Genomic DNA, 72089 nt, shown 5'->3' on the forward strand with positions numbered 1-72089 from the left:
CTGTCTGGAGTGAACACTGTTAGTATGAACACTGTTAAGTATAAACACCTTAAAGAATGACAAGCAAGTAAAATTAATCCTTATCTACTCTCTTTAATAGTCCATATTCAGTACTTGCAGCTTTCAAAAGATATCCAGAATCTGATCACAGTGTTTCAAAATATCTATTACTATGACCTTCTCACTCTTTTCCTGCCATCCTGTCTGATCCCACGAACAAAGGACTGTCAAAGGCAGGAGCTAGAGGGTCCTTCCTACACATTCCTTCCCCAGTGACTGCTCCATCAGTTCTCACCTGCATTCCTCATTTCCCACTCTAGCTCCTTGTTCTTTGAACATTTCAAGAACCTGATTCTTGTGTGTGTATTTACATTTACTATCCCTTGTGCTTTGAAACCTCTTTCCCCATAGTTCACAAACTCTTTTTCTTCAAACTGATGATAAATATAATTTTATGAGGAAAGTCTTCGCCAAGCAGACACACACACACACACACACACACACATAAGCCTAGAGTAGGTCACTCCATATCATCTCTTTTCCCCTGATCTACTTTATTGTTCTCTGAACTTATCACAATCTCATAATTTCAGTCTTCTCTCACTTGAATGTAATATCCATGAAGGCAATAATTTATCTCTTTATCCTTGCTGGTACATTCTCCAAACCTAGAAAAACGATTGATACACAATTGAAGGTTAGTAAACATATGATGAATAGATTACTTTGCTGAAGAATGAATCCTTAGTCTCCACTACTTTATATCAACTGAGGTATGTAGTATTTTATTTCTTTTTTTTAATTAATTTTTATTGTAAACAAATGGGATACATCTTGTTTGTACATGAAGTAGAGGCATACCATTTGTGTAATCATACATTTACCTAGGGTAATAGTTTTTGATTCATTCTGTTATTTTTTTTTCTCTCCTCCACCCCTCCCACCCTTCTTACGCCTCTATAGAGTCCCTCCTTCCTCCATTCTTGCCCCCTTCCAGCCCCCTATGTGTGTCATCATCTCCTTATCTTTGAGATCATTTGTCCTTTGGTTTATTGAGATTGGCTTATCTCGCTTAGCATGATATTCTCCAACTTCATCCAATTGCCTGCAACTGCCATAATTTTATTATTCCTTATGGCTAAGTAATATTCCATGTTACATATATACCACAGTTTCTTTATCCATTCATCAATTGAAGGGCATCTAGGTTGGTGCCACAATCTAGCTATTGTGGATTGAGCAGCTATGAACATTGATGTGGCTGTATCTCTGAAGTATGCTGATTTTAAGTCCTTTGAGTACAGGCCAAGGAGTGGGATAGCTGGGTCATGGTGGTTCCATTCCAAGTTTTCTAAGGAATCTCCACATTACTTTCCAGAGTGGCTGCACTAATTTGCAGCCCCACCAGCAATGTATGAGTGTACCTTTTTCCCCACATCCTCACCAACACCTATTGTTTCTTGTATTCTTGATAATCACCATTCTAATTGGGGTGAGATGGAATCTTAGGGTAGTTTTGATTTGCATTTCTCTTATTACAAAAGATGTTGAACATTTTTTCATATGTTTGTTGATTGCTTGTAGACCTTCTACTGTGAAGTATATGTTTATATCCTTAGCCCGTTTATTGATTGGGTTATTTGTATTTTTCGTGTAGAGTTTTTTGAATTCTTTATATATTCTGGAATTTAGTGCTCTATCTGAAGTGTGTGTGGCAAAGATTTTCTCCCACTGTGTAGGCTCTCTCTTCGCATTGCTGATAGTTTCTTTTGCTGAGAGAAAGCTATTTAGTTTGAACCTATCTCAGTTATTGATTCTTGTTTTTATTTCTTGTGCTATGGGAGTCCTGTTAAGGATGTCTGACCCTAAGCCAACAAGTTGAAGATTTGACCGACTTTTTCTTCTATAAGTTGCAGGGTCTCTAGTCTGATATCAAGGTCCTTGATCCAGGGCAGGGGAGATAGCTCAATTGGTAGAGTGCTTGCCTTGTAAGCACAAGACCCTGGGTTCGGTCCCCAGAACCCCCCCAAAAAAAGGTCCTTGATCCATTGTAAGTTGATTTTTGTGCAGGGTGAGAGATAGGGGCTTAGTTTCATTCTGTTGCATATGGATTTCTACTTTTCCCAGCACCATTTGTTGAAGAGGCTATCTTTTCTCCATTGCATATTGTTCCAACCTTTATCTAGTATGAGAAAATTGTATTTATTGGGGTTTGTGTCTGTATCCTCTATTCTGTACCATTGATCTACCTATTTTGGCGCCAATACCATGCTGTTTTTGTTACTATTGCTTTGTAGTATAGTTGAAGGTCTGGTATTACGATACCCCCTGCTTCACTCTTCCTGCTAAGGATTGCTTTAGCTATTCTGGGTTTCTTATTCTTCCAGACGAATTTCATGATTGCTTGCTCTATTTCTGTAAGGTATGTCATTGGAATTTTAATTGGAATTGCATTGAAACTGTATAGCACTTTTGGTAGTATGACCATTTTGACAATAGTAGTTCTGCCTATGGGAGATCTTTCCATCTTCTAAGGTTTTCTTTAATTTCTTTCTTTAGTGTTCTGTAGTTCTCATTGTAGAGGTCTTTCACCTTTTTGTTAGATTGATTCCCAAGTATTTTATTTTTTTTTTGGAAGCTATTGTGAATGGGGTAGTTTTCCTAAATTCTCTTTCTGAAGATTCATCACTTATGTATAAAAATGCATTGGATATATGAGCATTAATCTTATATCCTGCTACTTTACTGAATTCACTTATGAGTTCTAAAAGTTTTCTGGTGGAATTTTCTGGTTCCTCTAAATATATAATCATGTCATCAGCAAACAGGGACAGTTTGAGTTCTTCTTTTCCTATTCATATCCCTTTAATTTCCTTGGTCTGTCTAATTGCTCTGGCAAGAGTTTCGATGATAATGTTGAATAGAAGTGGTGAAAGAGGGCATCCCTGCCTTGTTCCAGTTTTTAGGGGGAATGCTTTCATTTTTTCACCATTTAGAATGATATTAGCCATGGGCTTAGCATAGATGGCCTTTAAAATGTTAAGGAATTTTTCCACTATCCTTATTTTTTTCTAGTATTTTGAGCATGAAGGGATGCTGTATTTTATCAAATGCCTTTTCTGCATCTATTGAAATATTCATGTGATTCTTGACTTTAAGTCTATTGATATGGTGAATGACATTTATTGATTTCCGAATGTTGAACCAACCTTGCATCCCTGGGATAAAACCCACTTGATCGTGGTGCACTATCTTTTTAATATATTTTTGTATGTGATTTGCTAAGATTTTGTTGAGAATTTTTGCATCAATGTTCATTAAGGATATTGGTCTGACATTTTCTTTCCTCAATGTGTCTCTGTTTGGTTTAGGTATAGGGGTGATATTGGCTTCATAGAATGAGTTTGGGAGGGTTCCCTTCTCTTCTATTTCATGAAATACTTTGAGAAGTATTGGAAGAGCTCTTCTTTAAAGGTTTTGTAGAACTCAGCTGAGAACCCATCTGGTCCCAGACTTTTCTTTGTTGGTAGGCTTTTGACAATTTCTTCCATTTCATTACTTGAAATTGATCCAGTTAAATTGTGTATGTCCTCCTCGTTCAGTTTAGGTAATTCATATGTCTCTAGAAACCTGTTGATGTCTTCAAGGTTTTCTATTTTGTTGGAGTGTATAGCTTCTAATTATTCTTTGTATTTCAATCGTGTCTGTTGTGATATTTCCTTATTCATTCCGAATTTTAGTAATTTGGGTTTTCTCTCTTCTTCTCTTTATTAGTGTGGCTAAGGGTTTATCAATTTTGTTTATTTTTTCAAAGAACCAACTATTTATTTTGTCAATTTTTTCAATTATTTCTTTTGTTTCAGTTTTGTCAATTTCAGCTCTGATTTTAACTATTTCCTGTCTTCTACTACTTTTGATGTTGCTCTGTTCTTCTTCTTCTAGGGCTTTGAGCCATGGTGTTAGGTCATTTATTTGTTGATTTTTTCTTCTTTTATTGAATGTGCTCCATGAAATGAATTTTCCTCTAAGTACTGCTTTCATAGTGTCCCAGAGATTTTGATATGTTGTTTTTTTGTTCTCATTTACCTCTAAGAATCTTTTAATTTCCCTCCTGATGTCTTCTGTTATGCATTCATCATATAATAGCACATTATTTAATCTCCAGGTGTTGGAGTAGTTTCTGTTTTTTTACTCTGTGATTTGTTTCTAATTTCAATCCATTATGATCTGATAGAATACAAGGTACTATCTCTATCTTCTTGTATTTACTAACAGAAGCTTTGTGGCATAATATATGGTCTATTTTAGAGAAGGATTCATGTGCTGCTGAGAAGAAAGTGTATTCGCTGTTTGTTGGATGGTATATTCTATAAATGTTCATTAAGTCTAAATTATTGATTGTGTTTTTGAGATCTATGGTTTCATTGTTCAATTTTTGTTTGGAGGATCTGTCCAGTGGTGAGAGAGGTGTGTTAAAATCACCTACTGTTGTGGTCTATTTGATTTCTGGCATTGAGAAGGATTTGTTTGATGTATATGCATGAGTCACTGTTTGGGGCATAGATATTTGTGATTGTTATGTCTTGTGGATTTATGCTTCCCTTAAACAGTATGAAATGTCCTTCTTTATCCCTTCTGACTAACTTTGGCTTCAAGTCCACATTATCTGATATAAGGATGGGTACTCCGGCTTTTTTGTTGTGTCCATGTGCATGGTATGTTTTTCCCCATCCTTTCACCTTTAGTCTGTGGATATCTCTTTCTGTGAGATGAGTCTCTTGCAGGCTGCAAATTGTTGGATCTCTCTTTTAATACAATCTGCCAGTCTATGTCTTTTGATTGATGAGTTCAGGACATTAACATTCAGGGTTATTATTGGGATATGATTTGTATTCCCGGTCATTTGACTCTTTTTTTTTTTTTTTTTTTTTTTGACACGACTTGATTTCTCCTTTATTTGGTTATTCCTTTAGGATAGTTCCTCCCTTTGCTGATTTACATTGTTGTTTTTCATCTCTTCCTCATGGAATATTTTGCTGAGAATGTTCTGTAATGCTGGCTTTCTTTTTGTAAATTCTTTTAGCTTTTGTTTATCATGGAAGTTTTATTTCATCATCAAATCTGAAGGTAAGTTTTGCTGGGTATAAGATTCTTGGTTGGCATCCATTTTCTCTCTGGGCTTGATATGTGTTGTTCCAGGCCCTTCTAGCTTTTAGGGTCTGGATTAAAAAATCTGCTGATATCCATATTGGTTTTTCCCTGAATGTAATTTGATTGTTTTCTCTCACGGTCTTTAAAATTCTGTCTTTATTTTGTATGTTAGGTATTTTCATTATAATGTGCCTTGGTGTGGGTCTGTTGTAATTTTGTGTATTTGGAGTCCTATAAGCCTCGTGTACTTGATTTTCCATTTCATTCTTCAGATTTGGGAAATTTTCTGATATTATTTCATCGAATAGATTGTTCATTCCTTTGGTTTGTTTCTCTAAACCTTCCTCAATCCCAATAATTCTTAAATTTGTCCTTTTCTTGATATCCCATAGTTCTTGTAGATTCTGTTCATGATTTCTTACCTTCTTCTCTGTTTGGTCAACTTTGTTTTCAAGATCAAATATTTTGTCTTCGATATCTGAGGTTCTGTCTTCCAGGTGTGCTATCCTATTGGTTATGCTTTCTATGGAGTTTTTAATTTGGTTTATTGTTTCCTTCATAACAAGGATTTTTTTTTTCAATATCTCTAACTTTTTATTGATCTTTTGCTTCATGTATTTGATCTTTTAACTGTTGTTTGGTGGGATCATTCAATGCCTGCATTTGCCCTTTCTTCTCATCCTTCAATGTCTGCATTTGCTCTTTCATTTCCTCGTTTGCTTCCCTGATTGTTTTGATTATGTACATTCTGAACTCCCTTTCTGACATTTCTTCAGCCATGCTGTCATTGGATATTATTGCTATACCTTCTAGGTTTGTTGGGATATTTTCTTCCCTTGTTTTCTCATATTGTTCATATCTACCCATCTAGTAGTGAAACTCTGGGATATTGCAGATTTCCTCTATTGACTAATATTGTCTCTGTAGATTTCAATAACTCACCTCTTAGCATTCAGCAGCCTGAAGTCTTGGAGGATCTTGATAATACGGTGCTCTACTAGGAAGCTGGCCTTCTAGGGGTGGTGGCCTTCGGGTGGGGTATATTCCCTGGTGCCTCTGAGTTGGTCCTGAGTCTCTCAATACCTCCTCTTCTTGATTCCTGGGTCTTGTCAAAGGTCCTCTATCTCCTGTAGGTGTCTCAGGAAGGGAGCTGCCCTTCCAATGATGATGTCCATGCCTGCACCAAAGTGCCTGCACCAGCTTATAAAGAAGCCTCTGGCTAACTCTGTGATGGCGACAAACCTCGGTGTGGTGGTGGGGCGGAGTTGTTTAGTGATGGCGTCTGTCTTTGGCTTGGTGGTTGGGGGTGTTGGCTACTCGCTGCCTAGCTCTGCAAGGCAGGTGAGTTGGGTGCTTGCCTGCTACCTCTGCTATGCAAGCAGCCTTACTTGCCCCCCAGGTCGCTTTGCAACTGCGACCAACCAGTAATGGCACGGAGGAAGGTGCAGGAGTCAGGCGGGGTCACTCAGTTATGATGTCTGTCCTTGACCTGCTGGTTGGGCAGGATAGCTGCCCGCTGCCTACCTCGGAGATGTTGGCAGCCTGGCTCCTCCGCCTGCTTGCTCCTCGACTGGGACAAACCAGTGATGGCACCTACCTAGGTGCAGGGATCCAGTATTATATTTCTTAATCACTTTAACTATTTTGCATTTCAAGAGCAAGTTGTCAGAAAAACCTAGAAGTGCCTCATCAGGCACTTGTACAGGCATAGAAAGAGTAGTCAGATCTAGTGAAGATAACATAGATGGAGAGGAAGAACAACTGAGGGCATTACCTCATCCCCATGCACTGACGGAATGCTCACGTCTCCACAAATTTCTCAATTGAAATTTAAACACAATGTGATCAATTTGAAAGTGGAACCTTTGGGAGGTGATCATGTTCCTGCTCTGGTGAGTAGGAGTCATCCTACTAACCATGAGAACACTTTTCTTGTGAACAGAATTAGTGCTTTTATTAAGAGAAACTCCTCCCCACTTCTATCGTGTAAGGACACAGGAAGACAGCCATCTGTGAACAAGGAAGCTGTCCCTCATCAGATACTAAATTTGTTAGTGCCTTGACCATAGACTTTCCATCCTTTCAAACGGCCAGAAATAAATTTCTGTTATTTAACATAATCTAGCTTATGGCAGTTTGTTATGACCATCCAGATGCCCTTAAATAAGTTTGTAATATTAAGAATCCCACTATGTTTTCTATTGTGCTGTCTATAGGTTTAGAAGAAGTTTTCTTAACTCCTCATAAATTTTCCTCTATTCCTCACTCAAATAGGAAACCCTATGTAAATAAGAATTCATGTTTCTGAAATAGTTTCCAAAGGTCAGAGAAAACTAAGCACACTATATAAAGAACACCTTAATCAATAATTTATCCCTTCTTCTCATTTAACACAATAAGGTATGTATGGATATAAATCTTGTTTCCCTAAATAAAACATAATTATTTTCAAATGTGTAGTTTTGAAAATAGACGTGGTGACTGAATTTTGTATTCACCATTCAAAAAAGTAACTTTTTAAGAAAAGATAACATTTTGCTTATTTATAATACGGTAGTTTGATCTAGATTTAATAGAAAGTTGAGTTGTATTACTATTTTCATCTACTCATGAGTGGACTCATGGAGAAAACAAATCAAATAATCTTGACTTTAAGGCTTTAAATATTCACATGAACTTGTGGTAAACTGAATGAGGAAGTAGAGAAAGAAGAAGAAAAAAAGGGATGAAAGATATTATTGCTGAAGGAAAATATATAAAAAGTGAAGGAGATATCTTTAAAAATGAATCAGATTCCAGGAACATTGTGATGATTATCTCTTATATTTATCCCATTTAAGACATCAGAAAGCATGGGCCTACGACTGGGGATGGAAATCATTGATAGAGTGCTTGCCCAGCATGCACAAGACTCTGGGTTCCATCCGCAGCACTACAAAGAAAAAATAAATAAATAAATAAATAAATAAATAAACAGTCTAACTCTCTAATGCCATAATATCTAGGCAAATATGCAGTGAAAGCTGAAGGAAAAATAATCTATAGGTGATAGAATTGTTTTTACTAACCTATTAGTGGGTTAAATGTGGTATGTTTAATAGACAAACTAGAACTTAACAGTCCAGGAGACCACAAAAATAATCCTGCAAAGCAGAAGCCCAAATGGAAGCCAACCAGAATTATGGAAAGAGCAGAGGTACAAATGTCCAGACACAGTGGAAGTTATACTATAAATTAAGGCCCAATTCATCTGTGAGATGATATGCAGTAGTTGTCTTGTTTCCCAAAGATTCCAGAGTGAAATGGCATACCAAATTCTGCAAGGATACAGGTTGGGGCTACTACACTAGCAAAGTTAGAGGATACTCAGAAAAAATCACACATAACAGTTGAACAACCACCATATTTATCAATAGACTGGATATTAGTGGAGAAAAGTTGTCTTTATTGTGAAGTTACCTTCAAGCAGCTGTACAAAAACATGCTATACCTCCAACCATGAGAAAATACACAATTCAAAGGCAAATAAAGTTTAAAAAATCTTAAAAGCTACATTGACTAAGTTACTTAATATCAACTTTGCATAATTTCTCCACAATCCTGCTTGAAAGTTAAGTCAACCCACACCATTCTCTAATTAGTAGTAAATTAGTCAAATATACCATATGTATGGAGAATGTCAGTTCAACCACTAAGTGAAAAACATGCTGCCTGAATTTAAGAAGATGACAGTTTGGTTGTAGAAAGAAAGCTAATACAGAGAATCACACATTTAAATATGCAAATATACATGATACAGAATATAACTGTCATAGTGTATTCAGTAAAATTGAAATTGTTGGATATGGGTTCACAGAGTGTGAATATAAGTTGCATTTTGAAGGAGGGTTAGTAACAGAATAGTAATCTATGTATTCTTGACAATGTCTGATATTAAAGTAGACAAACTAAATGAAGATTTGCATTCAGGGTAAATCCACTTGTAGTGTAGGTTGAATGTCAAACTGCATGTTTCTTTAACTGTACATGAGCATAAAAATTGTACTGCTAAAGGAATCCTATCTATGTGCTTGCCCAGCATGCACAAGACTCTGGGAATTGTACTGAAAAGGAATCCTATCTATGATTTTGACTTGCTAAGGGAAAATTTAGGAAAGTGGTAGTCAAAACCTAGTTCAATTTCATCATCTGTATTTAAAAAAATAAAAGGTCTACTTCCAAAGGTTGAAATTTCTCATTTTAAATTAATAATGAAGGCAGAGTTGGAAAATTATAAATATATTCTTTTATTATTTGTACAATTAACAAACAATATTTCAAAATTATATAGATTTACCTTTACTTGAAAATATTAAATTTTGACTTTCACATTTAAGAAATTTACACTAAAGTGTTTCTATATTGCTTTTTAATATTCAGAAAGTTCAGTTTTCTTTCTGATGGAAACAAACTCCAAAGATATAAGTATCAGGGCTTATAGCATTAGGGAGGTGTTTGTTCTCACTGTAGAGGTTCACTGGTTCACTTGCATTTTTTCTTTGTATCAATTTATAAAACAGAAGGTATGACACGGGTTTTTACTATTATATCATTCAAGATATCTTTGGATCATTCATTACATAGAAAAAGTTATGAACAAATTTATCACTTAAATTTGTTTTATTAATTAGTTTAAACAAGAGGTTGCTTATAAGAGGATTTTAAATATGAGCATTGGTAGCATCTATACAATCAAGGATGAAACAGAATAATTCTCACATAGTTTTGACTTTCCATGTATTTCCTTTTAGAGAATTTAAGTAATAATAAGTTTTAAGAAGCTTTTTATCACTTAAATGTAATGAACACTCAATAAGCAGTGGCTGATGGATTATGAAGCATGTGTAAAACACAACACTTTGCCAATGTTTTCTCTTCACATCAACTTTGTTTTAGTGCAGTTAAACATTTGTTCATGTATTTTTATATCAAATTTATAGATTATCTTTTATTAAATCAGCTCAAGTAGTACAAAAAGAAAACTATTTTCAGAAACCCAGTTTCAAATGAAACTACTACTAAAGGTATGGTCTGTATTATTCACATTCCAAGACATGTGGAAATATATGTATGTATATATACTTCTGTAAATTTATACCTGCACATATTTTAAAAATGAAAACTGCTGTTGCACAGATATCGATAAAGTTCTTGACAGCATAATGTATTATGGATTTTTTTTTAATGTTACCTTTTTCTCATTGTTGGGCTGTGTGGGTAATTATATATTTTTGTGTGTTTATGTATGTATGGCTATATTTTACTCAACCATTCATTCATAAACATTAAAGTTTATCTCCCACATTTATGATATTATAAAAATGCCATGGTAAGCATTCTTACACATATCTTCTGCACCTGAATTGCACTCCTGTTATTTGGACAAAACAAAATTCTTAATTCGATGTATGCCAAAAATAAGATTTAACATATAATGACCTTTCTCTCTATGATCCTTGAGCAAAGTTTAAGGAATCTTTTCATGAAAAAGTTTCTACATATTCTGTACCCTCTTTCCTCTTAAATAGGCTGTTTCCACTCAGTCAGCAGATGCCATCTGAAGTATCGGTTCCTGATGTCCCTGTTCAATACTTCTGTATTTTCTTATACCCCGTCTTTCTGGGGCTTGACAGAGAAACACACACACACACACACTACACATATATGTATAGTTTTAAAGTTTATTTCTATCTCCTTTACAAACTATAACCTCAATTAACAATTGAAAAAATTAATGACAAAATTAATTAACAAAATTAATGAATGATTTTAATGAGCTTTAAAACCATATAATATATGTATTTGCTTGCTTTGAATTTTTGGATGAATTGGGAGGAAATTCATATATTTCCAATATGTATGCAAGTTTTCTTTTTTTTATAACAACTTTAGAATTTTGACTTATCAAAATTTTATATTTGTATCTTATTGCTATTATGACAAATTACTACAAATTTATCCTTTAAAACATCACAAATACATTATATTATGGTTCTGAAGGTTTTAATTCTGAAAGGAGAATGCAGGGTGGAAACCACATTTTCAGCATGGTTGTATTTCTCTGGGATACTCCAGAGAAAAGCCATTTCTTTGCTTTGTCCAAATTCTAGAGGTCACATTGAGTCCTTGGTTTGTGACCCCCATCTTCAATCTTGAATATGCACCAGGATAATCTCTGTGTTCTTCCATATATACTCTTGCTATGACACTGACCTTCTTGCCTCCCTTTCACTAAGACCCTTATAATATGAGTGCATTGCATCTATCCAAATATTCCAAAATAACATTCCTATCTCAAAATTCTTAATTACATCCATAAATGTAACATATTGCTTATAACATAGCTGCTCACGGGCTCCAGAACATCCAGGCATCTTTCAGGGATAGCATTTTTTATTTTATTTTATTTTATTTTACTGAATTTAGGTTACTTAATTTCTTAGTTCTTACAAATAGACTCCTTTATTAATTTAAGCTGGTTTTCTTGAAAAATCTGAGTAAGTATGTATTCCTGTCACTATGTACTGAATAATGAGGGATCAGATAACCACAGGGAGGTGTGAGCCAGCTGAGAAATTAAAAGTCTGAAATAACTAATAAGAAATAAAAGACAAAAGACACAGGAAAATAGTTTCAACACTGGGGGCCTGATAGGTCCAATCTCTAACAAAGAGTGAAGCTCTCTGTGCTTTATTTATAGGGGAGCTCCTCAGAAGGATTTATTGTGAGGAAGGGTTCCTCAAGGTAAACAAGAAGTGAGAAGTTGTGGGGGAAGCTGGTCTGATGGAAGCCTTATCACTTGTACAGTAATTCCTCCTCCAGGCAGCTGGTGCCTCAAGGGTACTTGGGCACACTGGTATTTCTTTCCACCTAGGGTTGCCTGAAACAATATCATGGTATCACAGAAATCTCTTAGAGCAGGACATTGCCAAGGCAATGGAGCAGCCTCAGATTGGTGAGATGACACTCAGAGTTCTCCAAGGGGCACACCTCGGCTTAGAGATGGTTCAGGTAAGCCCACAATTCATTCGCAACTCCAGACATACCTCACATACAAATAGTCTTATTATTTGCATGATTGTTATTCGTTGAATCAATTGACTTTTTAAAATTAAATTTGAAGTATTTGCTTAATCTCTGATTTTTCTTTTATCCAAATCACCCTGTTCTTGTTTTATGGTTGTGAACTCTTCCTAAATTTCTGACAATTTAAATTAGATGTATTTTTTACTTTATATTTTTCTACTATCTTAAAAGTTGATTTATTTGTTGACTTGGTAACTCCGTTTCCCTTTTTGCATTTGCCTCACATATCTGGTGATAATTCATTGTCCATTCATATACATAATAAAGAGATGAGTAATCATTAGTAATACTGAATGATTTGTATAGGAAACTATTGGGTTTCCCTATGGAGGTCATTGTCATGAAATGTAATTACTAATGGCTAAAACCTGCTTGAGATATACAAGTCAGCTATGCTTACGTCTGAACTATACAGATCATTAGAGAAGGACTGATGTCACCAACTACACCATTTTACCTTTCTTTCTAACATCTTTGCATATGGGGTATCATAGACAATTCATTTTTGCTTAGAGAGCTGGTATTTCTAGCTATCCTTAATGTAGGAGCAAAGCATGATAGAACTGTTTTGCTTGGAAGACAGGAAATTAGTACAGTCAGTCAGTCCTTACTACACCAAACAGTAGCTGCTGACCAATGGTTTCCAGAAGTTTCTTGTCAATATTCATTTCTTCAGTAACCCTTTTTTGTCCAGTTACTGATTTGTATGACTCTCTTTAGTTTTGTTATTGATTTGAACAAAAGAGCTGTCTAGTTTCTATAAATTCTTCAGTGTGACTGATTGGTTTTTCTAATTACTTAGTGTGCCATATAATTATTTAAGTTTCATCTTTCCTGCACAGTTTTTTAGTGGCAGTTCAGGAAAAAAAAAACAAACAAACATTGAAATAGATTTTGGATATTAAGAGTTTCTAGGCATATACATGAAACACAGATAAAGGACTCATGGTAATTGATGCAAGATGACCCAGTGGAGGAGATGAGAAAGATGAAAAATAACCTATGAACTAAATGCTATCAAGGCAATAAACACATGATGACATGTATACAAAATACATGAAGATTTTGGAGTATTCTTAGAATAACAGTGCTCATATTGTGTACTAAATAGTGTATAGAATTTAAACACACAGCAAGGGATGAGGGGAAATTACCAGAAATAAGTAGCTTCAAAATGAATGTCCCAGTTAAAGAAATAATATAATGCAATGTATGTTATGACATGATATGATATGATGTTTTAAAAAATAGTCTGGAAAACTTTTCATCATTAACATTTCTTTGTCACAACTAGAATACAATAATCACTGACAGAAAGAAAGGGAGGTTTACAAACTAGCCTCTGGCATTCTTACTGTAGTCTTCAGTATTCTACTTCACAGTGTCATATATTTTTTTCAGAAGACAAAATGTGTCAAAGTGATGCTACATTGCTCCTAAAACATTTTAATTTCAGAGTCCAAATGAGTACGGACACTGTGGTCTTTTGAAAGTCATTCAGCCCTATGATAATGAAAAGTGGCAGCTGATTAATTTTTTGTAGTCATGCCTCTAATTTTATGACACCCCAGATGTTCCCTTCTCCTCCATTTAAACACTACACACACTGCAAAGCATAAACATATTTGTTTTCCAATGTGCAATTAAAACAGCCTGAACTCTAGAGACCACAAGCAGTATTACTTGACCTTGTGTGGGCTACAGTTACAATATTCACCAACCAAATTATGATAGAACAAATAAGAGGTTAACAAAATGGTTTTGCTTTTTACAATTCATAATAAAGCATAATGCTAATTGAATATGTTTATTTTTACTTTTTTTCTTTCCCATTCTATCTCCATTTTGCCCTACATTTACATTGTCTTTTAAGACTAAAATTTTTCCTTTCACTTTGCATTAACAGTTCCCATATATGCATATATGTAGGCATGTTTATATAATCCTATTATTTTTCTCTATTTGGTTAATCAATATGTATTTTGCATTAATCATATTGCAATGAACTTGCATGTAGGTATTAAGCTTAAAGGTTTTTTCACATATTTTAAACAGTTTTATTGGGATGCAATTGCACACATTTAAAATGTACAATTGGATAGATTTTGGAATATTCATATGCCCAAGAAACTATTGTAACAATTATGATCAATATACTTAATCTTTCCCCAATGTTTCCATATGTTTCTTTATAATACTTCCATTCCTCCCTTCCATGATCAGCTCCCTTTCTTTTTTTTTTTTGCGGTGCTGGGGATTTGAACCCAGGGTCTTATGCTTGTGAGGCAAGCACTCTACCAACTGAGCTATATCCCCAGCCCAAGCTCCCTTTCTTCATTTCCAGGTAAAGTGAAATATCAGCTTCCTACACAGGTTCAAAATATTTATTTGCATTTTCTATTTCTAGTGTTTTATGTAAATGAAATCATATTATACTCTTGACTTGTTTCAATTAACATTACTGTTTTAAAATTCATCCAAGACATGATATGTTTTTAGTTCCTTTCTCTTTATTATTGAATAATAGGTAATATTATAGATCTGCCACAGTTTTCTTATATATTCATTCATTGATTAACATTTGAGTTGCATATATGACCTGCTGGTACAAGTAAAATTCTTATGATCATGTATATAAAAAGTTGTATTATAGGCATGTATTTCCATTTACCTTAAGTGAATACCTGTAAACTAGATTGATGGAAGTCATACTCTTAATTTCTTAAGAAACTAACATTTTCCAAGGTGGTTATATTATTTTACACCCCCACCATCAGTATGTGAGAATTCCAAATCCTTCTTATCCTTTACAATATTTAGAACAAGCAGTCTCTTAATTTTTGCCTTTCTGATATTAGAGATTTCAATATTTATGTCTCTATTTACAAGTGATGATATATATCTTCTTGTGTGCTTATTGACTCATTGACTCTGCATATCTTCTTTGGTAAATTATTTATGAAATTTTTTACTCATTTTTTATTAAATTGGTTTGAGAAGTTTGAGTACAAGTCTTACCACAAATATGATTTGTAAATATCTTCTCCCCACACACAACTTGTCTCCTGCTTCTTTTTTAATATCTTTCTTTTAAAATTATTATTTTATAGATGCATTGCAATTATATATGATAGTTATTATTCCATATTTTTATATGCAGATGGATCTTTCTAAGAACACATGTCTTTATTTTAGAAGAGTTCAGTTTATCAATTTGTTCTTATGGGCCTTGCTTTTGGTATCATATCTTAAAATACATTGGTATAACACAGGACATAAAAGTTTCCTCCTATGTCTTATTCTGAAGGCTTATTATTGCAGATTTAACATTTTCATATGTGAATCATTTTGAATTATTTTTGTAGATGGTGTAAAATATGTTTATGTGTATATCTTTTTTATTTTTGCAAATGGATTTTAATTATTAAAGCTTCTCAATTATCTTTAACATTTTTGTCAAAAATCAATTGTCTGTTTATGTAAGGGAATGTTTCTGTGTTCTTCATTCTCTCTTCATCCACTGATCTGTTAGCTTTTATACCAATCCTGCACACTCTTGATTGCTCTTCCATTGAAATATATCTTGAAATAGTGTTAGTTCTCTTGCTTTGTTAATCTTTAATTCTTGGAAAATCTAGATCAATATGAATTAAAGTTAAGTATATGATTAAGTTTACTTAAGGAATTAATGGGTAATGATTAACTATATGCAATATGTATCCAATATCTAAGATACATGAAAAGTTTAAAATAAAATGTAAAGAAAGAATATTATTTGAAATAATTCCTTAAAAATCCAAAATATTTCAAATTACTTGCAGTTCAATTGACATAACAAATGCATTAAAGGGGTCCTTTGTATCTAAAAGGTATATGTATTTTCACTAAATGTAGATTTTGTCTTTCATAGAATTTTATTATTTTAGAACTGAAAAGAATGATCAAATTCAACTTATCATACATCCTAAGGAACTCAAGAAATTAACACAGGATTATATTTGCTGTGGGCAACATTAAAATTAATATATCAGGTTGGCATTGGCCTGTATATTTTATATTATACTCATCTGACTCTCTTCATTTATTAAAATAGACTTTACTACTGAATTAAATGGACAAGTTATTATTAGTGGTATTATTTGCTCTATGCAATAAAACATATGTTTGTACCATAGATCTATAATGGAAATCTAATGTGCTTTAATCTTCTGTGATATTTCTTCATCTTACATATCACCATGTTAATAAAATTATTTATCTTAAATTCTAAGTAATTTACTCAATATTCTTTGGTAGACTCTATTTCACTCTGAATTTGGTTAAATTATTTTAGTAAGGGTCTAATGTCCATATTTGAAAATGACATCATTAGTTATTATGGTATGCCTCAGCACTAAAAATATTAAACTCTGTAGTATCTTTTATATTTTTTAAATCTGTAGTATATTTTATATTTTTTTAAATCTATGGATATGAAAGATTTGACAGCTTTATAACTACTACAATTTTTAAAAACCTAGAAACTTTGACTCAGAAGTAATGCAGAAATGCCCGAACCAGGAGGAAAAAAGACATGGTCAAAGTGAATGAATGAAACAGTTACCCATGAAATATTTCACTTCCTATTTCAAGTTTTCCATGTAAGCAAGTAAGAAACAGTTCTATGTAGTCATGCATTAGGAACAAAATTCCTGACTCAAGATGCAGCAAAACTATTCCTCAGAGAAAGACTGATTAAAATATTCTCTGTCCTGGGATTAAGGTGTCACTTATGGGCCAATGGCTTGTTAACTCTCAGATTCATCTTTCGTTCATTTGTGGTTTATTAACTTCATAAAAGTCCCTTGCTTTTTTACAGACTATTTGAAGGGTCCTTTGAGAAAAGATGCTGTAAAAGTAAGCAATCCCTTTAATAGTATCTCACTATGCTACTATTCGTAGAAGAAAGATAATGTCATTCACTTCAGCTACCAAACCTTGTTAATCATTTCCCCCAAGAGTGACAGATACTGTCTGTGACAAAGGGTTACTCTCCTACAGTTTTGACCTTTCTGGCTAAAGGCCTCCAGTTGATCTTTAGGCAGTCCCATTAAAAGCAGCCAGAAACCACTCCGGACACGGGAACTCACGCAAGAGATTTTATTAAGCTGACAGGCAGAGTGTCTCCCTGCAGGGTGAGAGAGAGAGAGAGAGTATAAGAGAGAGGAGGAGAGAGAGAGAGAATGGTGGGGAGCTATTCTTAAGTAGTGGAATTTTGCAGACTAATAACAATGGACCAATGGCTGGCTAGGAGGTTCACAGACTAATAATCTGAACCAATTACTGGCTAGGAAGTTCTCGGGCTAATAGTCTGGGTTCTAAAGTGGTGTGGGGGAGCAGAATAATGGCAGCAGCAAACTAGCAGTTCTGATGCCAATACCCATTACAATTACTCCCAAATTACTCTCTAACTTGTGATTTCTAGAATGTATTTACCACATTGCTGAGAAGTTTGATAGCAAGAAATGTAGTTTGGAAAATAGCAAATAGAGTATGAAAAAGAAATTAGCATAGAACTATCCTTCCATCTCTAGAAGATCACATTTCTGTTAACATGAGAAAAATATTTAGCAAAGTTTTATTGTGATATATATCTTATGTGGTCAAGGATGTAAACAAAAGAAGACTGATAAAAGAACAATTAATAATAATACGAAACAATATATTGCACATAGAATAAGTGTAGGTCTGATTGCTAAACTACATGTTTTTTTCAATTTTAAAATTGATAATAACTCAAAATGTAAAAAAGTTTTATATTGCTGAACACCTCTTCTATTTTTTAACTGTCCTTATGATTCAACTATTAATGAAAATTTTCAGTTCCTCTGAGAAATAAGCAAGGGCAAGATCAAAGTTGTCTTTGAAACTTTGGTTTCTTTTTATATTGAGAAATAAAATGAATTAACCGTATTGAAACTTTTTTTTTAATTTCATCTTCTCACTATTAGAATGTTGTCCCTAGCATCAAGATTTTTAATAGATACCAATAATCAGTTCTAAGGAATGTGTTAATCCAGAGACCTCAGTCATAATTCATAGTTAAACATAACATTAATTTAATACCATTTAAGATAAACTATTTTGTCTAAAGACAATAAAGTTAAAACATGTTATTTGAATATTATTTCCCTTAATCATATTGTAAACAGAACATTTCTGAAATTCCAAATTCCCACATGTACTTCACAATAGTTGAAATATGTCTGTTTTGTTCGTATGCGAGCAAATGTCTATTTGAAACATATGATTAAATATTTTGATAAGGAAATTTATAGTTGCTTTATTATTAAAATTGCAGTGACTATATGCTAAATTATTGGAATGTTGCTTTAACTGGAAATGGCTTTGTTCATTTGTTTTTCTTTCCCAAAAAAGAAAATAATTCCATTAAAACTACAGGGAGGGAAGTAGGTAGGCAGAAGTAATTACAGAACTGGAACTCCTCCAGAACACTGGGGCTAACATCCTGATTATTAGAGCAGCATCTTTTACAGCCACAAGTGATTTCAGATGAGCCTAATCCATCAGTTCCTGCTTCCCCCAAAGACCCTTTCCAGTTCCTGCTGGAGCAATGGCCACCTAGTAAGATTGGTAATAAATTTTCTTTTCAGTACACTATAACTTCCAAAATCCATGTAAAGCCATACTTGATTGCTTAGGCAGTTGTCAATATGAAAACATTCTATCCTATTGTCAAAGGACTAAGAAGCTCTGGCACAGAAGTTATAGACATGTACAAACCAGAAAGAAAATACTAAGAAAATCGTTTTGCTTCAGTTTGTTAAAAAAAAAAAAAAAAAAAAAATGGCACTGAGGTAAGGGGCACAAGTGGATCTGCAGAATCCCTCCCTACAAATTATATATGAAGTGAAAAATATGAAGTGAATGGATTATGCAAATCATGGCATCTAAGTTTTAGGAAGGATTTTAGGACCATTGTTCAGTCAGAGAGGCAGAATAAAGAATTTAAGACACTCTGGTGTTGTTGGAATGTCGTTAAGTTTCATGAAGGAATTTGGGTAGGAGTATCAGGATATGTCATCACATTATTCTTTTAATTTGTAAACACCAGGTCTGCATGTCTTCACTATTACATATAATGGTTAGGAGAACTTGATAAAACTGATTCCTGACTTTCACACTGAAAATCTGAATAAGTGAAAGAACTACACACACACACACAAGCACAAACACACACAAACACAATCTAATTACCTAGGAATAATGTCCCTGATTTATCTACTGCTCACATACTCCTGCCTGGAAGATGCCAGAATTAATATAGTTTGCAAAAATCACTCAAACCTTAACAACAAAAATGGGGGGGGATAAAACCCTCACCATTTACATTTTTCTTATTAAGTTGGCTTATGCGTTAGTTTTGAATACATCAAATGAATTCTGTCTTTGTATAAGTCATTCTGCCCCAAGTGGCAATAATCTACTTACCCTGGTGTTAAGAAGGAATATAAACTAGCTGCTATGCTATAAAATTATAGCAAATATTTGGACCAGAGTCTCAAAGTGTTTATTTTCAAATGACTTTGGAATTTTGGGAAACATAGATTAGCTGTATTTTAGATAGCTCACATTTCAAAACACACATCTATGCTTTAAGTATCCAGAAAGCTGTCAGTGCCTTCAGTTCATCAAGAAGATTTGGGCATCCAACAGAACTCTCTATTTACTCCCAGATTTGTCATTTGTTGAAAGAGTAGCTTTTTAAACTAGAGAACAACTTCACTTACTCTGATCGTGTATTATACTGTACTGTGTTGTGCTGTGTTTTAACCTAAGTAACATTGCCTTAGTTTTGTCATGAGGAACAGGGCAAATATCAAAATTTGGGGCTATCAAGAAGATTAAACAGCACAAGACTAATATAATTAGATAATGCAATATATAAATATCAATTTCCTAATTTCTACCTCATATCGCCTTTGTCCTTTACAAACACCAAGTATTCCAAAATGTGTATTACTAAAAATTGACATATGAAAGCGTCATAGGAAATGGAGGAGAGTGCTCCTCCAAACAAATAATTTATCCAGAAGGTCTATCCAAGAAACACACTGAGGCAAGAGAGAATGTAGTTCCACATTTCTACTGAGGATTGATAGGTAGGTTAACAATCAACCATTTAGAATAAATAGCTGTACCTCTTACTTTGGACTTTAATTTCATTTTCAACACAGATCACAAAAGGATCCATAAAAAGAGATGAATTATTAAACTATTTTAAGTGTCATTGTTTTTCTTTAAATAAAATTTCACAAGACATCATGTGAATTATCAATGGGCTGTGTATAACAGTCGTACACATTCTATATGGTAATATTTACGAATTACAAATTAAAGATCCAGGATCATCACAAGACTAATAAATATAAAGCAAGAGATCTCCTTCCTCTAACAGCTTTTATCATAAACAATTGCAAATACTTATGCAGGGGGCATTTTTCTGCATTTAGTTTCTAAATACCTTGAGATTAAATACTAGACTTTTCTATCTTTTCTATTTATTTGTGTCCTTAGCACAATGTCTGACTTGTAGAAATTATACAACAAATGCATCATAGATTGAACTAATTAAAGACTAAAATATATCCTTAAGAGAACAAAGGAGACTAGGTTACTCTTTCACACAGAGGTAGTTGCAATCAGATCTATTCCACTTAGGTGTGGAACTTGATGTGCTCATTATCTTTTCAAGCTAACTAATTACCCTAAAGGATGTTACCATGTGATTGTCATATGCTATACAATATTGTGCAGACTTATGCAAGATTTTGAATACTAAAGAAGCCTCTTCTAAAAACGCATTGGCAAGAGAAAACTATTTCTCAATCTCACGTGTTTGGGATTAAAAATGAAATGACAAAATAGTACTCTCCCAATGGTGCTTCAGAGTTTCTAGCCTGGGTAGATGGATGCAGTAAAGATGCTAGTGGCCATGGACTTACATATATTTCAGATACTGAAAGAGTTTGGCATTGGTTAGAAAACCAATTTGTATGATTTTCAACAAGACATATCAGAATCTTTTCAGATTAACCATCAGTGTAAAGGTAAAGGGAGAGAGAACCATATGGCCCCTTAAAGATGAGTAAGTACCTCACACTGTGAATAGGATGTCTTAAAAAGAAAATTCTTTCATGCAGGTGCAAACTGGTGAATTTTAAGAATTTAAATGAAACCTTAATTTTCAAGCAGTCCAATTTGAGTACTAAGAAATCAGGATGTCAGGCACTAATAGAGATATTGTTGTATTTAAATACTATGATTCAAATAAGAGCACCTGTAGCATTTCTGCAAATGGGAATGAATTATACCAGGAATATTCATTTCTCTTCAGAAAAAAATAATTACTTCTATAGAACAATGCTCTTAACAATCAAGTCTGCATTGGTAGAAATGAGAAAAGTTATATATGCCCATGTGCTAAAGAAATATGTAACTTTCATGAAATAAATAGATTTTGTAATACCATGTAGGAGTCATTTTTATATGTTCTTATTATCCCTAAATAATGTTGGTTAATTAAATATTTTGTTTCCATTAATTTTTTAGCTTCATATTTTGAGAAAATTATAGATTTTCATTCTTATAGTTCGAATCTGGAATGTCTCCCAAAGACTAGTGTGCTGAAAGCTTAGTTTCCAGTACAGTGGTGTTCAGGGGCTTTTCGGAAGTGATAGGATAATGAAGTTTCTAACCTCATCAGTGGAGTCATCCATTAAGGGATTCATAGCCGGTTGGACTGTTGTGAGATGGCAGAAACTGTAGAAGGTGGGACCTGATTAAAGGGAATGGACCCTTGGGGTTGCACACTTGGGGACTGTATCTTGTCCCAAGCCTGCCTTTCTCTCCAACTCCTCTTTCTCTCCCTCTCTCTCCCTCTCTTTCTGCTTCCTGGCTGACCATGAGGTGAGCAGCTTTGCTCTGCCACACACTTCCACTTAGATGTCCTGCTTCACCACAGCTCCAGAAACAATAAAGGCATCAGATAATGGGTAGAAACCTCTGAATTTTGAGTCAGGATAAATCTTTCCCACTCTAAGTTGTTTTTCTTAGGTATTTTCTCCCATCGGTAGAAATTTTACTAACAGACATGTACACTTAGGAGAAATAAGACAGAGAAAATCACTCTATTCTTCTCTTTTCCCAAAGCAGAAGAAACTTTCTTAACCATATTATAAATCACACAGATACTAGAATCAATAAAAGTCCTTTGACCTTATTCAGGTCCACTAGTTTTACATATACCAATGGTGATTAAAAATTTGTGTGTATGCACACATGCTGTGTGTGTTTGTTTAGTTCTACGCTACTTCATCTCATGCTACATTCCTGTAACCACCACATGAATAGACAAAGAGAAAAGTTTTATCACAAGGATCCTAAAAACTACTCTCTTACAAAGTTTTCAGTATAAGATACAGTCATTAACTTCACTCCTTATGCCATACTTTAAATCTCTGGACTTACTCATCTGACTTAACTTCAAATTTGTAGCCTTTGACCTACACACTTTTGAGTGAACATATGTTTTTAATACCCAGGTATTATTTAATTAGAAGTGAAATTTCTGGGGCTTATGGTAACTGTATATTTAATTTTTTGAGGAAATGCCAAATTGCTTACTAGAGAGCTGCAACATTTTATATTCTCACCAGCGATCTATGAGGATTCCAGTTTCTCCATTTCCTTGCCAACAATGATAATTACCATTATTTTTCATATCCATCCTGGTGGGTGTAAAGTGATATCTAATTATGAGTTTTATTTGCATTTGCCTGATGAGTAATGATTTTGAGCATCTTTTTTTTAAAAGATAGGTACTAATTATTCTTTAAATATTTGGTAGAATTCACCATTGATGCCATTTGACCCCGTGTTTTTGTTGGGAGGTTTCGGATGACTGATTCAATCTCTTGTCAGACATACTTATATTATCTATTTCTATTTGAGTCAATTTTGATGGCTTTAATATTTCAATGAATTTTTCCATTTTATTAACTTTTCTAGTTAGTATATATTTTTTCATAGTACTTTCTAATAATCTGTTTCTGTGAGATAAGTGGTAGTATACCCACTTTAATTTCTAAATTTAACAATTTTATTCTTCCCTGCTGCCCACCCTGCCTTGGTCATGCTAGATAAACCTTTGTCAACTTTGTGGATTTTTAAAAATAAAACAACTTTTACTTATGTTTAATGAACAGCAAAGTTTTATACATTTATCATGGGCAATATGATAATTTGAAGTATGTATACATTATAGAATGACTCAATCGCTGGGTATGGTGGCACATGCCTGTAATCTCAGTGGCTCAGGAGGCTAAGACAGGAGGATTGCAAGTTCAAAGCCAGTCTCAGCAATGGTGAGGTGCTAAGCAACTCAGTGAGACTCTGTCTCTAAATAAAATACAAAATAGTGCTGGGGATGTGGCTCAGTGGTTAAGTGCACCTGAGTTCAATTCTAAGTACCAACAAAAAAAAAATGACTCAATCATGCTAATTAACCTGTATTACCTCATTATTAACACTTTTTATGGTGAGAACACTTAAAATCTAGTGTGAGCAATTTTTTCAAAATCCAGTACAAGATTATTGTCCATACTTACCATGCAGTGCAATACATCTCTTGAACTTATTACTTCTAACTTTAACATTATATCCTTTGTTTAACTGTGGGGGTCACTCAATCACATTCCACATGGATGAGAAAAGGGTTAACTGCCAGAGGACGATGTTGGCTATAAATCAATCAATTACACATAAACTTATCTAATCAATAAAAACACAAGAGCCAATTCTCTTTTTAAAAGAGAGGGACGTGATGGGTCTGATCATACCTGCTCTGGCCTCTAACAACATGGTGTAGCCCAAATCTCCTTTATTTATAACACACAGGTAAAGGGAGCCAAGACTGGGAGGAGTTTCTTCTGTGATGGACAGGATGGGGTGGAATTAGGGGAGTCTCTCTCTTTTGGGAACTATTCCAGAAGGAGACGGAACCACTCCTATACAGCACCGCATGCTTCCTGGCAGTTCTTAGAAGCCAGACATCTGCGTCCCATGGCTCAACCTAGTCTGATTCTCCTATGTAAGGATGGCTTCCCACAATCGACATCTTTCCAATTCTTCCTCCCTGCCTCTCCCTAGGATCCTCATTCTATTTTCTGCTTGGATGAGTTCAATTTTGCTAGATTTCACAAATAACTGAGATCATGTGATTTTGTCTTTTCATGCCTTGCTATTTCACTTAACATAATGTCTGCCAAGTTCATCCATGTTGTCACAAATGATATAAATCCTTCATTTTTAAGAATGAGTAATATTCTATTGTGTATACATGCCACATTTTCTTTATCCATTAATCCATTACATAGCTTAAGTTGATTTCATATCTTGGTAATTGTGAATAATGCTGTGATAAAGATGAACTTGCAGCTATTTCTTTGACTTAACAATTTAAGATATATAATCGTTAATGGGATTGCTGAATCACAAAGTTGTTTTATTATTTAATTTTTTGAGAAACAACCATATTTTTTTCCCAAATGAGTATACTAATTTACATTTCAATCAATAATGCCGGGTTTTCCTTTTCTCCACATATTAGTCCAAACTCATGTTTCATCTATTTTATAAATAATCACAATAAAACAGGTACAAGGTTATATCACACTCATCAAATGTATACACAGCATTGGAACTGATGCAATATCATGTATGCAATATTTCATTTAAAACAGATTTTTTAAGAAAAGAAATCATGGAAACAGAGAATAGAAATTATCCATCCTGGAGAGTAATCTTTGAATAATTGAAAAGACTGTGTATTCTAAGACTATGGATGGAAAATTCTATATAGATCTGTTAGGTAGAGTTGTTCAAGACCAATATTTCTTTACTGATTCTTTTACACAATGTTTCAATTTTGGAAGCTGAATATCAAAGTCTTTTATTGTATTGCAGTCTGATATCATGAAATGAATATATTTTCTTTATTTTCCTATTTTCTTTCCACTCTTTATTCAGTTGATATAAGACAAATATTATTAAAAGTTTGCTGATATTATTTCTTAATCTATATTTAGAATGAAAATATTTAACATTTATACCTTTTTCCATTATTCTGATTTTTAAGTAAGTCAGTAACAAAAGGAATCAAAATTAGTGTTGCATCAAACCTTGTTTGGAGTTATCAGTCAGCAAAATAGCCAGAGAAGTAAACATTTTACTTTCCAACAGGTTCACAAAACAATATATGAAATGCATAATACACTCATGACCTTTCCAATACAGGTTCTTCTTGTATTTCCATGTTAAATATACTATGTAAAAGCCATAGCCATAGAGAAAAACAAAAAGAAGAGATAAAGCACACATTTTTAAAAAATGTTAGTAGTATGGATACATTTGATATTCTTCAGTATTGAGGTGTTGACATGCATGCTCTTTATTCACACACATAAAAAAATGTAAAAATGGTGGAAAGAAACAGACATCATTACCCTATGTAGATGTATGATTACACGAATGATATGAATCTACATCTTGCACAACCATAGAAATTAAAAGTTGTACCCCAATTATGTACAATTAATCAAAATGCAGCCTGTAAAATTTTTTTAAATTAAAACTAAAAAAAAAAAAAAAAACTAAACCAAACCATATCATTTTAGTGGGAATTTAAATTACTTGAGCAAATGTTTTGAGGAATGGTTGCCAATGTGGAGCACTAATATCTACTTAAAAAAAAAAAGAATAAAAACCTCACAATCTAACCTCATACTCTAGGAGGTATCTGCAAGCTAATGATCTGACTACATCTTCCAAGATGAAACTTTCTTTATCTTGAAACTAATTATGGTCCTCACCAATGGCTACATTTTCTTTTAGTTAAAACTATTAGACTCTAAGGCAACACTGAATTCATATTTACTGGGAATATATAGCACCATATCAGCAAAATTTTTAAGCTCTGAATATATTCATAGGCATACAAATACCTTCTTCACTAGATAAGAAGTTGAAACTTCTTTGTATGTATCTAGAAGTATAGAATAAGTTATTTTTTTCCATATAATATTATACTGCTACCTATTTACCTATTTCTTAAGCTTGATCTCCCTTTAGTATTCCTTGTAAGGCAGATCTAGTGGTGATAACTTCTCTGTTTTTCTTTGTCCAAGAAGGTTTTATGTCTTTTTAATTTGTCTAAGGAGAGCACAATTGGAAATAGTATTGTTGGTTGGAAGATTTTGCTATTTTTCTTAGATTTTTTTCTGAATATCTCATTCTACTCTATTCTGGTTTGTAAGGCCTCTGCTAAAAATATACAGATGGTCCTATAGATGTTCCTTTGTATGTAATAAGTCACCTTTATTTTTCAGCTTCTAAAACTCTGTCTTTAATTTTTAAATGTGTCTTGGTGTGAGTCTTTTTGGAATTGCCCTACACAATTTCACTTGAGCTTCCTAACTAAGAATTTCCATTTTCCCTTGAATTGAAGTTTTCGGCCTTTGCTTCTTTGAATAAGTTTTCTGTTTCTTTCTCTCCTCTCCCCTGGTGATCAATACTGTAGTTATTCTTCCACTTGATGACATTCCCTAAATCCCTTAAAATATCTTCATTCCCACTGAAGTTTCTTTCTAGTGGAGGTGCTTGGGAATTAAATAGACCAGATTATGTGCATGTATGAAAATGTAACAATGAAGCCCACTATTATGCATAAGTATAATGCACTAATTTAAAAAATAATTGAAGATATATCTATAAAGCTGCTTTTTTCTCAATTTGATATTTCCAGTTACCTGTCTTTACATTCACTAATTCTTCTTTTTGCTTGATCTAATTATGTAACTCCTGTGTTAAACTTTTTTTAGTTGAGTCATTTTATTTTTCAGCTCTATGAATTATTTCATACTTTTAAAATATTTTTCTCTTCACTGAAATTCTTACTTTCTTCATGCATTACTCTTATTTTGGTAGAATTTTTTGACTCTTCATTTGAATTCAGTGTAAATTAAATCGCACATCTCCATATTATTATGGTTAACTTCTAGACATTTTACTTATTTTATTTAGAATATATTTACCTGTTTTTTTCTTTTCTCTTGACTCCTTGTGGCAGATTCTGCACATAAGACAACCAACTACCTCCCCCAGTCTAGTTAAACTGGTCTCATGTAAAAGATGTTTCTTCCCAATCAACCCAGCCAGAAGTGCTAAGTACTTTTCAACTCTTTAGGCCATCTAAACCTTTGTCTTTGTTTTCAGTAGCCCCAAGGGTGCTAGAATGTAACAGGTGGTGCCTTGAAAGAGGTGAGTGAGAAGACATTTCCTTGAAATAAGCTGTAAAGCCCAGGCTTTGGAAGTGTATTCTAATTTCTTCTTTCCTTGTGAAAAAGCTGAAAGCTAGAGTTGACCTCCCACTCATGCTAAAATACATTTTTAAAAGGTTTCATGGCAAATACCTGTGCTCTCATTCAAACTGCTCATTTTGAGTCAGTGGAAATAGCTACTGAATATTTTTGTCTAAAAATCACCTTTTTTTTGTTCTCTATAGTTTAGAAATCTCAGGAATTGAGAGTTTAGAAACTCCCAGAGGTAGGATATAAAGGATCACTCTCTTGGGTTTAAGCTATAAAAGTTAGTGTTCAATGTGTTGAAACTGCTTTCAGGAATAGTCTGTAGACCTAAAATTAATTCTGGGGCAAACAAGAGCAGAAGGTATGTGAAATGATGCCCCTCCTGTTCTTAGCAGAGCTTCCAACCTGTTTCCAAAGAGAGAGATTTTAGGGTTGGAATTATCTTTCAGGTTGATCACTCTCCTGTTCAGGCAATCCAAGATCTCCCATCCTCATTTCAGGGGCACACCTCTGGTTTGGGGTTATTACTGAAGCCAGCTGGGAAAGAAGTCACTGGGAGACCCGACTTTCAGATTTTACATGAAGAAGTCTCCCAGCCTTCTTCCAATGGAGATTTCAATTCTCTATCTTGAGAAACCAAGGAAAGAAGGCATATGAAGTGCCAAATCTCCCATTTAAGTTTGAAGAGGCTTATTCATTATTTGCTATGTGATCTCCCAGATGTAGAGTAGTTAGAAACCAGAAGCACAGGAAGCTTCTGAGAAAGTTTGCAGTGAGACCCCTTCCGTGGAAAAGTGGGAGGCAAGATTGGTGCCAAGGGTTATAACTCTTGAGAATATGTGCATCATTCAAAAACTTCCCTTTACTCCTTGTGATTAAGGGAAATCATCCAGTGCCAAGTCTCTGCCAATACTCAAGCAAAGTTTTTAAGGGTTAAACCTGTCAATAGGGATCATAAATGTTGGGTTCTTTAGACAATAAAGGACCTCATTTCTCAGAAACATGCTGAGAATTGGATATTTGTAAAATTTTAAGGTATTGCACCCAGGTTGGGGTTAGCACCCAAATATATATTTCTATTTTGATGGGGATATTTTCTCAGTCATCTGGTACATAGAAGACTTTCATCTATATTTTGACTTTCACTCACAGAGAATATGTATGTGTATATGTGTGTATTTGTTGTGTGTGTGGGAGAAGGGATGGTCAGGAGCTTTCTAATTCCACTATGTTGCTGACGTCATTTTGTACATGGGTTTTGTTTTTGTTTTTGCTTTTTTACTATCCAATAGTTTTGTTTGTGTGTGCAAAGTCTTTTAAAAATTCAAAAGTTATGCTTCCTCTGCCTCATCCTCCTCATCTTGAATTTGAACAAAATTGTTCATATTAATATTTGATTCATTTTTGATGTTTAAGCATAAGTTAACTTAAGTATGCATGGAAAATATGTATTATAATTTTAGCATTAAGTAAATATATTCAACAATGCTGAATCATGTAACTTTTCATTTTTAATACTATCAAGTGCTTTGAGCTACATATCTAAAGTTAAATATTGTGTTCCATATAATCGACACCTATCAGAAAAGAAGATAGCCAAAAAAAAAGCCCTCATGAGATGACTGCTATTACGTATTTTCAAACCATGGAATACATTATCTTCTACATATTTTGATAAAAACATTCTATGACAGCACTAAAGGATTAAGCTAATGCCAAAAGTCACAGGTTAATGAACTTACTTAAATATATATAGAATAGTCATGAATAAATTCAGATTTCAATATACTTTGGAAATAGAAGGAATTTAGAATTTTAACTTTGCTTTACTAAAGTTGTCTATCTGAAGGCAATGGTTTTTTTTAACCAACAACTAAGAAAGCAAGGGACTTTCAACTTCCCATTTTAATCCTGAAGTAGTTCATATATTATTGGTTAATATTTGAAGATCTACAAAGTGTTTACATCAGTTCATCATCTCTGAAGCAGATACATCTCTGAGGGTTCACAATAACAGTATCACTACAAAAAAAGAAAATAAAATTGTCATATTAATCACTTCCTTTCCTGAGAAGAAAGATTTAAGCATGTGAAAATGGAATCACTGAAGTCAGAATTACGCCAACTACTGTGACTGATATTTCTAAGTGCCCAACTCAGTATATAGAACATAAGAGACACCCAAAACTTCCTTCCTGAAAGTATGAATTAATTAATTATTGATGAGACATTTTTTTTTCTCTTGAAATAATGAGTTAACGAGTGAAGAAACGATCTGCTGTCCTTGCTAAGAGAACACCAAAAATGTTTAATAACAAGGATGCAGAATATTAGGCATGAAACAGTATGGATTTGTAATCACATTAACTTGCATTTTAATCTTTTTACTGCTATTAACTATTGTGTAACGTGAGAAAATGTCTTAATCACAGTTTCCATATTGAAAAATGAAAAATTTGCTAGTTTCCTTATACGGTGGTTAGCTGCTGCCCTCTTCCTGATTTGTACATAGAACTGGAACCACTTAGACTCAATTAGACCTGTTTCCTATCTTCTCCATAGAATGAAACTCTGCAAAAATATGATAATAAAACATGCTTACTAAATATAACTATAAAAGTATTTATATTGTGATATTTAAATAGTTTTGAAGTTGCTGGAAAGAAAGACGAATCCATCCAGCATATATTTTATATTCCTCTGGTGCAGTGATTTTTCACCATATGCCATATCAATCATTCCTAGCTGGCACCATTGATAATTATTGACTTATATGCTCAACCTTGTGCATGTTTTCATACCAGTTTTAATTAAGTAGAAATTGCATTGGCTCTTGAACACTTATTCCCAGTAAGTGGGATTCTATAATTATTTTGTGTGTAAACTAAGCACAAGAAGGCAAATGGAATAACTTTTGTCCAAAGGAAAAATAAGGTGAAAGAGAACCTAATTCTTAAAAATTCAATTACTGTACCAAAAATGATTGCCAATACAGAAGCAGAGAAGCATTTTTAAAATGGACTTGGAATACTAACAACCAAAGGTGAGTATCAGGAGCCAAATAGACAGCAGGCATTCTTCTCCCTTCTTCACTTTCTTCCTTCCCTGCTTTCCTTCTGCCTTTCCTTATCTTTTTATCATACTCCATTCCAGACAACTTTTTAATTAGAATGCTTACCAACTCAAGTTTAAGTTTTTTGAATTTAATTTCTTTAAAATAAATAGAGGAGGGTGGTATTCTTTATAAGATTATTGGGGAAAAGACACATGATTCTCAATGAAAGATTTTTGTGATATGTCTATAAAATAATTTTTTGTGAGACTTAATAAATGAAAAACATCATGAACATATGCCTGAGTAACATCCTATGGCTAATACAATAATGGGTTTTGTGAGGTCATTCCTTACAGTGTTCTTGGCTAAAGGCATATCTTACTATTAACTCATGGAACATGGTTCTTTGAGCTAGTGAAGTATGTTCTTACAGTGATGTGGCTTGAGAAAGACCATAGGAATATCTACTGAAATATTTCAAGCCTATATTTCAAATATTTCCTACAAACAGAACTTCTCTTAGCTGACATGTGATAAATGCACTCAGGTATGTTCTGACAAGGCCTGAAATGTTTGTACTTGGACTTATAAGGGTAAAGTCAGGATTGTGAACACACTGAGATTTTGATATACTTTTGTAGCAATTAAGAAGCCTAACCAGCATTTTGTTTTAATTTGAGGCTCAATCACATACTGCCTGTGACATCTGGCATATAATTGCCTTATCCTGTTATTTAATTTTTCATATGTAGATATCAAATGCACAATCAGAATAAAAATTCCTGCAGGGCAAATGCTGAAAATATATGTTTAATTCACCCAGTTTCCTATGAATTATGCACATCTTTGATAAACATTTGTTGCATGATTAAACCAAGTAAAGAAGTTACATACTAGTCAATTAACCAAAATCACTAGGACAAAAGCAGTAATGAAGGTCACGTAAGTACCACACTCCTCAGAAGTAGTTACGGCACCCATACTATAGCAGTTACAGAGTGCACCTTAAGGGACTTAGCTGCTATAGTTTGCTAAGAACACTAGAGATGTGTCGAAGATAAATTTCCTATATATCTGCCCAAGTTGTTGTAATTATAGAAACTTGTAATTAGGTCTACAATTGCCACACACTCCAGAAATCAAACCTAGGTACCCTCTGCATCCATTTTGTTTACAAGTGGAGATCAGTGGAAAATAGACATTTTGAAATTTTCTAGACTTTCAATCCCAAATAGGCAGCTAAGTTTTTGTTCCTATGAAGTGGATCTCCACTCTGATTACTTTTATTTGTTCCCATTCTGATATTCTTTCTGTAATCGACATATGAGCACAAGCATATACAACATAGGAAATAAGCAACGATCAACCACATGAGAAAAACAAAGTTTATTAATTCTGAGCTTGTGGTAACAGGGGAGTCAGTCACTGTCACATGTGTTTGGGTGAGACTCAAGGGCAGGGAGAGGGTGGGAATGCTCTATGGTGGAAAAATGAAGATTTCAGATGTGCCCTGACTGGAGGTTGTTGGCATAGGAAAGTTGGTGACTGGCTAATTAGAAGCAGGGTATTTTACATGATTGATTCTAAGTTGGAAACAGGGATAAAAATTGGGGAATTTGTCAGTTATTAATCAAGTCCTGGCCATTTCTGGTCAATTGTGACATAAGTAATTGTTCTGCTTTCTTGAGTGTAACTAGAGAAAGCACCGTGATTTTTGCAAGTCTGATTTGTAACAGGTTGCTTCCCGAGTTGTTTGTTGTAGATAAGGGGGTTGTTTTCTTGGACAGGTTGCTGCATGTTACAGCTTTGTTTTTATATTTAGCTTACTATATATTTAGTTTGTACACAAACACACACACACACACCACACCACGTTAATAATTCAGAAAGTGGAATGAAGGTGCATGTCTGAGAAGAGGGCAACAGTTCAAATCAGGAGTTACTCAAGCATCAGTCATTAATTTCTACATCTAGCAAGATAATAAATCAAAAGGCATAAAGAATCTGAGCACTGAGACAAAAAAGGGCACAAAATGGAGAAATATGTTGCAGCATTGACCCAATGTTTTCTTCTAGCAGTTCCCATACTTCTGGTCTAATTCCTCAGTCTTTGATCCACTTTTAGTTGATTTCGTGTAGGGTAAGACAGGGATCTAGTTTCGTTCTTCTACATATGGATATACAGTTTCCTCAGCACCATTTGTTTAAAAGACTGTCTTTTCTGCACTGTGTGTTTCTGGCACCTTTGCCAAGTATCTGATGACTATGTCTGTCAGTTTGTCTCTGTGTCTTCCATTCTATTCCATTGGTCTTTGTGTTTATTTTGATGTCAATACTATGCTATTTTCTTATTTCCCCTCTGTGGTATAATTTGAGATAAGGTATGGTGATGCTTCCAGAATCACTCTTATTACTCAGTGTTACTTTGACTGTTGTGGGTCTCTTATTTTTTGATGTAAACTTTAATACTATTTTTTCTAGTTTTGTGAAGAATATCATTGGTATTTTAATGGGAATTGCATTGAATCTCTATATTGCTTTTGGTAGTATGGCCATTTTAATAATATTAATTCTGCATATCAATAACATGAAAGATTTTTTCATCTTGATAGATCTTCAAATTCTTCCCTCGGTGTTCTATGCTTTTTATTTTAGAGGTTTTTCACCTCCCTTGTTAGATTTATTCCAAATTATGTGTGTATGTATTTTTTTACAGTTATTGTTAATAAAATAGATTTTTTTAATCTTTTTTTTTTTACTTTTAAACTCTACGTTTTGATTCATTGTACACAAATGGGATACAATTTTTCATTTCTATGGTTGTACATGATGTAGATTCACACTGTTGATGCAATCATACATGTACATAGGGTAATGATGTCTGTCTCATTCCACCATTTTTCCTAGCCCTGGCCCCTCCTCCTCTCATTTCTCTCTATGTAATCCGAAGTTCCTCTATTCTTCTTTTACCCCCACACCCCCGCCCCTATTATGTATCATCATCCACTTATCAGGGAAAACATTCGACCTTTGGTTTATCATGTGTATTTCACTTAGCATGATATTCTCCAATTCCATCTATTTATCTGCAAATGCCATAATTTTACTCTTATTTATGACAATAATATTCCATTGTGTATATACACCTCAGTCTCTTTATCCATTCATCTATTGAAGGGCATCTAGGTTGGTTCCACAATCTAGCTATTGTGTATTGAGTTGCTGGCCTGCATATCTGAGGTACGCCGATTTCAAGTCCTTTGGATATAAACCTGGGAGAGGGATAACTTGGTCAAATGGTGGGTCCATTCCAAAATTTCTGAGGAATCTCCATACTGCTTTCCAGAGTGGCTGCACCAGTTTGCAATTCCACCAGCAATGTACAAGTGCACCTTTCTCCCCACATCCATGCCAACACTTATTATTGCTTGTATTCTTCATAACAGTAATTCTAATTGGAGTGACATGAAATCTTAGGGTGGTTTTAATTTGCATTTCTCTAATTGCCAGAGATGGTGAACACTTAATATATTTAGTACAAATTATCTGGCCTGCATAACTCCTGTAAAGTCTGTGCCCAGTTTCTTAACCCATTTATTGATTGGGTTCTTTGTATTTTTGGTGTAAAGTTTTGTAAATTCTTTATAAGTTTTGGAGATTAGTGCTCTGTCTGAAGTATGTGTGGAAAAGATTTTCTCCTACTCTGTAGGTTCTCTCTTCACATTATTGATTGTTTCCTTTTCTGAGAAAAAGTTTTTTAGTTTGAACCCATCCCATTTATTGATCCTTGCTTTCATTTCTTGCACTTTAGGAGTCTAGTTAAGGAAGTCTGATCCTAAGCAAACATGATGAATATTTGGGCCTACTTTTTCTTCTATTTGTTTCAGGGTCTCTGGTCTAATTCCTAGATCCTTGATCCATTTTGAGTTGAGTTTTGTGCAGGGTAATTATTTTATTTCTTTCTCAGCAGATTTATTACTGGAGTATAGAAGATATTGATTTCCATATGTTGATCTTGTGTCCAGCATCTTTGCAGAGTTTGTTTATCCTCTCGAAAATTCTGGTAGAGTTGTGTTTTTTTTGTTTTTTGTTTTTTGGTTTTTTTAGGTATTCTACGTATAGAATTATGTCATGCAAAAAGAGCAACTTTGAGTTCTTCTTTTTCTATTCTCCTTCTCTTGCCTGATTCATCTGACTAGAGTTTCAAGAACTATATTGAATATAAGTGGTGAAAGTGAATATCCTATTTTGTTCCTGATTTTAGAGGCAATACTTTGAGCTTTACCCCACTGGGAATAACATTAACTTTGGATTTATCATGGATAGGCTTTATAATGTTGAGGTAAGTTTCCACTATCCCTAGTTTCCTAGGTTCTGGATTTTGTTGCTTTTTCTGTATCTATAATGATGATCACATGATTTTTGTCCATAAGTTTATTAATGTGGGGAATTGCATTGATTGATTTGTGTGTATGTTGAAATAAACTTAGATCCCTGGGATGAAATCAACTTGATAATGGTGTACAATCTTCTTAAAGTTTTTTCAAGGGGAAATTGATAATACCTTTTTAAAGAGTTTTACATCTAAGTTCATAAGGAATACTGGTCTGTAGTTGTCTTTCCTTGATATGTCTTTACCTGTTTTTTGGTGTCACAGAATAAATTTGAGAATGTTCCTTCAATTTGTAATTCATGGAATAGTTTGAGGAAAATTGGTATTAGTTCTGCTATGTGCATGTGTGAATATATCACAATGAATTCCAGTTTTATGTGTAAGAATAATGAACCAACTTAAAAAATCAAATGCATATACAGAAGACTGGCAAGAGTAGGTGAAGGTGTCAAGGAGAAAGAAGAGGGGAATGAAAGAGATTGAAATAGATAGATTATGTTTTATGCATTGATGACTATGTCAACAGTATCCCCAGCATTATGTCTAACTATAACACATTAACGAAAACATTCTTTGAAAAGTTAGAAATAATAGCTATTCATCTCTTTTTGTGAGAAGGTTTCAGAACAAGTATATGAAAGAAAGGTGAAATTTGAGTTTATTGTGATTGGTAATAGGCAGGAGTCAAGAAGAATTATGCCGAAAGCATTTTACTGAAAATATAGGAAAGGATTTTTCCTGTGGCTCTTGACATCAACACACTGTGTATGTTCTTGAAAAGGCTACAGCCTCAATATTTTAAGACAGAAAAATTTCCTATGAACAAGGCACAACAAGGTTTTTAGAGGAAAGAGATAATGTATCATAAGATGTATGCAGACTGTGAGGCGAATGACTGTAAACTTTGTGTATGGTCAGGGACTGGGCACTGTAACCCCAGGGCACTATACCATTGGGTCACATCCCCAACCCTGTTTAGATTTTATTTTGAAACAGGGTCTAGGTTGCTGAGGCTGGCCTGAAACTTGGGATTTTCCTGCTTCAGCCTCTCAAATTGCTGGGATTACAAGCAAGTGCCATCATCTCTGGTTCAGCTGCAGACCTCTAAGTTAATGTCTGTAAGCCCTGTAATGAAACTAAACAAGAAGCAATACATTTGTATTATTTCACTTACATATTAAGATGACTATGCAATTTTTTTGTTGCCACAGTTGGTTTGCTTGGGTGGTTTTGTTTGTTTATTGGTTGGTTTGCCTCTAAAAGCCGTATACCAATATGGAAGAAAAGTCCTAATGTCTCCATCATCTATCTCTTAAATGGGAAAAAGAAATGTGAAGTTCTGAAGAGGAATAAACATATCCTAGTTGTCTTCTAAACTTGGATAATACTTCAGGATGTATTGGATCAGATGATTTAAAGTAGAGTAAACAAATGTTAACTGGAAACTTCGAAGAAAGATATAAAGGACAGAACAAGAGAACTGGTTGTGCAGGATTTTGTGACAACAAAAATGTTTTAAAGTGTATGTCCTTTAGGTGTATAACTGCAATTGAAGTACAGAAGTTGCAAAGAATTAAATTACAAAGAAATTATGAATTAAAAAAATCACAAGTTTTTAATGTTAAACAGTAGAAGGTATTCAAAAAGAATGGGGATCCTTTGCTGGGAATTTTCTCAGTCCTTTGTCTCTGGGTAACCATTTCATATAGTCTGAAAGATACTCCAGGCTTCACATAAAAGACATATGCCCTAAAAACGGATAAAATCAATCATGATTTCAAAGATACAGTCACCAATTACTTCATTATATATATTAGTTTTCCTCTTTCAAAAGCTGTAGTTAAAAAGTTAGACCTCTAAACACCCTCTTATCTGATTTAAAGTGGTACTTAAGAAGTTAAGTTTTATAACCTTTCCTAGGAATTTCTTTTTTCATTTGAAGCCCTAGATATTCTATTGCATTTATCTCTCCTTGGTGAGATGTAGTCAAAGAAATGCTCAGCATGACTAATGCCCAATTCTCCATTGTTTTGACACTATGGAGATGAGTGCTATTAACATATAGAAGAGTTAGTGAGAACACAACCACCCAAATATCCTACTTCAGGCAGTGGTTTCACCAATAAAAATGAATACATAAATAGCATAAAGGACAGGAATTTGGAATCAGAAATAAAAGTCCTGGTTATAACATGAGCTTGTTTGGTGGTGTTGGTACATCATTTAAACTTTCTTCTTCCTTTCCTCACCTAAAAATTAAGATGGTACAGTTAAACTAAACACCATTTAATATCAGACTAAAAAAAGCACCAGCTTGTGAATTAAAATATATAATTGCTTTTTCAAGTGCAACCCTTACAGGAAGTGAAGGAAATTCAAATTTTATATTGCCTAATCCATACCAAGAGGTTTGATTAAAAATCAGTTCCATGCCAGGCGTCGTGATACATGCCTGTAATCCCAATGGCTCAGTAAGCTGAAGCAGGAGAATCTCAAGTTCAAAGTCAGCCTCAGCAAAAGCAAGACACTAAGCAACTCAGTGAGACCCTATCTCTAAATAAAATACAAAATAAGTATGGGGTTGTGGCTTAGTGATTGAGTGACCCTGAGGTCAATCCCCCCAAAAAAATCAGTTCCACATAAATGTAAATGAAAGAATGGAATCACCGTTTGACCCAGTTATCCCACTCCTCAGTTTATACCCAAAGGACTTAAAATCAACATTCTACAGTGACAAAGCCACATCAATGTTTATTGCAGCTCAATTCAGAATAACTAACCTATGGAACCAACCTAGATACCCTTCAACAGATGAACGGATAAAAAAAAGTGATACACACACACACACACACACACACACACACATATATAAATATATATATATATGTGTATATTTATATATATATATATATTTATATATATATATATATATATATATATATATACACTATGATATATTATTGAGTTTAAAGAAGAATCAAATTCTGGCATTTGCAGTAAATGAACGGAGTTAGAAAATATGATGATAAGTGAAATGAGCCAAACCCCCAAAACCAATGTTTTATTTGATATGTGAAAGCTAATTCACAATGGAGTGGGGCAGATAGGGAAGAATATAGTTCCTTTGTATTAGGTAGAGAGGAGTGAAGGGAGGGGAAGGAGTATGGGGGAAGGAGTGACAGTAGAGTGAAACAGACATTATTATCGCATGTACATGTATGACTACATGACTGATGTGATCCTGTAATGTGTATAATCAGAAAAATGAGATTAGACTCTATTTATGTATGACCTATCAAAATGTATAAATGCATTCTACTGTCATGTATGACTAATTAGAACAAATAAAATTATAAAATTAAAAAAAAATACCAAAACCCCAAAAAACAAGCAAGCTAATTGTAACAAAGATTTTGGTAATATTATATGACCTGTTTGATCTTGAACATTTTGTGCTGAGAATCACCATTAAATTTTTTAATGTCTCATATTAAAAATAATTTTGGGACACAAAGATATCCAACAAAAGAAAAGAATATAAAAGGAATATCTGCCCGGGTCTGCCCAGGTAGAAAATATCCTCAACCTGACCCTTCTAAATGTGAGTTTACAACACACGATGAAGGAATCATCAGATTAACAATGAATTTCCAATCTTTAGGAACTTCAGGTGACTGTTCAGATAGATACCACATGTTTTTTCAAAATAATTAAAAAATAAAATACGAAAAGAACAAGATGGTATAATCAAGGCAAGCAAGTTTCTGCTAAGAGAACTTTCACACACAGGGAAAAGTTGAAAGAATTTTCCATAAAATATCTAAAATTTTACTATTATTAATATTTTGTCATTTGCTTCAAAACATTTCTCATTTATTTATCAATTTATCTTATGTTTTAGATGCTTTCAAATTTAGTTGAGTCCTCTTCACACCTAAGCAATTCAAAATACATCTAAACTATGTTGCAAAAAATTACACTATATTAATTTCTGTATATTGCACTCATCATATTATAAATAAAAATGTTTATGCTTTCACATGGAAGTACAATTTACATACAATGGAATTAGCAAATTTTAAGTACCTCATTAGGTATGCAAAAAATGTAAACATCTATACTACTTAAATACTAATAAAACTATAGAACATATCCTTTACTTGATACCCCTCTTTGTAACCTGTATCTTCATCTTCAACTCTATACCTAGGGGGCTACCAGTGTTCCTGTTTTGTTTTTGTTTCTTTTTTGTTTGTTTGTTTGTTTTTACTTAAAATGAATTCTGCCTATTCTAAATTAAGAAATCATATTATAAATAGATCATAAAAATCTTAGGGAATAAATAAAAATGTTTGTTTATGCTTTCACATCAAAGTACAATTTACATACAATGGAATTAGCAAATTTTAAGTGCCTTATTAGGTATGCAAAAAATGTACATGTGTGTACAACTTAAATCCTAATAAAACTATTTAATATAGGTTATTTTCACCCTGAATACTATTGTTTTGAAATTCACCTATATTGTTTGAAAATATCAAAATTCATTTATCTACTTTCTTGTTAATGAACATTGGGTTGTTCCAAGATTTGGGCTATGATGAATAAAGCTGCTATGAACATTAAAAAAAAAAGGAGAAAGAAAGATAGATAGATAGATTGCTATTATCTACTTATTAATTAATAAAAAACTAACTTGGTGGAACTGTAAATTACTATAACCACCATGGAAATCAGTATGGCGACTTCTCAAAATACAAAGCGTGGAACCACCCTATGACCTAGTTATGTCACTTCTTAGTATTTATCCTGAAGAATTAAAGTCCATCTTACTACAGGGATACATGCATACCCACATTTATAGTAGCACAATTCACAATGACCAAACTATGGAACCAGACTTCATGTCCATCAACAGCTGAATGAATAAAGAAAATGTGGCATATGTACACAATGGAGCTTTATTCAGCTATAAAGAAAAATGAAATTATGGCATTTGCAGGAAAACGAATGGAACTAGAGACCATCATTTTAATCGAATTAAGTCAAACTCAGAAGGTCAAGGGTTGTATGTTTTCTTCCATATGTGGAAGTTAGAAAGGAAAAAGGAAAACAAAAGTGGAAGTGGATCTCCTAAAAATTAAAGGGAGATCAGTAAAGGAGCGGGATCAAGGGGTGAGATACACAGAGAGACACAGAGAGAGGGGAAAAGTGCTGGGGAGTGATACTGGCCAAATTATATTCTTGTATTGTGTGCACGGGTGAACATGTAACAACAAACTCCTATCAATATGTACAACTATAATGCACCAATAAAAAAAAAAGGAAATAAAAAAAGAAAACTAACTGAAGAATTGATCATTTAGATATTTTTTCAAAATTGTATAAGTACTTGGGAATACTGCCACAGTGACAAATTATTCCCATGTGAATATTACAATACTATCATCAATGACAGAGTTTTCACAGTTTATTGCCAATTTTTGACAAGAGTTGGTGGATTTTGCCACCATTTGGTCATTTTTACATTACTGGACACGTATGGTATCCCTATCTTTTTTCCCATCTTTACATTATTTGACCTGAATTTTCCCCATGGAGATCAAAGGGATTCAGATTTTACCTACCAAAATAACTACAGCATACAAGATTAAAAATTTAGCCTGGGCTGGGGATATAGCTCAGTTGGTAGAGTGCATGCCTCACACGCACAAGGCCCTGGGTTCAATACCTAGCACCAAAAAAAAAAAAAATTTAGCCAATGAAGTTGATGTTATTTTGTTTCAGCATAATAAATCATGTTCTGTTTTTTGCTTATAATGGGCAAATATTTAATAAATTATATATTATAATAAATATATATATATTAAATATATAATATGTATATCATTTATTAAATATATAATAAGTTATATATTTAATAAGTATTTGTTGAATAATTAGAGGAATAAACATATTAGGAAGCAATTACAGAGCTTCATTGTATACTTCATTATCCTGTGCTTATACTAAAACCAGAATTCGACTTTCCTGTTTACCATGTAAGTCTGTCTGTCATAAATAAGAGTGCTAAGAGACCAAAGCACACTTTAGTTCATGTGGGTTATGTAGGATATTGAACCAAAATAAACCCTGTTCATAAATAAAGTATTCAGATTACTATAACAAGATTTTTTCTTTTTTCTATAATAATTTGTATAATTAATTGTCTCAACATCATTTTTTGCTTTCTTTGTAAAGATTCATCCTACTTGTAAGCCTGACTCAGTGCTCCTATTTTGGGTTATTCTGGACTTTATTCTTCTCAAGTAATTTTCTCCTTAAAAGTCTACCTATTTTTTACTATTAGGTAAGAAGCTATGTTATATAATTAATATCATTTCATTGGTCAAAAAGTCCATTTAGCTGCATTCACATGAATATCCTTTCATTGAAATAAAATATTTCAATATGAAATTTTTCACAAGTTTTCACAGTCTTATATTATTTTCTATATGGTAAAGCGTTTTGTCTTTTCTTTTCTATATTTTATAATAAGCCTGACCTTGGAGTCCAAGTAAGAGATTACATTATAAATAAATGAGTATCACAAAAATTAATTTGTTGGTACTTGGTTTGGGTCCAGGTAGAGTTATCCAAAATATATCTACTACCATTGTAGCCTTAAGTATTCAATTATAATTTGAGGCTATAACAAAATACCCTTTGAAAATTAAAACACATCTAATTATTGCCCATTACACAAATATTCTACTCCAATTATTTATTCAGTCAATTAATTGATCATCAATATATTGCCCTTTATGATGTGCACTGAAGTTATAAAGATCAAAGACCTTGCCCTCATTCAAGGAAGCACATTTTAAATTGGGGCAACAATGTACTAAAGAGAATTCATAAATAACTAAATAAAGTGTAGATAGTATATTACAAACATTTTAATAGGGATAGTATATTCCAAACATTTTGGACCTCATGGCCAGTGTGAACATTACTTGTATGTGATTTGGTCACAAATTTGTATAAAAGGATTTCATGAGCTGGGGATGTAGCTCAGTTTGTTGAGTGCTTGTCTAGCATGCATACGTCCCTGAGTTCAATTCCCAACACCATAAAAATATTTTTTTTTTTTTAAAAAAAGGATTTCATTTAGTTTTTCAAGGGACAGTTAACTTTAACTGTCTTAAATGGAGACATGTGTTAAATGAAAAAAACACCAGTAAATTACTGTTTTTTTTTTTAAACTCCAAATAGTCAATAAAGAACAATGGAACTAGACTTTTTTTCTTCCTGCAGAGCCAGATTAGTGTGTTCATGTAGGCATTACTGTATCAATTAACCAATTAATTAATTGGTTTATATCAATAAACCAAACATGGTTTTAGCGCCTGGGCAGTCATTTGTGTAAAGGAAAAAGAGAGAGAAGGTGAGTAAAACAACCAATTCACAAATCATTATCATGTAAAGTATATTTTAGACATATATAAAATTTACTTTAAATAAGCTGTGAGAACTTTTACTATGAGACCTGTGCTTAGCCAGTCAGTCAGAAACCTATTCAAATCTCAAGATTCTGGGTGTCTGACCAATTTTACCAGAAAGGAGGAATAAATTTGGAATGTTTCTCTTTGCAAGTTATGCAAGTTTTGCAAGTTATGCAAGTTTAGGAAAAACTTAACTAGTTGGAATGTTCCAAGAAATGAAACTTCAGTTGAATGAGTTGAATGTCATTATCTGGAGAATGTCATTTGTTTGTTATATTATACTAAAAAAAAAAAAAAATTCCAGAATATCTTTCTAAAACATAAGAGTCACCTTTAAATGAAAAGTATTTGCATATTTCCTGAGTAATTCTGTTGACATACTTCATAAGCATTATTCACACCATTAATCTCATTGTAAAGGTAGACAGCTCCAGACAGTTTAACAGACAAAAGTGAATGAACAATTACTTTGAATTACTCCCTAGAACATAACAAAACACCTCAAGCTGCCTATAGGAATTCTCATTCACATGACATTCTTCATTTCAAAAGTGAAGGAAAATTTGTAAATTAAAGATTGTATAATCAATTTTCCCATTGCTTTCATATTTATATTTAAATATTCTATATCTGAGAAAAAAATGTAACAATAAACTTTCCAAAATTTTTAAATCAAAAGTAAACTTTCTACTTTTTCTAGTTGATAATTATAGGTCAATTTTATTTAAACATTAGATCCGAAGATGATCCTAAATATTTTCTAAAGAAATCCTGATTTCATAGAGGCTCTAGAAATCAGAAAAAAGTCTCCTCCTGGGTGTAAGATAAATACATTTTTATTAAAACTTTATTGCATCTACCATCTTAATTTATTCAGAAATAAAACAATAAGTCTACTAAGACTAGAAAAGGAATAAATAGTATTTTAGGTAAACAGCACTATGATGTATAAAAGACAGAATTAGAAAAAATAATGCAAGCAATATACAAAAATTTCCATGGTCCTGTTATCCGGTGGTAGCCACTCCCAGTTTCTTTGGTTTATTTCTATTTTTTCTCTGGCTGTGAACATATATGCTTGCATAGTGGAGATCATGTTGCATACAAACTTTATTTTATTTAATATTTATCCATTCAGTATTCTTATTTCACCAAATATTGTATTATATTCATTTTCTATGATATCAACATAGTTTTCAGAACTGCTGTTATATTAGCTAATATCCCACATATGGCACATATAGATATGTTGTAATTAATTTCTCTAATGATGAACATTCATGTTTCAAGATTTTTCTATTATGAGTAATAAAACAATGAATGTTAGAACAAAAATGTATTTTTGCTTTTTAAATTGGTTAAGGTATATTCATAATGGTATGTTTTTTAAAGAAGTTTGAATTAAATATTACTTTAGATGTGTTAAAAGCTCCCCGTAGTTCTTTAACGTTAGGAAGTGTCATTAGGTTGGTATAATTAATTAATGCTTTATATTCAAAATTAAAAATATGTCATGTCTCTGAAAATAAATTACTACATGTCTTTTTATAGTTTAGATAAAATGAAGGGAAATGGAATAAATTCATATATAATTAATTAGTCTATAACAATGAATTTTATTGTGTGACTTTGTAAAAGTTATTTAACTTGTCAGAAATTCAGTGTCCCTATCAGTGAAATGGAGTTTATAACATGAGTTCATAGTATTATAAATTAAATGGTATGAAGTAAATGGTAGATAACTTATTATTGCTATTATAGATATATGGACAGATAATTTGTTACTGCTCTAATTGTTTTACTTATTGTTGTATCATTATTATATTTTGAAGAGGGCAAAAATATCAACCCAAATATTGTTTTCATAAATCTTAAAGATTATAGCAAAGAATAACATTTTTTTAAGTGTGAACAATAGATCATCATAAGGACTTTTGCTTGATCTGCTACCTTTAATCTTCAAGTTTGTAAAAATAAAAAGTAATACAGTATTAGCAAATATACTGCATTGAAGATTTCTACTCGGATTCAACATTTGCCTTCTTTATGCTGATATGTGTAATATAATGAAGGGAGCAAATATCATCCATTAAAGCTGAGTCTGAGATAATTGTTGTATAGCTCTGAGTCAGAGATGGTAGATAAAACACATAGTCTAGAATTGCCTTTATTAGCACTGTAGTAAGATATGAAAGGCTTTTGAATCATGGTCCTTCCTCAGGGGAACAAAAGAAAGCTGGGAAATGGACTCTTCCTTCCTTTCTGGTCCTTATGATTTATGACTATAATAAAACTGAGTACACAAAAGCATACATTGTTTCAAGGAAATTATAAGTGTCATCTCAACAATCAAATGTCTGGCCTTCACAGCAATAAAGCATTACAGCAACCAATAGTTTCACCTCCCTAACCATTTACTTACAAAAAGCATTTTCAAGATACACTATTTTTAAATATTACCTAAAGGAAAGGGTGGGGTACAAATGAAAAAAGTTAAGTGCAATAAGGCTGGAGGGTAAGAAAGCTCTTGATGAGGGGACAAAATTTTTTAATTCTTTCACTGTTGTGCTAGCTAGAAGATTTAAGGTTAGGTACCAGACTTATCTTCCCAGCTGTGAAAGAATGCAATTGAACTGAATGATTTCTAAGTACTTTCCACCTACAAATCTGTATAACCCCATGAATAAAATAAGCCTATGTAGCAGGAGTGGAAGAAAAAATGGGAAGAAATTACGTAAATCTTTCAAAAATTATCCTGGTGAGAGAATTAACATCAAACGTGGTAACTATGATTATGATACTAATAGATACCTCAATTTTTATTTCTTTTTTGATTTCTGCCTTTTCCACACCCCTCTCTATGTTCTTTGTCTACTTGCTTTGTTCTTTTCTCTTAAGGAATTTATAAATTGCCACCCTCAACCTCCTCATTTGCACAGTTTATCTTATGCACATGTGTTCTTCAGTCAGTTGAAATGAATACAATAACATTGAAGGGGATACCCCAAATGCTCATTCAATATGCTAGTAAACGTATCTATGGATTTAGAGTTCCAGATGGCTTTTAGAAATAATTATTAAAAAAGGATGTGGAGTTCAACTTAGAGAATCAAATTTCTCAATTCAGAGAAGACTCCACTGAAGACTAGGTATTTGAATCAGAAAACAGTGATGTCAGTATTTTAACAAGCATGGATATGACTACTTGAACTCAGAATATTAAATCCAAGGATTTTTTTGTCTTATCTCATTTTTATATATTGATCATCATCACAGTTATTATTGATGATATATTAAATCTTTCAAAAAGAGAAAGTTCTGATTTAGTTTTCAATGTTAGAATATGCTTAATTTAGGTTTTTAAAAAGATTGACACAATTGGATTCCGAAAGCTATCTAAATCTGTGAGCACATCAAACTGAAACAACCAGACTACAAAAAATCAGACCAGTTGTTTCAGTTATCTTGATGAATAAAATATTAAGAATTTAATTACTGTACTCATGTAATAATTGTCTACCAACATGAAAAAGAAATCCAGAGAAAAATAGCAGTATTACATGAAGCCTTAATATTTCATTTTCAACAAAGATGCCTAACTCATGAAATCAGAAATAAATAACTATCTATTGATAGAAGATTCAATTATACTGTCACAAGGTTACCAAAAACATTTATTTCAAAACTCCATTTGGTTAATTCTGATGCAGAGAATCATTTGTGAGTAAATCAGTGGTGTCCAGGAAGAGAAACAGAATATCAAAATTCAAGATAATTGGGTGTATCAGAAAACAATGAAATATCAGAACTTTTACTATGTGAGTAAGGTCATCTAAAAACAATCTGTAAATATATGTGTCATTATTTGGATAGAAGTTTGACCAATATTTTCTCCTCTTCCATTTTGGTTAAAAGAAAAATAATCCTGAATCTCAGTAAGAGATTTTTGATATATTTGGCTACAGATGGCAAAAAGCAGCTACATAAAGAGATTAAAGCTAACAATTCATTTAAGTGCAGGTAGAAAATATCTGAAAATTCAATAAGGAGAAGAAATGTAGAATTTATGACTAACGACATTTTTTGATCGTCAGAGATTGAAGTGAATCTATTCCAACTATTCCTAGCAACAGTTATTGGAGACATTGTTTGGCTGGTCCTTAAAAAACAGTACAAAATTGGAACACATGAATACACTTTTGTGTATTCAGAATAATTTTTTCTATAAAACCTAAAAATGTAAATTAGCACATTGAAGGCTCTGAGTTTTTTCACAGTAGTGAATTCTTCAAGTTTAAATGTAAACATTACCCAGTTAATGCCCTCTGATGCGTAGTCAATTGGAAGACCCATTGTTTGGTGAAATGGGATCCATTCCAGGACCACCTTGCTTATCCTTTCCTCAAGCTTTGACTCCAACCTAAAGAAAAAACAAATGTAAAAGACTAAGGAAAGAGAAAATACAGGAATGGAAGCTATCCCATATGTGATTAATTGTTTTTCTCCTCTGAAGAAATAAAGCAACTGAGTTTTTGAAAAGGGAAATGACAGGCCCTGAAAATTCTTGTCAATGCCTATTACTATCGTTTTTCTAAGAAAAGCAGAATTCAGATGACGTATAGAACAGAGGGGAAAAAATAATGATCTGCTCCAAGTATTTGGAGGGATTGTATTTATTTAAATACTGAACTAATAAATACAAAATAATCTGAACACCTTATTCTAAACAAATCCCATTTCATTCTACATTTAAACTCTGAATATCATTATATTAATATCCGTTGACTGTTGGAACAAAGTACTACGAACATAAAATTTATTCTTTCCCAGTTCCAGAGGCCAGACGGGTTTTTGTGAGTAAAATCAACATGTGTGTAGAGTCATCTTCTTCAGGTGGCGCTGGGGGAGAATCTGCTTCTTGTCTTCCAGCATTCTTTGGCTTGTGCCCATTTTAGAACAGAATTTGCTTCCCTGACCATATTGCCATTGTTTATTTGTGTCAGATCTCTTTCTTATAAAGAGGCTTACTCTCTCTTATCAAGTGATTATATATCCAGGCTACCTGGATTAAACAAGATACTTCCAAAAACAAAATACTTAACATTAAGTTAATATGATAATTAACTTAATATGATAATTAACTTAATTAACATTAAGTTAACATGATATTTGACCAATATTTGACCACATAAAATTTTATTCATAATTTCCATGAATTGGGGCATGATTATCTTTGGGTAGTCATTATTCAGTCTGCAACAATCATGCATTTGAAAGTTTAATAAAGAAAAACTAGTAACATTTAAGAAAATAGATTCAAGTGCAATATATAATATTTTACCCAACAATTTTAAATTGATCTATTCAAAATACTTAAAGAGTACTTATCCTCTCAATATTTTAATAAATTACTATAAATGCATATGATGGTTAAAAGCTTTTCCCTTTTTGCTCAATAATAAATGGGTCTTCTTTGGTTAATGAAAAGTACCATATATGAAGAATTAAATTTGAAAATAAGCCTTATTAATTTTTAAGTTAAAATTAGAAGTATAGTAAGAAAATATGTTCAATACATTTTTTGTTTTAATAATTATCTCAAACAATTTTTAAATAATTTAGCAAATTTTCATCATACAGTCTTTAAAGATATAGCAATATAATTTTCATAAAAGACCATAGTATAAAATGTTCAGTGCAGATTAGACTAAGAAGATAATGAAATTTTGAATCTGAAATGGAATCTCATAACTAAATATTGGCATTAGGCCTAATCTATTTGAAAAAGATTTTCAAGTAACCAGTGGACTATAATTTTCACCTCAGGAGAGGTACTTCCTTCTTATTTCTTAATCTTAGATTTCTATAAAGTAAAATAGTCAAAAACGTTATAGAGTTATGGAATATAATATGGGTTTTTATGAAGAAACCTTAGTGAGTTCTAGGAAACATCACATTTACAAGCTTGTTAGAATGGTCATTTTCCATTTCTAGTGAATGCTAAAGGAAGCTAATGTATGAGGGTTACATTCTGCCTAAGTAAGCACCCAGATTTTTATTGTAAGCAGAAAAAAATGTTGCTAGAACTAAGCTAATTTTAATAACTTATTTAAAACTAAAAACTTGTTTTAGTAAATGTCTTTCTTCTATATCATGTTCCAGGGATATGATAAAATCTATAGTATTAGACCCTTAGATGGTTTAGACCTGAAAACTAACCTTTCTCCCTAAATAAAAAAAGTATTATGCTTAAAGTAACTAATACTAAAATTAAGTGTAAATAATATGACTAGTACTAGATTTTTCACTGTTACAAAAAGTGTACATCAAATGGAAAATAATTATATTTTAAATATACAGTGTTAATTTTAAGAAAAAATTTGACAATAACTGAGTGTTATTAAAAGTTATAGCATAGTATATTTAGCACAAGCATGGTACAGTATATATTTATAATAAGAAAGTGTGAATGATCTTACTTTTAAATAGAAAATGGGCAGCTTATTCATTCAACATCTAGTCATATTCTTTTATCAAGTTTGTTATTCAACAAATATTTATTTGTATTGCTGGGGACAAAAAGTTAAGCATGATCACCCGCCCTCAAATTTTCCAAAATATCAGGAATGTAAAGGCTTAGCACAAATTCCTATAATTCCAAGTAATTGTGAAAATTTGTAAGGGAAATACACAATTTTATACAAGTTAGAAGATAAGAATCTTGTTATTCAAGGAAGAACAAATCTTATTGAACCAGGACTATATCCCCTTGGTGACAAATTTTTGCATTTTCTGGAAGTCTTCCTCTGTGCAGTACCTTTTTTTCTGGTACTCTTCTCCACACATTGCAGCCATCTTAGCCATATCATATTTCACTTAGACTATGATGCTTTGCATTATGCTTCCCTGAGCCAGACAGAAAAGTGTGTGATCATAGGTCTTACTTAAATTATAACTCCCAGCAATATAGGGAATAAACAGGGTAATGAATGAACCTTGTTGCTTTGGCTCCTGAGATTCCAAATAGAGATGTTTGGCTTCCTTTAGTTTCCCATGATAAACAAGATAGATAAATTATGGAAATGGTTTGATTTTCAAGCAGCTAGAACAAACATAAAGAAAAGAACCTAGAAAAAGGAATTATGAGTGGTAGATACGATGAGATGAATAGGGGTAAGGGGTAGCAATATTAATTAGCATAGTCAAGGAAAATGTACCTGGGAAAAAGAAAATTGAGGAAATATTAAAAATAACTGAGCCAAACATACACTAAAATTGTGTACCAAGCATACAAAGTACCTGTAGATAGAAGACCAGAGCAATGTCACTAGGGCAAGGACATGCTTAGAGTTTTAGAAAAACTTTCAGAAGCTAAGAGAACAACTGAGAAGCAGTTGCCTGAGGTCTGGATGGAGAAGATGTTGAAGGTCAGGACACAGCTCCTTCTAGAGTGTGTAATGATTCTTGCTTTTGAAATGCAAGGCCATCAGTGTGGTGCTCTGATCAAATTTGAATGACACGTTGTGACATAAGCACTAAAATATTTGTTCTGGATAATATCTGGGTAGAGGATAATAGAATTTTATAGTTAAAGGCAGACCAAAGTTAGGAACAAAGAAACCATCTGGGAAGCTATTGCAATGATTTAGAAGAGTTTATGGAACTCCAATTTGTTGGTAGTAGCACATGTTGTGAACATCAGATTATTAATATATTTTAAAAGTCATCATAATTTTCTGGAGGTATGAATAAGGAACATAAGAGAAAGAGAAAAATTAAAGATGACTCCAGATCAATTGACCAAAAAATGGAAAAACAGGATTTCCTTTAACCATGATGGAGATGGCTGTGTGTGTGCAGTTTATCACAAGTCAATGAAAATAGGAGTTTGGATCTGAAAATGTTGATTTTGAAGTGAGTATTTGAATTTCTAGTCGCTTATTTTAGTATCTGATAATCCATAACAATGACTAATTATCTACCAACACAATTAATCATGAGACTACATGATGCTTGTGGATAAAACCAGGATGTTTCTTTGTACTCTTCCACAGTATCTAGTACAAAGTGGAATATAGTACAATATCCAAATGCTCTCATCCTAATTATTCACTGTAGTTATAGACTATTCCACTGAATGACTATGTCATTTTACACCATGTCATTTTAAACAAGTGATAAAGATGCTACAAGTGCCTATAAGATGTTATGTTTAAAAAATAGAAACAAAACAGCTTGAAGTATAAAATATACAATAAAATATGCAGAAGGGAGTTCCTGTGAATAAGATTTCCTTGGCATATGCATGCTTTGTTTTAGTGAGTCAGAGCATATCTACACCACAGCACTAAACACATCTTTTGTAGGTTTCTGACTTATGAAGACCCTTCTATAGTCTTTGTTGATCTAAGTACAACTGCAACCATGCTACAAAAGTATTTTTCTTGAATTTCTCACAATCCTATATAAAATATACTATTTAAGAACTATCATATGAGACTATGAGGAGATAAAGTAGATAAGCTATGTAAATTACTTCAGCAATTTTGCTTCTTTTCATGGATAATGGTAATGCTGAACATGAAAATGGAGCATTCATATCACTTATGAACAAGGAATCAAAAAATTATGGTGTGGAGTAAATATAACATTTTTAAATACAGATCATTACACGTTCATGAAAATAATTTCCTTGTGATTTTTCTCACAAGATTTTTTTCCTCACAAACTAATTATAATGATTTCAGAATTTCAAAAATAATTGAAAAAAGTCAGGGTAATGTCCTGAAGTGAAACCTAAACAAAGAAGATATATAAGGAATTGTGAATTAAAACCATGAGATAGTACTACATATCTGCTATAAAGAATTAAATACGAAATACACCAAACTGGATGGAACAAGAAGGATTCTCATTAATTGTTGATGGGAATACAAAATAGTACAGCCACTGTTTTAAAAATGTGGTTTTATTCACAGCATTCTAACAGGAAAATCATAATTATATACAGGAATGGGGTATATTGTGTACCCCATGGGGTATATTGTATTTTGAGATAAGTGCACAATGTGGAATGAGTAAATTAAAATAATTGATATAGCCATCACATACCTTATTTATAATGTTATGTACTAAGATATTGGAAATTGGCTCTCATTAACTGAGATCTACAATACATTATTATTGCCTATAGTCACCCTGCTGTGCAATAAATGTCAAAATTTATTCTTCCTGGCTAAATGCAATCATATTTTTTGACTAGTAACTCCATACACACCCCCGGGATCTGGCAACCATCATTCCACTCTCCATTTCTATGGGATCATTTTTTTTATATTTGTCATGAGAACATATATTTCTGTGCTGGTTTATTTGACTTAACAGAATGATTTTGAGATCCACCCATATTGTCACAAGTGATAGGATTTCATTCTTTTTATGAGTAAATAGTATTCCATAAAGTATATTCACTGCATTTTCATTATCCATTCATCCATGGATAGACACTTAACTTGATTCCATATCTTAGCTACTATGAATAGTACTACTGTAAACACGTGAGTGCAGATGTCTGATACATTTCCTTTGGATATACTGATTTCATTTCCTTTGAATACATCCTATAGTAGGATTGCTGGATCATCTGGTAGTACTACTTGTAATTTACTGAAGAAGCTCCATATTGTTTTCCAGAATGTCTGTCCCGTTTCACATTCCTGATTTCAGAAGCTAAGTGTGACCAGGCCTGATTGGATGGATGCTATATTTGTATATCCTTCCTATCTGTCTATCTATCGATCTATCTATCTATCTATATATCATCATTCCTTCTGTCTCCTCCATTGTTTCTTCTCTCCCTCTCTCCTTTTTTCTCCTAGTCAACATGGAGAATATGCTGAAAATTGACTCAAACATTTTCTCTCATCCCTAACCCATATAATGATGTTCCATACAAACATGAACAGGGAGGAAAAGGGTGTAGGAACAATGAAAACACAGCAGAGGTAAAAAGAGGTCATTAACAAATCAGAGGGGGAATGGGAAAACACTGTTAATAAAATATTTATCACCAGATACAGTTCACTACTACATGTATAATGAGTGGGGAAATATACTCTGCTTAAAGTATTCTCCAAAGTGCTTTCAATAGCTTGATAAAACTTGTCTTTTATGCAAACTAAATCTGTCTTTTAAAAATGCATCTTCATCTTCATTTTCACAAATATTAAAGTAAATGTTAGAATGAGAAAATCATTGTTTCTGGGAAAAAAAGATGGAGGAATCTTTTTTTTTTTTTTTTTTTTTTTTTTTTTTTGCTGTGCTGGGGATTGAACCCAGGGCCTTGTGCTTGCAAGGCAGGCACTCTACTAACTGAGCTATCTCCCCAACCCATGATGGAGGAATCTTAATAGTATTTTTTTTTTTTTTTGTAAAAATGAGGCACAAATGGCTTTATAGAGAAGCACTTGCTATTCTGCAGTTTTTGAGTAAAGAGTGATCATAAGTATAACACATATGAAAATAAAAATCAATTTTCAGGAGCTGAATAGCTTGACAAATTTCTGAAGAGAAAATATGGATGCTTGTTTTGTAGGTGACTGATTCTTTCTTAATTTTTAATGTTTCCCAAGAGCCTTTATATGAGAACAGAAAAATCCTTTTAAAACCTACAGGTTTTTAAAAGGAATAACTGGAAACTTTTTCAGCAAATAAATGTATATTTGTATCTAGTGTTATAAATGTTAGAAGCAATAGACTAGTGTAAAGCTGTATAATTTCTCATCAGTCAAATGACTTTAATTCACTGATGCATACACATATGTACTCATTCATCCATGTACCTATTCATTGCTCCATCCATCCATCCATTCAACCATTCAACATTTATTAAATGGCTTTTTCCCAGGTTCTACAAAATGTATTTAAATCTGAGAGGCAGAAGTGATTAAATTATTCCAGCAGATATTACACAGCACCTCTCTTTGATATGTAGTATTTCCCTAAGCAAGTGATTTACATTTGGTCATCACAATTTGTATCAAAATTATCTACATATTCCCACTTCTCCTACCACTATTCTCAACTGAGGTGCCAATACCAGTCCCCAATAACAGCCAAATAATTTGTTTTTGCATTAATCTTTTTCAAGCTTCTCTCTCAATGCCCACTGCATTCTTAATCCCATTTTCTGCAAATCAGCCAGAGTGGTAAACATAAGGTTTAATTCTGGTCATGTCACTCCTCTACATAAAACCATTCATTTTCTTTCTGTTGTACATTTTTTTATGCTTACAAAACCCATAACATTTTTTGAGTTGAACTCTATTGATTGAGACCTTGTAATCTTTTTAAAAGTAGAAATTTTCATTTTGTTAGTCTTCCTTCTGTAACAAGTATCTAATATAGTCTGATATTTATTTTAGATACTCAACCCTCATGTTTTGATTGAGTAACTGAAATATGTAAGAGCAATATAATTATTCTCAATTCACAATGCTGAAAATATATGTCAGCAAAAATGGGTGGAGTCAAAACTAAAAGTTGTTTTATATGTTTGCAAGATATTTACATGGCGATGTAAAGGAGGTTCTTAAATATGTAAATGAAGCCTGTAGGAGAAATCTCCTACCCCACCCCTGACCATAGATCCATATAATAAAACATAAAGCAAGAAAATAGACCTAAACCCCAAACTCAAATAACTATACCATTATGCCTTTTAGAGATCAGATAGATATGGGGAATTATTATGAAGATTAAACATAAGAATCAGGAGAAATAAGAGAGAACTAACTAGGATGAAATAGTAGAAAAATATTTTGAGAAGTTAGTAGTAAATTATCAGATGATGATGAATGTCATTCAGCTAAAACATATGCATCTTTGTAGATCTCATACGTGAAAGCCATCAATGATCTTGGCACAAGAAACTTAATCAGACTGAAGGGGAAGAGACTGGATGGGCATGGAGAAGGAAGGGGAAGAAAAGTTTGGTTAGCATCCTTGATGAGAGATAACTACAGTATGCTATTAAAATGATGCATATGAAGAGGGGAGACTGTTGAATACTCAAAGAATAAAGAGCTTTTCATTATGATTTAATGTATGAGAATTGGCTAAAATACACATGGTTCAATGGATGGTAGCACCTAATCTCATCAGAAATTTTACATAATATTATAGTAAACTTATTTTTGGGGGCTACTGGGGATTGAACTCAGGGGCATTCCACCACTGAGCCACACCCTCAGCCCTATTTTGTATCTCAACTGTAAACTTTAAATGCATGCTTTTTTGTGGTAGAATGAAATATTGCTTGTGTTATGTTCTTGACTAGTCAAATAAATGTGATATACACATGCAAACACAAATTCACACACTTGAATTTTTTAAAGATAATGTCCAAGTTTCAACTGAAAAAGCAAGTAAGGGCTCAGTTACTAAATCAGATACATCTTTTCAAAGAAAAGGGAAGGTGAGTCTGAGTTTGAAGTTTCAAGGTCAAAACTTATGTAAAATATACAAAGAGATGAAAAGTACGTAGTATAATACATAAATGGCAACTGAGACGTAAATATGAACTAGAGATATGATTTAAGAAACAATAAGTATTATTGAAAATATAAGAATGGATGAGACAATTCTCATTTTTAAGAATAATTTTTTCAATTATTGAAAAAATAAGAATGGAGGGAGCACAGAGTTCAAAATGTTAGAGAAATGGTAATGACAAAACTACTTGGCTAGAATAAATCTAACATAGGAGGGAAACCAGTATGTGAGGATTGATTCCTAGGAGAGAAAGTGTCCCAATGAAAGAAGAGTCATAAAAATATCGACTACCAATTAGACTTCAAATTGGGACAAAAACTGAGTCTTCCCTTTTGGATTTAGCAATATGGAGTCATTGCTAAACTACTTTTGAAAGAAAGTAGGGTTTGGAAATCTGAAATGTGTTGAGATTTAGGGCAGTAAATGGAGAAAACTTGTTATATATAACTTAATTGAGAATGTTGACTGTGAAGTAGACATGGGGTAATGAGGTAAAGGTGGTATCAATCAAAGAATTTTCTTCCTTTATTATATATATATATAAAGTACACTTTATGTGCACTTTAAAAATAAGCAGAACTTCATTGAGAGAAGTTGTCATAAAATTAATAAAAATTATTCATAAAATCAATGCTTCTTTGATACTGGGAAGTGAATAAGTGAAAAGTAGTCTAAAAGGAGTAAATAATAAAATCAGGGGCGGGACCTTAGCACAGTGGTAAAGCACTTGCCTAGTATATGTGAGGCACTGATTGGATCATCAGCACTGCATAAAAATAAATGAATAAAATAAAGGTATTGTGTCCATCAGTAACTAAAAAATTAAAAATTTAAAAAAATCAGGGTAGCCTTATGATCATAGTCAGGGAAACAAAATCACCCTTCTGTGAATACATAACATGATATTTCGCAGTTTATATAAAAGCTAACATACTATATTTTGCTACTTAAAAGAATGATCTCATTTTGTGAATAGAAAAATTATAGATTTGTTAACGATTTGCTTTTTGCTCCTCCTTAGAAAGAGTCATTGATATTAATAAATGTATCATCATCTCTTTGCCTGCACTTTATAGTGATAAACTTAGAAATTTTACACTGAACATAATTTTTTTATATATTGGGGAAGATATTGTGGAAGAGAAGAAAAACCAACTTAACAAAAGGAAAATGATATTTTTCTAAAGATACACTTTATGTACATAAAATAAAAACAGAATCATGAGTTTAGTTTGACAGATAATATGACACCATCCTGTGAGAAGTATAAAGGGATGATTAGCATACATTATTTACTTCCACCAGGGTTCCTCTCCTAGTATGATCCCATATATTTGTTTCAGCAAAATGTTTAAAACACATTTTATAAATATTTAAACTTTAAATCCATTGAATCAAAAATTCTACATTAGACAATATCATTTTGATTACCAGGCAAAACAGAATGACTAGGTTTTCAAAAGACCAAAAGTATATAGGACTAGTATATGTGTTTTTCAAAATAAAGGACTGTGAACAAAAATTCTAAAAGTACTGAGGCTTTCTTGAGATACTGGTAGAGACGCAGGTTATAAAATGCATTCATTAAGAACATAGGTTTTGATTTCAGAGGTGTGTGAGTTCAGAGTAGTGGCTCTATGCCCTGAATGATTAATGCTTAGGAAATAAGATCTCTCTTTAAATCTCTTTCCTCATCTGTAAAAAGGATCAATAATAGTTGTGTACTTACTTCATAGCTTTAGTCTGAGAATTCCATAGATGAAAGGTCAAGTATAGCCCATAGGAAATGAAAACATGTAGTTGTTATTATTCTTGGTAGTACTCAAATTTGCCAATAATTAAGTACTATTTAAATTTATTTATTTTGATTCATTGTAAACAAATGGGATGAAACTTATTTCTCTGGTTGTACATGAAGTAGAATCATACCATTTGTGTGATCATAAATGTACATACGGTGATGTTTGTCTCAATCTGTTATTTTTCCCCTTCCCCTCATCCCTCTCACCCCTCATTACTGAATACAATCCATCATTCCTCCATCCTTGCCTCCTTCCCACCCCCCATTATGTATCATCATTCACTTATCAAAGAGATCTTTTGGCCTTAGGTTTTTTGGGGATTGGCTTATCTCACTTAGCATGATATTCTCCAACATCATTCATTTGCCTGAAAATTCCATAATTTTATTCTTCTTTATGGCTGAGTAATATTCCATGGTGTATGTATACCACAGTTTCTTTATCCATTCATCAATTGAAGGACATCTAGGTTGGTTCCACAATCTGGCTATTGTGAATTGAACAGCCATGAACATTGATGTGGCTGTATCTCTGCAGTATGCTGATATTAAGTCCTTTGGGTATAGGCCGAGGAGTAGGATAACTGGGTAAAATGGTGGTTCCATTCCAAGTTTTCTAAGGAATCTCCACAGTGCTTTCCAGAGTGGCTGCACTAATTTGCAGCCCCACCAGCAATGTATGAGTGTACCTTTTCCCCACATCCTCACCAACACCTATTGTTGCTTATATTCTTGATAATTGCCATTCTAATTGGGTTGAGATGAAATCTTAGGGTAGTTTTGGTTTGCATTTCTCTTATTACTAGAGATGTTGAACATGTTTTCATATATCTGTTGATTGCTTGTAGATCTTCTTCTGCGAAGTGTCTGTTCATTTCCTTAACCCATTTGTTGATTTGGTTATTTGTATTGTTGATGTAGAGTTTTTTGAGTTCTTTATAGATTCTGGAAATTAGTGCTCTATCTGAAGTGTGTGTGGCAAAGATTTTCCCCCACTCTGTAGGCTCTCTTTTCACATTGCTGATAGTTTCCTTTGCTGAGAAAAAGCTTTTTGGTTTGAATCTATCCCAATTATTGATTCCTGCTTTTATTTCTTGTGCTTTGGGAGTCCTGTTGAGGAAGTCTGATCCTAAGTTGACATGATGAAGATTTGGACCGACTTTTTCTTCTATAAGGTGTAGGGTCTCTGGTCTGATTTCAAGGTCCTTGATCCATTGTGAGTTGATTTTTGTGCAGGGTGAGAGATAAGGGTTTAGTTTCATTCTAATGCATATGGATTTCCAGTTTTCCTAGCACCATTTGTTGGACAGGCTATCTTTTCTCCATTGTATGTTTTTGGCACCTTTGTCTAGTATGAGAACATTGTATTTATTTGGGGTTGTGTCCATGTCCTCTATTCTGTACCATTGATCTACCTGTCTATTTTGGTGCCAATACTATGCTGTTTTTGTCACTATTGCTCTGTAGTATAGTTGGAGTTCTGGTATTGTGATACCCTCTGCTTCATTCTTCCTGCTAAGGATTGCTTTAGCTAGCTATTCTGGGTCTCTTATTTTTTCCAAATGAATTTCCAGATTGCTTGCTCTATTTTTATGAGGTATGTCATAGGTACTTTTGATATAGTAAGAGTTCATAGTATGGTAACATGTAGATAAAACTGAAAAACAATAGAGTGAGACAGACATTATTACCCTATATATGTGTATGTATCTTTTTTAATTTTAAAAATTAAAAAGAAAAAACAAAAGAAAAAAGTGAAAAAGTTGGCTATGGTTCTTTTCATAAAATACTACACAACCAACAGTGCAGATGTTGGTTTTTAGTTGACTTTCCTCAGACTTCCTTGCCTCCACTTATTTTCAGACAACATGTAGATACTCACATATTTGTTAAACCAGACTCATATCTTATATGAACCATCAACATCTTTAAGAAAGAAATACTTATGTGGGATTTCAGTAAAATGACTTTTGTTAGAACAATGGACGTTTGGGCTTCCATATTTTATTCAGTAATAACAAGTTTGGTATCATGAATTCAAAGGTAAAAAATAGAAAATCAGTTGCAATTAAAAAAGTTCTTTCTGTACTTAAATTTAATTTTGTGTGTGTGTGTTTGGTACCCAATTGCTTGCTAAAAGTCCCCTAAACTTAATATTAAATCATTTAATTAAGAGCCCAAATGAACCTTCATGATACCTTAGATTCATTTATTTTTCCAAGAGACAAAGACTAAAAATTAGACAATAAAAAAGAATAAGCCTAGGTTACTCAAGTAATTAGTAGCACAAGAAAGATAAGCATTAAAATTCTTTAAATTGTAAACTAGTTTTCATCTATAATGTTATACTTGCTTTTTTTTAAATAATTCACAAATATTTATTTAAAACATACTTCAGTTCCAAAAATCCATGTCTGAAGTCTTAATATATTTGGGAATACAGGATTAATTTAGAAATATATGCATACAGATACATTACCTGACATGCCCAGTAGAATCTGCTATGGTAACTTTTATCAAAATAAAGTTTATATTTCTATAGTGAAGCATATGAGTAGTCACACTAAATGGGGAAAATAAAGACTAGAAAGAGTCACACATTAAGTTTGGTCAAATATGACCATCAAATGAATTATAAAAATTATTTTATTGTTTTTGTAACTCATGTTTTAAATTGTAGCTAAAGTCATATGGACATTAACTAATGTCTTATTATTTATAATTCATTGTTCTGTTGAGGGAGAAAATAGGAAATTTATATCATATTTTAATGATATTCACAAGTACCATACAGAAAAAGAAATAGACAATATTTTCAGGGTTTTCCTTAGCATCAGACTCTGTTTAAACACTTCCACATACCTTAAATAGGAGTAGATGAGAAAATTGAGGCAGGTAGCAATAACTACTCTTCTGATTTCCTTATTATTTTTACTATTTCAAGCTAATCCTCTCTACTATTGGAATATTTATCTTTAAATTCTGCACTACAATTCTTTTGCCCAGAATATGTCAATTTTTCTCCCACAGTTTAATGCATAGAAACTTCTCAGCAGGGCATTAGTTTTTGTCATTTGAATCTCTGTCAAATTTCACACTTTATATTAAGTCTAATTTACTCTAAAATACAAAAATGCCAAATTCCTAATTTTTATCAAAGCGTTGCTCTTTTTATCATTCTGACTTTATATGTGTGGTATATCAATGGAAAGAAAGCAAATTTTGAAATGTCAACAGAAGACATTGTAATAACACAAATATAAACTACAGTAGTAGAAATGACATTGTAAAGAAAGAATACATTTCATAGACTGCCATGTAGTTCAATGTGAAACTTGAGGGAAAAGAAATAATAATGACTCAAATATCCAAACGTGAAAAACTGGAAATAACAAAGAAAAATAGTTTTAGTTACTATGCCACAATAGATTTATTATGGTATGGCTGTCTATAACCATAGCCTCATTTCCAGTAACTGACCAGAGGAAACTTAGTGGTTTAGTCATGAAGCACTACTTGAAGTTTCCAGAATATGCTTATATAAGATGCATCTAAATGTATAAAATACCTCAAAATATTGCTGAAAGACTAATCTTTTTGGTTCATGACTTATAATTTATAATGTTTGTTACATACCCACCATATTCTGAATATTTTTGTACATATTAGTGATGCAATATAGGGTGATAACAAAGTCATGTTTCAACTAATTACTCCCAAATTGTGCAATTGATAAGTGGAGGCAAATAGTTTGATGAAACAACCAGGACATAGTGAACTTATAATAGGGAAATTGACTTCCTTCAAATAGAGATGACTAAGGAAAGATGTGAAGAACAAACTTCAGTTAACCAAAATGTATGGGAAGGATAGAGAGAAATAGTAGGTAAGCTTTAGCTGGAAAGAAAAGTGTATAAAAAGATTCTAAAGGAAGAAAGAAGAAAATCACCTTTGCCTACCTACTAAAAGAAGGCTGACATGGTTGAAGAACAGAGAACAACAAAAGGTCAAGAAGAACTGGAGAGATGTGTGGACTAGTCCAAGCAGAACACTTCAGGCCGATGGAAGAATTTTGTTATTTATCCAAAAATGCAGATACTTGAAATAAATTAATGCAATGCACTATATTAGTAGAATTCAAACAAAAGCCACATGATCATCTCAATAGAATGGTGAAAGCATTTGACAATACAACACTCTTCACAATAAAAACTATCAACATATGAAATAAAAGAAATTTTCTCAACCAGGTCAAGGGTATCAACACAACAACAACAACAAATCACTACAGCCACCCTCAGAAGTAATGGCAAAAGACAGAATGTTCCTCTCCCAAGATCAGGAACAGGCAAGCATGACCACTGCCATCTCATCCATTCAATTTTACTCTGGATGCTCCAACAAGGTCATATAGCAAGCAGTAAATAAAGACAATTTTGTGTGTGGATAAAGGAATTTTTTAAATTCTGCTCTTTATTTGCAGATGGTAAGATTTTATTAATAGAAAATTCTGCAGAATTCACAGGTCAACACTGTCTTGGGGTACAAGAACGAAATTTTTTAAGTTGTGTTTTTATGTACTAATAATGAACAAAATGCCTTTGAAATTATGTCACTCAAAATAGTGTTAAAATAAGGAATTATTTAGGAATAAATGAAACAGGTTAAAGTGTTAAATATAAAAAAAAACTATGAAACATTGTTGAGAGAAATTATGAAAGACTAAATAAATGTAAAAATATATTCATGAATTGGCAAAAATGTTTGTAGAGAGCTATTAATTCTCCACAAATGTAATTTTTGATTAAACAGAATCCTTATCAAAAGTTGAACTGGTATTTTATCAAAAATTAATAAGTTGATCCAAAGTTCATGTTAACTTTTAAAAGTCCTCAAGTGGCAACAACAATTTTGATAAATAAGAAAACTGGATAAATTAGCACTCCAAGTTTCAACACTTATCACACTACAGTGATCATAAGAAAAACCAGCATAAATGTAAACTATATAATACATATAATAAATAAGGATTTTTTTAAGAAAATGATTTTAAAAGATTTGGATGGACACTCTGAAAGCAGTAGTAAGAGGAAAGTTCATTGCAATGAACTTATACTTTAAAAGAAAAAAAAGTTAACAACTAAATGACATAACATTACATCTCAAAACCCTAGAAAAAGAAAAACAGATCAACACCAAAATAGTAAGACAGGAAATAATTAAAATCAGAGTTGAAAGAAGAGAAACAATTCAAAAATTTGACAAAACAATAAGTTGGTTCTATGAAAAAGTAAACAAAATTGATAAACCCTTAGCTACACTAATGAATAGAAGGAGAGAGAAAACTCAAATTAGTAAAATTTGTGATGAAAAAGGAAAGATCACGACAGACAACACTGAAATACATTACATAATTAGAAGCTACTTTGAAAATCTATACCCCAACAAAATAGAAAATATTGAAGACATCGACAAATTTCTAGAGACATATGATCCTCCCAAACTGAATCAGGAAGATGTACCCAATTTAAACAGATCCATTTCAAGCACCAAAATAGAACAAGCTATCAAAAGTCTACCAACCAAGAAAAACTCAGGACCAGATGAATTCTCAGTCTAATTCTACAAGACCTTTAAGGAAGAACTAATACCAATACTCCTCAAAATATTCCAGGAAATAGAAATGGAGGGAACCCTTCCAAATTCATTCGATGAAGCTAGTGTCACTCTGATACCAAAACCAGAGAAAGATGCATTGAGGAAAGAAAACTTTAGACCAATATCCCTGATGAACATAGATGCAAAAATCCTTAACAAAATTCTGGCAAATTGCATACAAAAACATATTAAAAAGATAGTGCACCATGATCAAGTGGGATTTATCCCAGAGATGCAAGGTTGGTTCAACATCTGGAAATCAATAAACATAATTCATCACTTCAATAAACTTAAAGTTAAGAAACATAATTATTTCAATAGATGCTGACAAAGTGTTTGATAAAATATAGCACCCTTCATGCTAAAAACACTAGAAAAAATAAGGATAAAAAGGAACATACCTCAACATTGTAAAGGCTATCTATGCTAAGCCCACAGCCAACATCATTGTTAATGGAGAAAAACTGAAATCATTCCCTCTTAAAACTGGAATAAGACAGGAACGCCCTCTTTCACCACTTCTGTTCAACATAGTCCTTAAAACACTAACCAGAGCAATTAGGCAAACTAAATAATTTAAAGGGGTACAAATAGGAAAAGAAGAACTCAAGCTATCACTATTTGCTGATGACATGATTTTATATTTAGAGGATCCAAAACTCTCCACCAGAAAACTTCTAGAACTAATAAATAAATTCAGCAAAGTAGCAGGATATAAAATCAATATGCATAAATCTAATGCATTTCTTTTCATAAGTGATGAATCCTCTGAAAGAGAAATTAGGAAAAGCACTCTGTACACAATAGCCTCGAAAAAAATAAAATACTTGGGAATTAATCTAACAAAAGAGGTGAAATGCTCTACAATGAAAATTGCAGAATACTAAAGAAAGAAATTGAAGAAAACCTTAGAAGATGGAAAGATCTCCCATGTCCTTGGATAGGCAGAATTAATATTGTCAAAATGGCCATTCTACCAAAGATGCTATACAGATTCAATGCAATTCCAATTAAAATCCCAATGACATTCCTCATAAAAATAAAGAAAGCAATAATGAAATTCATCTGGAAGAATAAGAGACCTGGAGTAGCCAAAGCAATCTTGAGCAGAAAGAATGAAGCAGGAGGTATCACAATACCAGATCTTAAATTATTCTACAGAGCAATAGTAACAAAAGCAGCATGGTATTGGCACGAAAATATACAGGCAGACCAAAGGTACAGAATAGACGACACAGAGACAAAACCACATAAATACAGTTACCTGATACGAGACAAAGGAGAAAAAAGCATACAATGGAGAAAAGATAGCCTCTTCAACAAATGGTGCTGGGAAAGCTGGAAATTCATATGTAGTAAAATGAAATTAAACCTCTATCTCTCACCCTCCACAAAACTCAACTCAAAATGGATAAAGGATCTAGGAATTAGACCAGAGACCCTGCACCTAATGGAAGAAAAGGTAGGCCCAAATCTTCATCATGTTGGTTTATGACCAGACTTCCTTAATAAGACCACCAAAGCAAAAGAAATCAAAGCAAGAATCAATAAATGGGATGGTTTCAAACTAAAAAAATTTCTCAGCAAAGGATACAATCAATAATGTGAAAAGAGAACCTACGGAGTGGGAGAAAATCTTTTCCACATGCACTTCAGATAGAGCACTCATCTCCAAAATTTATAAAGAATTTACAAAACTTTATACCAAAAATACAAAGAACCCAATCAATAAATGTGCTAAGGAACTGGGCAGACACTTTACAGAAGAAGATATACAGATGATTAACAAATATATGAAAAAAAGTTCAACATCTCTAGTAATTAGAGAAATGCGAATTAAAACGATTTTAAGATTTCATCTTACTCTGATTAGAATGGCTATTATCAAGAACACAAGCAATAATAGATGTTGGCATGGATGTGGGGGAAAAGGAACACTTTTACATTGCTGGTGGAGTTGGAAATTGGGGCAGCCACTCTGGAAAGCAGTGTGGAGATTCCTCAGAAAACTTGGAATGGACCCACCATTTGACCCAGTTATCCCACTCCTTGGTTTATACCCAAATGACTTAAAATAAGCACACTACAGTGATGCAGCCACATCAATGTTTATTGCAGCTAAATTCACAATAGCTACATTGGGGAACCAATACCCTTCACCAAATACACAATGGAATATTATTCAGCCATAAAGAAGAATAATATTATATCATTTGCAGGTAAACGGATGGAATTGGAGAATATCACGCTAAGTGAAACAAGCCAATTCCAAAACACCAAAGACCAAATGTTTTCCCTGATAAGTGGATGATTATACATAATGGGGTGGGGGGATTAGGGGGTAAGAGAAGAATGAAGAAACTTTAGATTTCATAGAGGGAGATGAGAGGTAGGAGGGGACTGGGGTATGAAAGATGGTGGAATGATACAGACATCATTACCCTATGTACAGATATGATCACACTAGTGGTATAAATATACATCGGGTACAACCATAGAAACAAAAATTGTACCCCATTGTGTACGATGAATCAAAATGCAGTCTGTAAAAATAAAAAATAAACAAATTGTTTAAAACAACATTTGAATGTCCACATGCCAAAAGACTGATTTAGAACTTTACCTCACAGGATGTACACAGATTGACTCCAAATAGGCAATAGTAAAGAACAGAGTTAACACAGCAGGTCTGAGATAGCTACTCTTGAATAGGCATACTTGGAAAACAGGCCATTGGTTAAAATCTGGGAATGGATTCAGAAGTATTTCCACTATTCCCTAAATAAGGGTGACTTAATGTTCCTAAGTGGTTTGTAAAAATAATAGGATTGATGCTGAATATTTGCTTTCCTTCTGATAATCTGGAGTTTTTGGGCATGGTAAGCAAAGCATGCCTATGTTACTGGCTCTTGGTAGAAACCGTAGGCAACGATTCTCTAATGAGCTCTCCAAAGAGACAAAACTGTTCACATTATAATTAGATAAGAGAGGAATTAAGCACTCTCTCTGTTTACATAAGTCTTTGGAACTTGCACCAGATTTCCCATGACCTTTATCCAATGCACCTTTCCCCTTTACAGACTTGGTATTGTTTCTCTGTATTAAATCCTAGATGAGTGTATGACAAAGGTGAGTTCTGTGACATCGGTCACCAGCAAATCACTGAAACCACCCCAATCATAAACCAAATTAAATAGATAACAGAAAACATTAGAAAATCCTCATGATCCTGAGATTGGCAAAGACTTCTCATATGTGACACCAGAATCCTAAAGAATTTAAAAAATTGATGTTTGAATTTCACCAAATTAATTTCCACTTTAAGACATCATTAAGTAGTGCATGGACAAGCTACAACATGAAATAAAATAATTGCAACTGAATATATACACATACATATATGTAAGTGTGTGCATTTACATATATCCATATACAATCTGACTCAACAAGACACAAGTTCCATTAGAAATCCTCATATATTTGAATGAATATTTAGCCAAATTAAATACATGAATAACTAATACACATAAGAAAAGATGCTCTACTCAACATCTTCAGTCATTAAAACTTAAACTCACAGTGAAATACCACTTCAAATACACTAGCATGACTGAAGTCCAAAGGACAGGCAATAAAAATCTTTATTACATATGTAGAGAAATCAGAACCCTCATGTGTTGCTATTTGGCATGCACAATGATGTAAATACTTTGGAAAAAATTTGATGATTGCTTTCAAAGTTGAACATAAGTTTTCCAGAGGACCAAGTATTCTATTCTTATATATCTACCCAAGAAGAAAGAAAATATATTTCCATAAAAATAACTATATAAAGATGTTCAGAGAAACATTATTCACAATAGGCAATAAGTGGGAGGCATTCTCTAACACAGAACCTCAAAATCATTACACCAAATAAAACAATGTGGGCATAAAAGACTCTATATTGTGTTAGTACTTCATATAATTCGTGTAAAGGCAAATGTATACAGACAGAAAACATATTCATATATGCCTGAGGCTAGAAGTTGGAAGCAGAATAACTGCAAGTCAACCTCATGCTTTTTTTTTTTTGCAGTGATAGAAATATTTTAAAATTAGATTTGCTGATAGTTCCACAACCCTATATGTTTTCTAAAAATTAGATAAGTGTATATTTGAAAATAATAAATTTAATGCATGAAATTATAACTTACTGAAGCTGAAAATTTAAACCATTTTTGTAGGTTGCTTCATCTAATTTTTGTAAATTTTTCTTATGCGCATAAGAAAAAATTGTTAATTACATGCTAATGGTGTTGTGCAGTCATATGCCAACAGATCTCTCCTGTTAGTTTATACTTCTCTCAAATTTCACTGTATTGTGAAGCTATTTTTAAATGCACTGAACTAGACATTTTTGAAATATCTCCCTTGTTAAATTTTCCCTTAACATTATACCTAATTGTATTGGAAACTCTCTACTGCTTGAAAAAAATATATAGTTATGTCAGATTCCATTACATAGCGTTTAATGGATAGTGTTTAGCATTCGACATTTCAGAGTTCCCATATGTAGTGGTATTGTATGGTCCACAGTTTGTTGCCTTTGGTAAATCATCCATGGACTTGAAAATACTGTATATTTCATAGTTACTGAATGGATTATTCAAATGTCAATTAGGCAAAGTTGGTTGATTTTTTTTTTTTACTTCAGCTTTTCTATTCTTTGGTGATTTTCTCTCTATTCCATTAATTATTAAAAGAGGAATATTAGACTCTCTCACTAAAATTATAGACTTGTGTAGGTCTCCGTTGAGTTCTATCAGTTTTTACTCAATAATCTTAAGTAGCAAAATATGAGTTTGTTATGTTCATTATGATTATAACAGGCTATTATTTATCATGAATTCTACTTTGTCTGATAGAGGTATATTCAATCCTGATTTACACTGACTAAGGATAGCATGATGCATCTTTTTCCATCCTTTAACTTTTTTTTTAATTCATTTTTATTGTAAGCATATGGGATACATCTTGTTTCTCTGTTTTATACATGAAGTAGAGGCTTATGATTTGTGTAATCATACATTTACCTAGGGTAATAGTTTTTGATTCATTCTGTTATTTTTTTCTCTCCCCCACCCCTCTCACCCCTCTTATCCCTCTATAGAGTCCCTCCTTCCTCCATTATTGCTCCCTTCCCATCCCCTATGTGTGTCATCATCTGCTTATCATTGAGATCATTCATCCTTTGGTTTTTTGATATTGGCTTATCTCACTTAGCATGATATTCTCCAGTTACATCCATTTGCCTACAAATGCCATAATTTTATTATCCTTTATGGCTGAGTAATATTCCATGGTGTGTGTGTGTGTGTGTGTGTGTGTGTGTGTGTGTGTATCACAGTTTCTTTATCCATTCATCAATTGAAGGGCATCTATGTTGGTTCTACAATCTAGCTATTGGGAACTGAGCAGCTATGAACATTGTTGTGACTGTATCTCTGTAGTATGCTGATTTTAAGTCCTTTGGGTATAGACCAAGGAGTGGAATAGCTGGGTCCAATGGTGGTTCCATTCCAAGTATTCTAAGGAATCTCCACATTACTTTCCAGAGTGGCTGCACTAATTTGCAGCCCCACCAGCAATGTATGAGTGTACCTTGTTCCCCACATCCTCACCAACACCTATTGTTTCTTGTATTCTTGATAATCATCATTCTAATTGGGGTGAGATGGAATATTATGGTAGTTTTGATTTGCATTTCTCTTATTACTAAAGATGTTGAACATTTTTTCATATGTTGTTGATTGCTTGTAGATCTTCTTCTGTGAAGTGTCTGTTCATATCCTTAGCCCATTTGTTGATTGGGTTATTTGTATTCTTCATGTAGAGCTTTTTGAGTTCTTTGTAGATTCTGGAAATTAGTGCTCTATCTGAAGTGTGTGTGACAAAGATTTTCTCCCACTCTCTAGGCTCTCTCTTTGCATTGCTGATAGGTTCTTTTGTTCAGAGAAAGCTATTTAGTTTGAATCTGTCCAAGTTATTGATTCTTGCTTTTATTTCTTGAGCTATGGGAGTCCTGTTAAGGAAGTCTGATCCTAAGCCAACAAATTGAAGATTTGGACCGACTTTTTCTTCTATAAGATGCAGGGTCTCTGGTCTGATTTCAAGGTTCTTGATCCATTGTGAGTTGATTTTTGTGCAGGGTGAGAGAAGTTTAGTTTGATTCTGCTGCATATGGATTTCCATTTTTCCCAGCACCATTTTTTGGACAGGCTATCTTTTCTCCATTGCATATTTTTGGCACCTTTGCCTAGTATGAGAACATTGTATTTATTTGGGTTTGTGTCCATGTGCTCTATTCTGTACTATTGATCTACCTGTCTATTTTGGTGCAAATACCATGCTGTTTTTGTTACTATTGCTTTGTAGTATACTTGAAGGTCTGGTATGGAGATACCCCCTGCTTCACTCTTCCTGCTAAGGATTGCTTTAGCTATTCTGGGTTTCTTATTCTTCCAGATGAATTTCATGATTGCTTGATCTATTTCTGTAAGGTACGTCATTGGGATTTTAATTGGAATTGCATTGAACCTGTATAGCACTTTAGGTAGTATGGACATTTTGACAATATTAATTCTGCCTATCCAAGAACAAGATATTTCCATCTTCTAAGGTTTTCTTTAATTTCTTTCTTTAGTGTTCTGTAGTTCTCATTGTAGAGGTCTTTCACCTCTTTTGTTAGCTTGATTCCCAAATATTTTATTTTTTTTGAGACTATTGTGAATGGGGTAGTTTTCCTAATTTCTCTTTCTGAAGAGTCATTACTTATGTATAAAAATGCATTGGATTTATGAGCATTACTCTTATATCCTGCTACTTTACTGATTCACTTATGAGTTCTAAAAGTTTTGTGGTGGAATTTCCAGGTTCCTCTAAATATATAATCATGTCATCAGCAAAAAGGGATAGTATGAGTTCTTCTTTTCCTATTTGTATCCCTTTCATTTTAATTTTAATTGGCCTGTCTAATTTCTCTGCCTAGAGTTTTGAGACAATGTTGAATAAAAGTGGTGAAAGAGGGCATCCCTGCCTTGTTCCAGTTTTTAGGGGAAATGCTTTCATTTTTTCACCATTTAGAGTGATATTGTCCATGGGCTTAGCATAGATGACCTTTACAATGTTATGTCCCCACTATCCCTATTTTTTCCAGTGTTTTGAGCATGAAAGGATACTGTATTTCACCAAATGCTTTTTCTGCATCTATCACAATAATCATGTGATTCTTGACTTTAAGTCTATTGATATGATGAATTACATTTATTGATTTCCAGATGTTGAACCAACCTTGAATCCCTGGGATAAAGCCCACTTGATCATGGTACACTATCTTTTTAATATATTTTTTATGCGATTTGCTAAGATTTCATTGAGAATTTATTTGTAGATGTTCATTAAGGATATTGGTCTGAAATTTTCTTTCCTCCATGTGTCTCTGGTTTAGGTATCAGGGTGATATTGGTTTCATAGAATGAGTTTGGGATGGTTCCCTCCTCTTCTATTTCATGGAATACTTTGAGAAGTATTGGAATGAGCTCTTCTTTAAAGATTTTGTAGAACTCAGCTGAGAACCCATTTGGTCCTGGACTTTTCTTTGTTTGTAGGCTTTTGATGACTTCTTCTATTTCATTACTTGAAATTGATCCAGTTAAATTGTGTATGTCTTCCTCGTTCAGTTTAGGTAATTCACATGTCTCTAGAAACCTGTTGATGTCTTCAAGATTTTCTATTTTATTGGAGTATAGATTTTCAAAGTAGCTTCTAATTATGTTTTGTATTTCAATTGTGTCTGTTGTGATATTTCCCTGTTCATTCTGAATTTTAGTAATTTGGATTTTCTCTCTCCTTCTCTTTGTTAGTGTGGCTAAGGGTTTATCAATTTTTTTTTTTTCAAAGAACCAACTATTTATTTTGTCAATTTTTTTGATTGTTTCTTTTGTTTCAATTTTGTTGATTTCAACTCTGATTTTAACTATTTCCTGTCTTCTACTAATTTTGGTTTTACTCTGTTCTTTTTCTAGGGCTTTGAGCCATAGTGTTAGGTCGTTTATTTGTTGATTTTTTCTTCTTTTATTGAATGTGCTCCATGAAATAAATCTTACTCTAAGAACTGCTTTCATAGTGTCCCAGAGATTTTGATATGTTGTTTCTTTGTTCCATTTACCTCTAAGAATTTTTTTATTTCCTTCCTGATATCTTCTATTATCCATTCATCATTCAATAGCATATTATTTAATCTCCAGGTGTTGGAGTAGTTTCTGTTTTTTACTCTTTCATTTATTTCTAATTTAAATCCTTTATGATCTGATAGAATACAAGGTATTATCTCTATCTTCTTGTATTTGCTAACAGTACCTTTGTGGCATAATATATGGTCTATTTTAGAAAAGGATCCATGTGCTGCTAAGAAGAAAGTGTATTCGTTCTTTGTTGGATGGTATATTCTATAAATGTCTGTTAAGTCTAAATTATTGATTGTGCTTTCGAGATCTATGGTTTCTTTGTTCAATTTCTGTTTAGAGAATCTGTCCAGTGGTGAGAGAGGTGTGTTAAAATCACCTAGTATTATTGTGTTGTGGTCTATTTGATTCCTGGAATTGAAAAGGATTTGTTTGATGTACATAGATGAACCACTGTTTGGGGCATGGATATTTATGATTGTTATGCCTTGCTGATTTATGCTTCCCTTAAGTAGTATGAAATGTCCTTCTTTATTCCTTCTTACTAACTTTGGCTTGAAGTCCACATTATCTGATATGAGGATGGATACTCTGACTTTTTTGCAGTGTCCATGTGCATGGTATGTTTTCCCCATCCTTTCACCTTTAGTCTGTGGGAATCTCTTTCTGTGAGATAAGTCTCTTGCAGGCTGCAAATTGTTGGATGTTTCTTTTTAATCCAATCTGCCAGTCTATGTCTTTTGATTGATGAGTTCAGGACATTAACATTCAGGGTTATTATTGAGATATGATTTGTATTCCTGGTCATTTGGCTCATTTGTTTTTTTTTTTTTTTTTTTTTTTGACTTGACTTGACTTGACTTGACTTGACTTTATTTCTCCTTTATTTAGTTGTTCCTTTAGGGTAGTTCCTCCCTTTGCTGATTTACATCATTGTATTTCATCTCTTCCTCATGGAATATTTTCCTGAGAATGTTCTGTAATGCTGGCTTTCTTTTTATAAATTCTTTGTTTATCGTGGAAGTTTTATTTCATTGTCAAATCTGAAGGTAACTTTTGCTGGGTATAAGATTCTTGGTTGACATCCATTTTCTTTCAGAGCTTGGTATATGTTGTTCCAGGCCCTTCTAGCTTTTAGGGTCTGGATTGAAAAATCTGCTGATATCCCTATTGGTTTCCCCTGAATGTAATTTGATTCTTTTCTCTCACAGACTTTAAAA

This window comes from Sciurus carolinensis, chromosome 14, assembly GCF_902686445.1.
Source record: "Sciurus carolinensis chromosome 14, mSciCar1.2, whole genome shotgun sequence".
Lineage (NCBI taxonomy): Eukaryota > Metazoa > Chordata > Mammalia > Rodentia > Sciuridae > Sciurus > Sciurus carolinensis.